The sequence below is a fragment of the Ictidomys tridecemlineatus genome, chromosome 9 (assembly GCF_052094955.1).
Source record: "Ictidomys tridecemlineatus isolate mIctTri1 chromosome 9, mIctTri1.hap1, whole genome shotgun sequence".
Taxonomy (NCBI): Eukaryota; Metazoa; Chordata; class Mammalia; order Rodentia; family Sciuridae; genus Ictidomys; species Ictidomys tridecemlineatus.
In genome coordinates this window covers 2,761,446-2,830,611 of record NC_135485.1, presented here as the reverse complement: position 1 = coordinate 2,830,611, position 69,166 = coordinate 2,761,446, and the positions used below count along the sequence as shown (strand labels likewise).

Below are 69,166 nucleotides of genomic sequence, written 5' to 3'. Positions count from 1 at the left end.
GGAGAAGGGAGTCCACACAGGAAAGAGCGTGGCTGGCTGGGAGAGGTGGAGTGGCGTGGGAGGTGGAGGCTGGCTGGGAGAGGTGGAGTGGCGTGGGAGGTGGAGGCTGGAGTGGGAGGTGGAGGCTGGAGTGGGAGGTGGAGGGTTGGCGTGGGAGGTGGAGGCTGGCGTGGGAGGTGGAGGCTGCAGTGGGAGGTGGAGGCTGCAGTGGGAGGTGGGGGCTGGAGTGGGAGGTGGAGGGCTGGAGTGGGAGGTGGAGGCTGGAGTGGGAGGTGGAGGCTGGAGTGGGAGGTGGAGGCTGCAGTGGGAGGTGGGGGCTGCAGTGGGAGGTGGGGGCTGGAGTGGGAGGTGGAGGCTGGAGTGGGAGGTGGAGGCTGGAGTGGGAGGTGGAGGGCTGGAGTGGGAGGTGGAGGCTGGCGTGGGAGGTGGGGGCTGCAGTGGGAGGTGGAGGCTGGCGTGGGAGGTGGAGGCTGGCGTGGGAGGTGGAGGCTGGCGTGGGAGGTGGAGGCTGCAGTGGGAGGTGGGGGCTGTCGTGGGAGGTGGAGGCTGGAGTGGGAGGTGGAGGCTGGCGTGGGAGGTGGAGGCTGGAGTGGGAGGTGGGGGCTGTCGTGGGAGGTGGAGGCTGGCGTGGGAGGTGGAGGCTGGCGTGGGAGGTGGAGGCTGGCGTGGGAGGTGGGGGCTGTTGTGGGAGGTGGAGGCTGGAGTGGGAGGTGGGGGCTGTTGTGGGAGGTGGAGGCTGGCGTGGGAGGTGGAGGCTGGCGTGGGAGGTGGAGGCTGGCATGGGAGGTGGAGGGCTGGCGTGGGAGGTGGAGGCTGGAGTGGGAGGTGGAGGCTGCAGTGGGAGGTGGAGGCTGGAGTGGGAGGTGGGGGCTGGAGTGGGAGGTGGAGGCTGGCGTGGGAGGTGGAGGCTGGCGTGGGAGGTGGAGGCTGGAGTGGGAGGTGGAGGCTGCAGTGGGAGGTGGGGGCTGGAGTGGGAGGTGGGGGCTGTTGTGGGAGGTGGAGGCTGGCGTGGGAGGTGGAGGCTGGCGTGGGAGGTGGAGGCTGCAGTGGGAGGTGGGGGCTGGAGTGGGAGGTGGGGGCTGTTGTGGGAGGTGGAGGCTGGCGTGGGAGGTGGAGGCTGGCGTGGGAGGTGGAGGCTGGAGTGGGAGGTGGAGGCTGCAGTGGGAGGTGGAGGCTGGCGTGGGAGGTGGAGGCTGGCGTGGAAGGTGGGGGCTGGCGTGGAAGGTGGGGGCTGTCGTGGGAGGTGGGGGCTGTTGTGGGAGGTGGAGGCTGGCGTGGGAGGTGGGGGCTGGCGTGGGAGGTGGGGGCTGGCGTGGAGGCAGAGGGGCTACTCACCTGAGGATTGCAGGAAGGAACAGAGGCCCTGGGCTGGGCAGAGTGAGGCTGAGAAGTCTCTGCAGGCAGGGCCCAGCCCCACGGAAGGACGGACGTCACCTGGGCCACTTGGCCAAAGAGACTAAAGTTTGTGTGGGGGGAATGCTGGCCAGTGACAGGTCGCTGTGACCACCCGTCTGTGCTGAAGCTTCCAGGGGAGCCGAGCCCCCGTGCCAGCCACACAGCGTCACGGTCCTCCTGTCCTTCCACATGGCTCCTCTGGGTTCCTCTTGGCCGTCACCAGGGTGCCCCGCCCAGGCAGCAGTGACATCCCTCCACAGCTCCCTCTCCCCAGGAGGCTGCGGGGGGCGGAGGCTGGCTTCCCACGCTCTCCTTCCCCCCACCCCATCCCGAGCCCCAGTCCTCTCTGCTACGAAGTGGGGCCCTAACCTCTGCCCTGCCTCCCCTCCAGGGCCACTGGACCCCTCGTCAGGGTGTAAAAGTGCCCTGCTGCCCAGAGCTGGCCAGGGCGGCCTCCGGGGTGGGTCTCGGGCACTTTGACCCTCCTCCAGCAGAGACCCTGCCTGCGCGCCCAGCCCTACGGCCAGGAGCAAAGCCCCTGGACCTCAAGGAGTGATTTCGCATGGACCATGTCTGTGCCCACCAGGTGACTGACTTAAAAGTCAGCATAAAGAGGTGGCCAGAGCCAGGCACAGGCAGGTTTGGGAGCAGGAGACCCCTACGCAACAGAGGTGCTGGTCCACCGGGGGGCTCTGGGGACCAGGAGGAGGGCGTCCAGAGCAGCTTCCTGAAAGGTGCTCGCAGGGTGCTCCCAAAAGACGCACGGGTACGAAACGAGGACACGCACACCCACGTCGTTCGCCACGCCGTGAGTGACAACGACACGGGCAACGACCCCTCGGAAGGACACAGACGGGAGCAGATGTGTGTTGAGCAGAAAAACAGAGAAAAAGATGGAATTCCCAGGTGACGCCGTGTGCACGCACACGTACGTTAGTGAACCCTGCTGCCGTGTGTGACGACAACACACCAATCAAAGTCTTTGGGAAAATAAAAATGATCAGCAAAAGCAAAATGTCATCCTCCGAGAAAGTAAAAGAAAAAATTTCCAGTAAGACCAAGCGAGAAAACCACTGTGACACAGCGTTGAGAGTGACGAGGGGACCGACAGGCAGGAGAGACTTGAGAGTCCGCGAAGGGCACTGTGTCCACTTGGCATTAGTACATTCCAGGTAGGAGTGGGACGGAGAAACGATCCCTGAATCCGACTCACCATGAAGTAGGAGATGCAGACAGCCACAGCTGACCACAGACCCATCAGAGGGACACACCTTCCCACCAGGGAGCAGAGCCAGCACACCCAGGGAGCGCTGGGCACGACCCGCCCCCCCCAAGGAACAGGCAAGCCCGGTCACACGCTCGCCTCCGGGACCAGGGAAAACCCAGCTCCTTTCTGAGACGAGTGGAACCCGTGTCTACAACTAAGACGGCTCGTGACAAGAAACTGCCACCGTCACTGCACCCCGGGGCTCCAACTCCGCAGACTGGCAAAGCCACACACCTGGGCAGTGACATAGCTGGGACCCTGAAAGTTCAGTCCCCAGGCTCGGGAGAATCCTCGTCCTACACAACGGCCGGCACGTTGATGGAGGAGAGGAGGAGATGCCTGGCTTGGTCATCCTGATAGATACAGATTTTTCAATAAAATTCAGCTTTTGATTTCTTAAATTCCTCACCAACTAGGAAAAGGAGGAGATCTCCTACTCGGGATCCTTTTAGATGAGGTCCTGGCGACACTGCTGAACAGAACCCAAGGCAGGGTAGCTGGGGCAGAGGGACAAGGTGACCCTGCCCCCTGAGCTCACCAGGGACACAGACACCCGTGTCATGGAGTTCCGCACGCCCTTGGATGTCCTCCTCCTCCATGGGGCCAGCATCCTCCCCAACACGGCCACAGAGAGGGAGAGAGAATGCAGGTGCCTGTTAAGACACCTTAGTAGCGTGGTCACCCTGGGCTGCAGGGAAGGCGGACGCGTAGCTCACAGGGGTGGGAAGTGCGCTTGGAAAACACACAGTGGTTCTGACACTTAAAGGGAAAACTAATGGGGGCGGGGGAGAGTCCATCTGCTGGCTGTGCCGCACCTGATGGGCGTGTCTGTCCAAAACGCAGCCGTGCGTCAGGCTACTCGCAGAACTTACTCACCCACAGTTTCAAAGTATTCCTGCTAAAGTCGGGATGGAGACACAGATGCCCAGCTCACCTCTCGTTCAGCCTCGTCCTGACGGATTCCGACAATGCAGTACGACAAGAAAGAAAATTCAAGAGTCAAACGTTGGAGACTACGATGGCAGTTCACGAAGAAATATCCAAGGTGACCCGTGAACCTGGGGAGAGGAGTATGTACAGTGGGGTTTTATTGCTGTGACCAAAGACCCGACAGGAACAACTTAAGGAGGAAAATTTTATTTTGGCTCACGGCTTCAAACGCTAGGCCATGGTGGGTCAGTCTCCTTGCCTGGGCCCCGGGGAGGCAGACCGTCCTGGTGGAAGGGCCTGCTGGGGGACACTGCTCCCCTCATGGCCACAGGAGGCAGGGAGAGGGAAGCTGCACCCACAGTGACCACCCAGGCAGCCACTGCAGCTCACGTGGGCGGCTGGGTGGCAGCTCTCCCAGCCCAATCCTCTGACCTCTGGACACTCCTGTGTGAACACTGGTGCTCTGGGGGACCCTCGCATCCGGCCCGTGACAGCGCAGACCGGCAAGTTCTGTGGAGACAAGGCAATCCAGGGGTCTGTTGAACCTCCTAACGAAATGGAGACAGAAAGATCCCTGAGCGTAAACACCCAACCTGTAGTTCTTTAGAGCTGTGTCCGGTGCTTACACAGATAGAAAGACTCAGGGTCATAACGATGCAGATTCTTCCTAAGACTGAGGAGTCGCTGGGTTTGATAAAAGACTCTAACACATTTCCCTCGTGGTACTTGAAAGGCTGGCATAAAAGGTTATGAAAACCCAGAAATAATTTCAGAAGAAGCATAAAGGTCTACTTCTAGATTCTAGTAATTAGGACACATTTCAGAGACAGGGAAGTTTTCGGGTATAAAGAGGGACATACGTACTGGTAAAGGGGCCCATTCTTCAAGCACACATCGCAATTTCTAATGTATCTAGCCTCAGAGCACCAAACCAGGAGGCCCGAACCCACGGAACGCCCAGAGCGACCGACGGTTCTCCTATCCCAGACACGACTTTAACACTCCTCTGATGAGTGAGGGAGACCGACAGGACACAGTCACACTCCCCATCACATCATGGCCATCTACGGACGGCTTTATCCAGAGGTTCACAGTGGAGCAGGCCTCTGGTCAAGCTCAAAGGGACATTTGCCAACATAGGTCACATTCTGGGCCATTCAGTACAATCTGGCAAAGTTAAAGGAGTAGAAATCAGGCCACGAGTGTCCTCAGAACACAGTGGAACTAAACCAGAGATCAACAGTATGAGGAAAAATAGACCCAAGTACCTCCAACGTAAATAATGCCTCCTGTCAAAGGCGAAATCTCAAGAGAAATTCAAGGGTACTTTCAAGAAGATGAAAACAAAACAAAGCTTCTCAAAACGTGTTGGCTGCAGCACAGGAGTGCTCAGAGGGAGACCCACGGCCATGGGAGCACCGACAGAGAAGGAATTTAGACTTCCACCTGGGGAAACCGGGGGGAAGGGCAGATTAGTGTAAGCAGAAGAGAAGGAACAGTGAGAGTTAGAGGAGGCACCACTGCAATCGAAAGCAGGGAATCAACAGAGAAAATCGATGAGACCAAAAGCTTGTTCTTTGAAAAGATGACTAAGATTCCTAAGCCTCCATCCAAGCCCAGACGGAGAGGGGACATCGGTGGCCAATATCAGAAATGAAAGAGGGCATCACCTCAGATCTTAAAAGGACAATTAAGAAATGCTGTGGACAACTCTATACTAACTTGATAACCTGAAGTTATGAAATTAACCAATTCCTTGAAAGGCGGAATCTGACCCGATTCAGACAAGAATCGGCAGACAACCTGAGCAGCACCACACTTACCAAAGAAACGGAGTCAATGATTAACAACCTTCAAAACAGAAAGTCCAAATGGGCTTACTGACTGATCCTACCCAACACTAAAGGAAGAAATCATGACAATGCTCTGCAACTTCTTTCAGAACATAGATGCCGAGGGAACATTCTCTTAATTCATTCTCTGAGGCCCAAATCAGACAGAGACATTACAATAAAAGAACATTAAAGGGAAATGTCTCTTGTGAACACAGCTTCAAACATCCTCAACAAAATGTGCTCAAGTAGAACTTAATACCTGTGACAAGGACCTAGAGAACTGTATTCCAGGAGTACAAGGATGGTTCAATATTCAACAACCAATCCACGTCCGCCCCCACACCAGCAGTCTCAAGAGGAAGATCATAACGTCAGATCAACAGATGCAGAAAAAAAAGTTAAACAGAATTCAAAACCCACACATAATTTTTAAAAAATTCTCAGTAAATAGGAACAGAGGGGAACTTGTTCAACTCAGTAAAGAAAGTCTGCAGTAACCTGAAATCAATGTCATACGTAGAGGTGAGAATTCAGAGCTCTTCCTCTAAGATCAAGGATAGGACAAGACCGTCCCCTCGTACCACAGCTGATCAACTCCAAATTGGGAGTCTTGCTAAAGCAATGAGACCAGAAAAGGAAATAAAAGGCATACGGATTAGACAGAGTCTGTCTTTGTCCCAAAAGACATAATTGTGTATGAAAGAAAATTCAAAAGAATTGGAAGAAATCCTGGCATAAAAAGCAATTAAAGAAAAGTTGCTGGACACATCGTCCTCCCGTGTGTCTGCCATCTAAAACCAATGCCATTTCATGAGCACACAGCATCCAGGGGCTGACTTTAACAAAACATGTGTAGAACATGAGGTGGGAAACACCAAAAGTTCAATTTCAAAAATGACACCGAGGAAAAACTGGATCAGTCGAGTATCAACAAACGGATTCTAAGGTTCATACAGAGAGCGAGAGACGCAGAAGGGCCAGCGCAACACAGTTGGGGACCTGCCGGAGGCGGGACACCCCCGACCTCCAGGCTCACCCTGGAGCCACGCCAGTGGTGACGCACAGCCAGAACAGAGCCTGTAGACACCAGCGCATCGGTGGCCACGGAGGAGGCCCACGGCAAGGCAGCAGAGAGAGGCCTCTGATGACCCCGGGACATCATGGGCAAAGCAGAGACCCTGACGCAGACCTCACGCCCCCACAAAAATCATGTCAGGATGGACAACGGCAAAATCATGAAACTCCTAGAGGACAGCAGCGGGAAACCTGGATGCCCTTGGCTTGGGCACCTTGGGGTGGGCACGGTCTTCAGACACAACCCAAGGCTACGTCTGTGAAAGAAAGGCCTGATGAGCTGCAGCTCATTAAAACACGAAGCTTCTGCCCTGTGACCACCGTCCAAAGCATGAAGACAACCTGCGAACCGGGAAGCCGCCGGGCAGACGCGGCTGGTGAAGGCCGTTAGCCGTCCACGCCATACCACGCACCCGGGACTCCGCAGCCAGACAGCCAGCAGCCCAGCGCCAGGCAGAAAGCAGCAGCTCCAGACAGGGAGGGGAGTGGGCTGCCCTGTCCCGGGTCCCCAGACAGGGAGGGGAGTGGGCTGCCCTGTCCCGGGTCCCCAGACAGGGAGGGGAGTGGGCTGCCCTGTCCCGGGTCCCCAGACAGGGAGGGGAGTGGGCTGCCCTGCCCCGGGTCTCCAGGTCTCACAATGAGGGAAGTGCCGGAGGGGCCTCATGGGAGCACAACTGAGGGTGACAGAAAGAAGGGAGGTGGCCGGGACGAGGAAGTGAAAAGGCTCAGGTATTCACAGAGAGCTTGGAGGCCGGGCCAAGGCCACCCTGTCCCCTGAGGAGCCCGAGTCCACACCTGCTCAGGAGGGAGGCCCTCCCGGGAAGTCCCCCTGTGGAGCTTACTTCAGGCCTCTGCCTCAGTCTTTCCAAAGTGATGGGACCCAGAACGGATGCAGCTGGGTGAAGGGGCCACCAAGGTGACCAGGGACACTTCCCAGGACTTTGTGTGTCGCAGGACGGCCATCGCCATGGGAGTCGGCGCCAGGCCGCACCCAGGCCATCCGGAAGAAGACTCTGGGTGCTGGCCCGGAGCCCACGCTGGGCAGCCGGGGCCAGAGCGCCCATGGGGAGCCCCGCCTCCTGTCCCCACGGCTGGTTCTGCAGGGGCCAGCTTCCCGGAGTCAAACCAAGTCGCAGTTTGTCTCCGAGAGCTCTGAGGACTAGTGTCCATTAATCACTCTCTGCAGGGGGCTGCTGGACCGGGCGTCTGGCCCAGATGTGGTTCTGCGCCAGGCAGAGCCCTCCCTGGCTGGGGCAGGGATGCCGAGGCCGGCAGGCGGCACAGGGGACCCTGGGTGCGGGGTCTGAGCTGCAGATGTCTACAGTGCTCTGGGGGCCAGTGTGCCCGGTGGGGGCAGACCCAGAGCAGGTGCTGTTCAGCTAGCTTCCCTGGACCCCACCACCAAGAGCATGGAGATCACTGGTCTCCAGGCACAGCTCCTCCCAGGCCTCCAAGTCCCCCAGACCACCTTTCCCATCTGCCCTGACCACACCTGTGGCCTGCCACCCCTGTCCCCCAGGATCCCTGAGGACTCCTCCCTATCACCTGCCCCAGACTTCAGCCCTTCCCCATCCTCTGAGCCAGGGGAATCAAGGCCTCTCCAGATGACCACACCCCTGCCCACGGGCCTTGGCCAGGCTGGCCTCCAGGGTCCCTGAGCTGGGGCAGCTTGGCCAGCCTGCTCCACGCCTGGCTCTAGCCCCTGTGGATCTGCAAACTTGGATTCGGTCCTCGAGAGGCTGAAGTGGCCCCCTGGAGGCACTGGGCAGTCACTTTCCCGTCCTGGTGCCCCGTGAGTCACAGTGCGACCCTCTGGTTGGCCACCAGCAGTCCCTGTACCGTGGCTCCCAGGCAGGATGCCCCTCCAGCCCAACTCTGCTCCAAGGGGGGCACCCAGGCTCTTCCTGGAGAGCAGCCCAGAGGCAGCTGAAGGTGGAGGTCACCCAGAGCCTGGCTTGTCCCAAAGCCCTCCACGGACGCCAGGCCACCATCACCACCAGCAGCATTGGCTTCACCCAGGGAACAGCCCCTGCTGGGGGGAGAAGGCTGAGGGCAGTGACCGCCCCCTCCAAGGACGCCCCCCCAGGCTGGAGTGGGGGGGGTCCTTGTGGGGAAGCACCCATCGGCTCCACCCACAACCCAGGTCCCTGGGCCACTGGCCTCCTGTGGGCCTCACTCCTGTGGTCAGCTCAGCCAGGTGGACCGTGCTGGCACCAGGCTGCTGGCTTTGCAGGTGAGGCCCAGGGCCCTAGACCAGGACAGAGACCCTTGTCCTGTCTCTGCTGCTCGGCTGTGATGTGGCTCCACGGTCCCCCTGGCAGGGCTGAGGGGTGCTGGGCACCTCTGCCAGGGTCTTGGAGGCCAGGACGGCCTTGTACACAACAAGAGTGACCCTGAGGCCCACTGCCTGTCACCAGCAGAAGGCTTCCAGGGCCCGTGTGAGCCTGTCCACTAAGTCCCAACGGCCAGCCTGAGGCTGCAGTCACAGGTCCCTGGCACCCCGCGTGGGACGTGGCCTGCTCCTTACCCTGGCTCAGCGGCTCCATCAACTGAGCTCACGGTTAAGGAAATAGGAGCGCAGGCGAGCGAGTGTGAAACCAGAGCCCGCCCGAGGACGGTCCCGCCCGATTAGCCTGCTCAGCCCGACACCAGCCTGAGCGGAAGAATGCCCGCGTTAATCCAGATTGACAATGACCACCATCTTCTCTCCCGTCTGGAGGCTGCGGCACAATCTCCCGGGGCTCCCTGCCAGGAAGGTATTGTGTTCCGACGAAAATGCTTTTCATTTTTTTACAATTTCCGCTTAAAAAGTTCCAAATGTTCAGCCGTATCATGTGGAACTTCGCTTCAAGAGGATCCTAGGGGGGCTTTGACGGTGGGGGAAAAGGTGGGGGTCTGGTCCCTGACCCCCAACCAGCGGAGGATTCAATTTCAAGCCCTGCTTCTTCAGGCCCTGGGCGGGCCCACAGAGGCCGAGAGCTGGTCGGCTGTGATGTGGGTGCTGTCCAGCCAGCTTCCCTGGGCCCCACCACCAAGAACATGGAGCCACCAGGACGCTCCCCTTAAAGACCTGTCCTGTGGGCGCCCAGGGCCAGGCAGGGCAGGGCGGAAGCTGGAGACCCGTTCCCAGCTCCGTGCCTGGCCCCTGGTTTCCCAGCCCAGTGGCTGATCTTGCTGGTCACCAGAAGCCCCCTGGGGGAAGCCCCTGTGCCCACTTGACAGACAGCTAAACTGAGGCCCAGGGGCTCAGACTCGCCCAGGTCCCAGAGCAAGCAACTGAGGCCTCTGTGGTCTGAATCAGGGGCCTGCGATGCCACTTGGGTGGGAGAGGCCACCCGACTCCTCTGCAGTCCCCAGCTGGGACATGAGCGCCCTAGATAAATGTGCCGGGCACCTCCATCTGGGGAGGAGAAGGTGAGCCACGGGAGAGGGATGGGGGGCATCCTGCTCCTCCCAGCCCCACCCTCTTGGCCCCTCCAGGGCAGTGCAGTCACCTCTACGTGTCCACTTCCTTGGCCAGCACTGGGCACGAGGCATGCTCCAGGCCCAGGTTTGGTCCCAGGCACCACAGTAAAATGAGCAATAGGCAGGACCAAGTGAGAGCTCCCCGCGGCAGACGGTGCAGGGAACAGAGGCAGCCCAGCAGGGAACAGAGGCGGCCCAGCCACCCTCAAGAATGTCACGCTGTCACTGAGTACACAGAGGTGCCTGCAGGTGGTGGCGAGTTGAGAAGGGACGTTCACCCCGCCAGCGACTCCAAGCCACGGGCTCCACCCACCACGCTGCTGTCTTCCTGCCAGCCCCAGCCCCCGCACCCACGCTCGGGTGAGCACGCAGGGTGGGTGCAAGGGTCTCATCTCTGTGGACATCTCCCCTCTGGCCTCCTTCTGAGTGCAGTGCAGGTGACAGAGTTGGTAATGACAATGGGCAATATGATGAGACCCTCCGCCAGTGTGGCCTAAGCTTTGGAGCCAGAGCAGCAGCAAGATCTCCCGCTGGGGGTTGGCAACCAAGCTCAGAGAGGTCAAGTGTCCTGCCAAAGCCACACAGCCAGTGTGTGGCCCTGATGCTCCCTTGGAGAAGTGGCCTGTTTGAGCATCTGGCATCCAAGGGGTCACCAACCTACCTCCCCAGGTCAAGTGGGTGAGGCTGGGGTGTCACCCTGACAGGGCAGGTGGCTCAGGGAGGTTTGGGATTGAATAAAGGTGGAGGCAGGACGGGCAGGGTGCCCAGCATGGCACCCATGGCCCCCCTGGGCTTGCTGTGCTCCTCCTCCAGGGGCCTCCCCCTGCGGGACTCGTGCCTGGGCCCCACAGCATGGGCATCCACTCGGCTACACTGTCCAGGAGCCCAGGCCCCCAAGAGCCTCCCTTCTCAGGCCAGTCTGCGGCGGCCACGCGGCTCTCCACCAGGGCTCAACCACCGACACCAGGCAGCCTGGAGCCAGTGCCCCCCCACGGCGCTAATTCAGACCAGGCCCGAGCTGCCGGACTCTAGCGGGGAGCCCCGAGGGTCCTCCACGCAAAGCATCAAATGAGGAGCACATTTCCTCCACTTGGGCCTCACAAAGGGAATTCCAGGCGCTCTGGGGCGGGAGAGATCTCAGAAGGCCTCATCTGCCCCGTCCACCAGCCCATGGCCACACGGCGGGAAACCTGTGTGACACCCATCGCTCGCACACTTCCAGGACGGGGAGCTCACTACCTCCACTCTGTCCCTCCTGGAATGCAGGTGACAGCTGCTTCTCCTTGCTGTCCCCATGCTGCTCAGGGCTCACGTGTCCCCTCTTCCTGAGACAGTGCTCCCAGGTTCTGATGACCCCTCTTCCAGCCCAACTCCTGCAGGGGCCCCACTGAGTGCCCCCAACCCAGCCGGGCACCATCTATTCACTCTCAATTTCTGAACAACTTCAAGGAACTCAGGTGTCAGTGAACTGCGGCCCAGTGGGGGGCCCAGTGGGGACAACAGGAGGGTCTGCCTCCACCTTGCAGCTGGTGCTGGACCCCAGGGCCTCATGATGAGCCTAAGACGAGCACTTCTCCCCTCGGGCAGGCGAGGAAACCCAGCCCCCAGACTCAAGTGACCTGGCACCCAGCCAGGTGACAGACCGTGGTGACAGGCCAACTCCCTACACAGAAGAGCAAACAGGATGCGCTGCCACACCCAGCCACAGGACATTCCCAGTCCCCACCGCCACAGCTGCTTTGACACCGCACTGCCAGAGCAGGACGGGTGTCACTCTGCCTCGGGACTTTCTCTGGCCAGGTGCAGGGCGGGCAGCAGAAGGGCCAGGAACTCAGGCCCCTGCCTCCAGGAGCGGCCCTCGACCAGCACACAGCCAGCTCCCACACCCCTGGTTGCCTGGGTCTCCTGCCTGCACAGTCCCCCTGGCTCCAGGGACAAGCCGCGGCTGCCCTGGTGACGTGCTACTCACAGGCCTCATTCCCTCCCGCCTCCTGGTCAGCTCCCTCCGCGTCCCTGGAGCGTCCTCCCAGGTCAGCACCCACCCTGTCTCAGCTGCCTCTTCAGACCCACCAGGGCCCAGCCGGCTGAGATTTGAAGACCCGTGGGGACCCCCTCCAGCCTCTACAAGGACCTGTTTGTCGCTCGACGCTTTAGGAGACACCTCGGGGTCTTACTCCTGGTCTGAGATGAAAAGAACCTTACAAAGCAGAGCTGGGGGCCGGGTGGCAAAGGACAGAGGGTCACACACTGCTCAGGCCCTAAACCACAGTGCAGTGGTCAGACATCCCAGGCTCTGGCGTCCACCACCTGCCTGGCTCCCTCAAAGCCCCGGGCAATGTGCCCAGCGCTGGGTGCTGGTCCCTCTGGAGCGACAGAGAGGCCGGGCCAGGCTCCGCTTCTAGACGCTCAAGTCAAGTTGGAGCGTGGGCCACCAGATCCCCGAGCCCCAGGCCCCCGCCACACACAGGGCTGCAGGGAGGCCAGGTGTGGATCCTGGGCAGGCCGTGTGGCCATCCCGCACCTCGGGTCCTTCTAGGGATACTCGAGGGCTGTGCCGCGGGGCCAAACATCACCTGGCACCTGGTGCGTGCTGAGCAGACAGCAGTGACCACCAGGAGCAGGGAGGGAGGGTGGCTGGGACTGCAGAGGGGCACTTGGAGAAGACCCAAGATGGCCAGGACAGCAGGAGTGGACCTGGCACTGGGTGTGGACCGCCAGCCTTGGGCCCTGGAGTCTATTGGGGTGGCCTCAGCGCCCACCGTGGGGGCAGCTGGGTCTCGCAGAGGAGGCTGGAGGGGATGGGAAAGGGCCCGAGGCCGAGCCGCGGCTCTGTCCCAGGCTCGCCTACTGGCTTCAGTAAGCACCTACTACACCCCTACCACTCCGGCTGGGCACCCTGGGTTTTCTCAGCTGACACCTCCCGGGGGCATCTGCCATGAAGGATTAAGGCGGTGCAGCGGGAAACCCTGGCTGAGCCTAGGAATTCTCCCCAGCTGGGAAGGAGAGGCCGAGGGAGGGGGAATGACCAATTATGCGCTGTCTGTCCGCAGATGAAAGGCCCTTTTTGTGGTCCTGCTCCGTGTCCTGTCGGGCTGTCAACACAATTTGACCAGGACTGCTGCTGGGCCTGACCTGTTTTCTCAGGATGGTCCCCTGCGCCCTGCATCCTCCAGCCCAGCCCGGGACGGCCAGCAGCACCCTGGGCACAGGCCCCGAGCTGAACTTCACCTTTACAACCTGGAAGATCGATTGGAGAACGTTAGGAAAGTGGCCGCTAATGGTATTCTACGTTCAGGAGCGCGGGGATTAGAGTGGCTTTAATCTCATTCTGGACTTGGGTTCAGTGGTGAATGGTCAATTGTTACTAAATTCTAATTGGTTCTGGGTCACTCCCTTTGAAATAGCGGCTGCCTTCTGTTCATTTTTTCAATTAAATCTTAACAATTCACATCTGACAAAACTCAAAAATCTTGTCAAAAATTGTTCAGATTTGTATCGTAAGAATGAGCAAGCAGCCAGGCGGCCCGGCCGGGGAGCGCCTGCACAGAGGGGCAATTTAGGAGCTAATTATGCGAGTGCTGATTGTATTGTTGGGGCTCACCTCCCCCTGCCCTGCAGCCTTTCCCACCCACCCGCCCGCACTGGGAGGGAGGGGCAGGGTGCAGGACGCCTCCGCCCGCCCGCCACGGCTGCTCTCTGGACCTATGGCTCTCCCCGTCCACCCCGAGTTGTGAGAAAGTTTTATTCCCACAGAAAACAGGAGGGGTCTGGTGTGGGAAAGCTCTGTGGCAGGCAGACCGGGGTTCGAGGCTGACCTCTGCCGCACAGTGGTGGCTTCCCAAGACACCTCCAGAGCCCTGCATTTCTCATTTGCAAAATGGGTCAGGGGTAGTTCAGGTCCTAAAGGGCTGCTTCCCGCCATGAGGGAGGCACTCCGTGAGCAGCAGCTGGAGGTGAATCACCGCATCTTTATGGCTTAGTCTCTGGTTTTCATATGAAGGAACTGCAGACCAGAGAGGGGCACTCCTTTTTCAAAGGCACACAGCCAGTTAGTTAGAGAGTCAGAAAGAGAAGCCGTTGTTTTTATGGAAGCTGCTGGTAGCAGGCTCTGGGTACCACTTTAGGATGTGCACATGGTCGCCTGGAGCGCACTGCCTGGCTTTGTCAAAGTGAGGTCCCAGGACCGGGGGCGTGGCAATCTCTCTGCACTCATTACAAATGCAGAATCTCAGGCCGCAACCAGGTGAGCGAATCAGAATCTGCATTTTGGCAGGACCCTGGCTGGTTCCTGTGCACACGAGAGTGGGCGTGTGGGCACTGGGACTCCATCAGCTCCAGTGACCTACGGCAGAGTCCAGGCCAGCCCCAAGATGGCCTTCTGTCCCCTTGACAGCAGTCAGGGCCCAGCCTGGAACAAGGAGAGAGAGTGGCCAGGAGGGACGCCTCGAGAAGGCCTTTCCTGTGTGGCACCGCCTGGTCATCAGGGAGGGCTCCCGTTGCCACCCACCTGGTGGCCCCACAGCTGTCCACGCCCCTCTTACCAGGTACTGCCAGGCGCTGCCCCGGCATGACCTCAGCCCTGCAGTCCTCCAGAGTCCCCGTCTGTGTCTACGGCTCTCACCTGCAGGGAGCCAGGAGGGTGAGCATCCCCCCGGGTGGCCCAGCCAGTGGCGGGCGGCGGGTGTGCTGGTCCCTGGCCTCAGGAGCCATGCTGGGAGGAGCAGGGGCTGTGCCCTGGCCCACCAACTCCCCCTGCCCCCTCCCACTCCCCTGCTGGTGGGCCCCAAAATCCACGTCTTGCACCCATTCCTCTCCGCCTCTGGTTCTGGGGGAGCCCGGCCTGCAGACCCCCTTCCTCTCCCAACAGGGGCTGGGGGCAAGCGAAGTCCTGGTGGTCCCCCAGGAGAGGGACAGGTGACACCACAGGGCCGTGAGGGGCTCTGGCAGGGCGGGCCCACGGGAACACGTGGAGTCGAGGGGCGGACGTGGGGAGGATGTAGGCGGGGAGACGGGGCTGGCAGGACCTGGGAGGTGAGGCAGGGCGGCAGAGGGCGCAGTGCCCTGGCCCACGATGCCCAGCCCTCCAGCCTCCTCCTCTGCCAGCCAGCTGCAGGCCAAGAGTCCACCTCCTCCTCCAGGAGTCTCCCCAACCGCTCCACCACACCCTCGGCCACACTCCTGCTCTGGCCAGTCGACAGAGCCCACCTGGTCCCGCCTGACCTCAGCACAGCCCAAGGTTTCTGCTTTGCTCCCTAAAAGGCAGAACGCTGGCCACCCATGTCCAGAAGGCCTTCCATGGTGCCCCAAGCAACAGCCAGAGGCTCAATCAACCTGGGCACCGGGCACAGCCTCCGGAACACGGGCCCCTGTCCCAGGACTCAGGACCCGGGAGCCAGGGTCCCAGAAGGCACCTGGCCAAGGAGTGGACCTGAGATCTGGGACCACCAGTGGCCAGGGCAGGAGCTCTACAGCAGGGGCTTCAGGGCAGAGGGACACAGGGAGTCTGCTGCCCCAGCCCTGTGCTGGCCCCCGCTGCAGAAAGACGGCTCTGGACACAGACCTGCCCCTTCACCAGCAGTGACTCCTGATAGATCAGAGACAGACGCACAGGACCCGAAGGGGACGAGACGGAGGCCCACCACCCCGCGAGCTCACACGGTCTCTGACTCACAGCGAGGGTGCCATGTGCGCGAGAGCCGGGACGCACTGCTTACTGACGTGGAAGACGTGGAAGACGGCTGCTCTGCAAGATGAATAAGTGAGCAGAACTCACAGTGGGGGTGAGGCCTGCAAAGGGGCCCGTGGGGAGAGGCATGCACCACCCAGTCCAGGGGTCCGCAGGGCCTGGGCTGGACCCGGGAGGGCTGGACAGCCGCACACAGGGACGTTCCCGGCAGTGGCTCTCCTCTGCACACTGATGGTGGACATGTCCAGACCCACAGAGGTCTGAGCCTAGAGGGCTCAGTGCACAACAGGATCAACAGCACAGTGCCACCCGTGGGGCCAGGTGAGAGCGGACCTGGCAGGTAACAGGAAGCCGTGCTTCCTTCCCCGTGATCCTGTGAGGCAGAAACCGCTCTGAAGGGACAGACCATAATCTTTCTTTCAAAAACACCCTGTGTGACCAGAAGACCCCTGGTGGGGAGACGGGGCCTGGATGAGGCGGGACAGCCCCCTGCTCGGGTCACAGCCAGGTCTACGCTGGGAGCCACCCTGTGCCTGGGACCAGTGCAGGAGTCCACCTGCCCTGGGCACCACGGGCGGGCGAGGGGCCCAGGCCTGCAGCCTGGGGAGGAGGGAGGAGCCAGGAGGCGAGCCATGAGCTTCCTGAGGAGGGCCAGTCGAACCTCCAGGAGGGGACTAGGAGGACACCTCAGCAGCTGGGGGCTCCTCCTACTGCCACCAAGGCCCAGCACGCCTGCCTCTCCTCCCCAGGCCGCCAGCCCTCCCCTCCAGCCCCCTCCCCAGCCCCTCAGGGCAGGGGCTGCATCCCCCCCAGCCCTTGCCCCGCAGCTTCCACCTCCAGGGGAGCAGCCGTGGGCCTCACAGGAGCCGTCCACCAGCCTGAGCTGGGGGTCGGACCCCCACACTCAGCCACCTGGAGAAGGGGATGCAGAAGGAAGGGCTCCGCGCCTGGCTGAGGGGCCTCAGGCTAGTTTCCACAGACTGCCCCCTGAGCTGGGGCAAGGGTTCTGGCGAGTGCAGGGCTGTGGGGGTGGCCGTGCCAGGGAGGGACAGCATCCCTGAGCAAGGCCACCTCCCGGGGCCAGCAGCACTTGCTGATCCACTGAGCTCCTCTGCTGGCCACCAGGCAGCCCTGACCCCATGGAACTAAGGGATAGGCCACCACTGCCCCAGCCCTCGTCCCGGGCTGCTGCACTCCCTCTCCGGGGCGTCCCCCACAGGTTCTCTGTGCAGCTCCGGCCTCTGCTGGTCATCTGTTAGGTAGACGGGCAGCTCTTGCTGAGGGCCAGGGTCAAGCAGTCAGGGTGAAAGAGGGAGTGACCAGGCTCAAAGCTTCAGGTGGACCCAGGGGAGGGACTGGGGACCTTCCCACACCACATGAGCAGAACCATGAGAAGGAGGAGGCAGAAGAGGAAGGCTGAGTATCGCGATGACCACGGTGACTAAGAACTATGACAGGGTGATGGTGGCCATGCAAATGGTGCTGGTGCTGACAGTGTTGGTGGTGATGGTGGTGGTGATGATGGTGGTGATGGTGGTGATGGTGGTGGTGGTGGTGATGGTGATGGTGATGGTGATGGTGATGATGGTGGTGATGGTGGTGATGGTGATGGTGGTGATGGTGATGGTGATGGTGATGGTGATGATGGTGGTGATGGTGGTGATGGTGATGGTGTTGGTGGTGATGCTGGTGATGCTGGTGGTGATGGTGGTGATGGTAGTAGTGATGGTGAAGATGATAGTGGTGATGGTGATGGTGATTATGGTGGTGATAGTGGTGATGGTGGTGATCATAGTGATTTTGGTGATGGTGATGGTGGTGATGGCGATGGTGTGATGATGGTGGTAATGATGGTGATTGGTGATGGTGGTGGTGATGATGATAGTGATGGTGGTGATGGTGGTGATGGTGATGATGGTGGTGGTGATGGTGGTGATGGTGATGATGGTGGTGGTGATGGTGGTGATGGTGATGGTGATGCTGATAGTGATAATAGTGGTGATGATGTGGTGACATTGGTGATGGTGCTGAAAGTGATGATGACAGTCAGGGGCAGTAGTGTTTCTGACTTCATGGCTGGCACAGGGCTTAAACCAGTCAATACTTAGCACAACTGTGCATGTAGTAGTTATCAATGATATTGATTATCTAAGATTTAAGACTCTCCTCCAAAATTCCCATCAAAATTGGAAGATTTTTGCTTCAAGGAACACCATCAAGAAAATAGATAACACAAAGAACGGGGGATATATTTGCAACACGTATCTGATGTGAGCCTTGTCTCTGGAATCTCTAAAGAATTCTGATAACTTAATAATAAATGCACAAATAACCCAATGCAAACATACTCGAAGGACTCAAGCTGACGTCTCGCTCAGTGGTTTGTACAAAGGCAGATAAATGGATCCATGGGAAGACACTCAATATCAGCCAGCGACTGTCAGGGAAGTGCAAGTCAAAGCCACAGCTAGCTGTCCCTTCACCTCCACCAGATGGCTCTAAACAGACAGGCAACGACAAACGCTGGTGGAGCTCTGGACTGAGGGACTCACAGGAGCCTAAGGTGCTGCTGCCTGCACAGTCCCGGAAAAAGGAGCTGCTGGGCGGCCAGCTGGGCAGACCCCGTCCCTGGAGACCTGGAGGTGTCCTCTGCAGTGCCACTCACCAGAGCAGACAAATGGAAATGGCCCCGATGCCCACCACCTGGGACGGCAAGGTGACAGCTCTGCACAGCGGTCATTCAGCCACAGAGAGAGCACTGCTGCCCACCACAAGGGCTGCCTCGGACACGCCAGTGGCAGAGGCCAGGCATGAAGGCCCACGTTGCAGGAGGCCCAGAAACATCATCCAGAGGCACAGACGCAGACTCAAGGCTGCCCCTGGGGGCGGGCGGGAGTGGGGGACATGGCTGATGACAGTTTTTCTGGCGGGAGGAGACTGTGGAAGGTAGCAATGGCCACCGACCTTATGAGGAGTCGACAGCTGAGGTCACTTTCACTCCAAGTTGGAACCACTGTCGGTCTGCTCAGGGGCCCAGCACGCAGGAGGCGTGGTTGTGGTCTTCAGCATCACCAAAAACCAAAACCCCGTGCACGTCCCCAGCCACGTACGCCCCCAGACCTTTTATTTTTTATTTTGAGATGGAGTCTCACTGAGTTGGGCCTTGCACCATTGCTGAGGCTGGTCTTGCACTTGCGATCCTCCTGCCTCAGCCTCCCAAGCTGCTAGAATTGCAGGTGAGGTCACCGCGCCTGGCCAAATGGTACACTTTAAAAGGGTGAATTTTGGGCTGGGGTTGTGGCTCAACGGTAGAGCACTTGCCTAGTATGTGCAAGGCCCTGGGTTTGATCCTCAGCACCACATAATAATAAATAAATAAAATAAAGGTGTTGTGTCCAACTATAACTAAAAAATAAAATTAAAAAAAAATAAAAATAAAAAAATAAAAGAGTAAATTTTATTATTCCTTGTAGATCAAACCTCCATAGAACTGTTGTTAAAGAATCCCTGGAGTACATGTTAGTGGATCAGCCGAAGGATTTTTCCCCAGTGGGGAAACGAGGAGGGCCCAGGGGACCCAGCAGCAGTGCCAGCTGGGAGTCCACGTTCACGAGCTCCAGTGGGATTCCAAGGAAGGAGTCCCCAAAGCTCCTGGGGGACCCCACGCATGCCTCCTGGTCTGCGGCCCACACACCCCCGGTTGGCGCCCCACCGGCAGAGCTGCCCTGGCCGGGGCCTCCCTTCCCACTGGGGCTCAGGGCAGGCTCTCCTCCCACCAGCACCCGCCACCCTCTGGCTGGAAACAGGTGCCCTCCCTGCACTCGCCTCCGAGGGCGGAAGTGCTTCCCTGAGCCTGAGTTTTCATCAGCGTCCACTGCCAGGTGCCCACAGAGGGCAGGGCACCTGCCACGGCGGCGTGCCTGCAGAGGTGGCACAGGGACATGGGTGAATGACTTAGTTCCTCTCCAGAGTGCCAGACCAAGGATGTCACCACGCTCGAAAAAGAGAGATTCCCTGGCCCAGGGGTGTGGTCACTTCAAGGCTCTGAGAAGTCCCACAGTTTAAAAACAGAAGGAAGCCACGGAGCTTCCCTGGATCAGCGCTTCCCAAGAGTTTCTGACACTAGATCCCTGACTCCAGAACGTGCTGGGGGGCGGCCAGGTGCCCGTCGGAGGACACCCTCCTGCAGAGGGCAGGACGAGGGTGCCCAGCGAGCGGGGCTATGGCCGACGAGGACCTGGTTTTGAGTGTGAAGTCCACGCCTCCCTCCGTCGGGCAGCTGTTGAGCACGCGAAACAGTTTGAGTTTCATGATCCCACGAACCAGGTCAGGTATTTGCACTCGGCTCAGCGTCCAAACCGTCCAAACCGAGGGGAGACCTTCTGCGAGTGAGATCACAGCCTCCCAGAGGCTGGGGAGGGAGCACACCAGCGGCCTCAGTGTTTGATGAGCACATGTGAGAAAGATGAGGCCCCAGCCCACTGGATTAAATTATTATTTAATTATCTGCACCTTTCCTTTTGAAATCACATGTGTAGCTACACTATGTCTGCTATCAGACCACGTTGTCTTAAAAGCTACATTATAATAAAATGAAACATTTGTACACTTATTTTTTTTTCTACCAGGGATTGAATTCATGGGCACTCAACCACTGAGCGCATCCCTAGCCCTATTTTATATTTTATTTAGGGACGGGTCTCACTGAGTTTCCTGGAATAGCCTTGAACTTGTGACCTTCCTGCCTCAGTCTCCCAAGCCTGGGGATTATAGGTGTGGCCTTGCACAAGGCTTGCTTGTATGGTTTTTTTTGTTTTTTTTTTTTAATGCATGTGGGTGATGTACTTGAAAGAACCTAGTTCAATGCCTTTGATTTACACATACGAAGCCTGGGCCCAGAAAAGGCCTGGCTGAGGTCACACAGCATATAGTAAATGAAGCTGGGCCCATACTGGGACTTGGAGGTGCATGGAGACTCCCCCATTGATTACGGGGCCACTGATGGTAAGGAGGACGGATAGACACTGTAGGGGTTGTCTCTGACATTGGGGCAGAGCAAAGCCTGCTGTCTGAGACGGGGCCCAGAGCCTGGCCCCTCCGCCGTCTGGCACACGGCACAGCCCCATGGTCTGCTGAGCACCTTCCAACGGCAAAGACGAGTGCCCCCAGCTGAGGGGCAGGGCAGGGCAGCTGCCCCAGTGCAGGGAGCCCTCCGACTTGCCCTCAGCAGGGGACATTCCCCTTCCTCATCAAAGAGCAGCAGGGTTTGTGGGTGAGGGCACACAAGAGGGTCCCCTCCTCCTCTGCTGCGGCGACCAGGCTCCCGTTCCCCAGAGCCTCGGCATCCCGCTCCAAGGCACCGCCAGGCAGCCGTCATGAACTGACCGTCCCCAAATGCACAGGCTGAAGTCCCACCTGCACCCTGAATGTGGCCCAATCTGGAAATGGCATCTTCACAGAGGTGCTTAAGGAGAGGGAGGCCCAGGGGCCATGCCATGGGGCCCGAGGCCTCAGAAAAGGGGACATGTGGGCACAGACAGGCACAGCAGGCAGCTGGCGAGGAGATGCAGGAGGCAGCTGGCAGAGCCTGCAGAGGCAGGACACCCTGCCTTGGAGCCCAGGAGGACCTAGGCCTTGGCCGCTGCTGCCCGGGGCATTCACAAGCAGATGCAACCTGTGCCTGTGGAGCCCTGATTCCCAGGGCGTCCCCCAGCCGCTCTGGCCACCCTGGCCTGCCCCCTTCCGCCTGCCCTCAGGGCTGCAGGGGACAGAACCAAGCAGGGCCTTCCAGGGCCACAGCCATAGCCGCCTCTCCTGGAGGTGGTGCAGGGCCTGGGCACGGCCTGGGCACGGCCTGGGCACGGTGGACAGCAGCCCTTCCCCACCCTCACTGGGGTCTCAGGTGAGGTCCTGCCCTTGCCTCCTGCCCCATGGGCCCAATGGGAAGGTGGCAGGCAAGTGACAGAGGGACAGTCCCACCCATGTCCCAGCTCCTGGGCCCACTCTCTGGGCCTCCTTGGTCCTGGCCCCAGAGCCTCCCTACCACCCTTTTCCGAAGTCCCCCTGGGTCAGGCCTGGCACTAAATGGGCACGTGACTGGATGAGTATAGTGGTTGTCGGCTGGGTGAGGAGTGGGAAGGACAGGCCACCTGTTTGCAGAGGGAAGAGGCCACTCACAGCCCCTGTGCAGGCCCAGCTTAGAATGGCCTCCTGTACTATTCGGGCATTGACTGTTTCTTCAGTAGAAGCCAAGTCACGGTGGCTTATGTAAGACAGGTCTGATTTGTCCCTCATGTGATTATTCATGCTGGTGATAGTCCAAGGGGTTGGATGGCTCTGCCCTGGGTCTTCGGGGATGCAGTTCCTCCCGTGGGAGGCTCTGCTTGCTCTCAGCAATGTGTCCTCATCTGGCCATTACACCCCACACCCTTTCCATGGCAACCAGGAAGGGGAGGGAAGGGGGAGGGATACTCCACCTGCTGCTAAAGAAGGTTCTGGAAGTTGCACCCAGAGCTCCTCCTGACACGGCTGCTCAGAATCCCATCCAGTGACCAGCCTGAGCTGCAAGGGCAGTGCCTCTGGCTGAGTCAAAGGGTTCAGCTGGTATGAGGCAGCAGGGGACAGCGGCTCCACTCCCCTGAGGGCAGATAAAACCAGGGCTTGGGAACTTTCTATAAAGCCTCTTGATTCTGCACTTGCATCCCAAGAGCCCCAGAATGTAACTGCATCCTCCTGTCCACTCTGCTGCTGCTGCTTGAATGATGGGAGACCCAGCTCCACCCGGGAGCCCTCTCCCTGGGCTTCCTTCCCTGGGTGTAATGGACACTCCCGCTTCCCCCTCGGAGCTCTCCCTCTGGGCAGCAGACACAGGGGGAACCTCCCTGGCCCCAGGAGTGCAGTTTGCTTCTCCAGCCCTGAGCGTGGGCCCCCAGGGCTGGCCCTGCCCCTGGAGGGGCGGGTGCCCAACAGCACGGGACCTGGGAGTCCCAAGCAGGGCTGAGAGCTCAGGGCCCGCAGAGGAGCCCAGATGGGCCTACATGCTGGGTACCATCTGGAAATGCCAGCTCCGGGGCACCCTGTGTGCTCTAATTTGGAGGGAAGATGTCAGAATTCACAAGGAAGCTTCAAGATCAGCGTCACTGTGGCTGGGACGGGTGTCCAAGCACCTAGAGGTCACTGGGAAGGAAGTTTCTAGCTGTGGTGGACAGTGAAATCAGAGGCTTTGAGCTCGCTCAGCTGCCTCATCTAATTGGTCAGAGGCCTGGTGAGCAAAGGTGGGGCTCTCCCAGCAGTCAGACTCCCTGGAGACTGCAAGCCAGAAACCCTCCTGGCCCCGGCCTGCTCCCAGTGGGACCCACACCCAGCACCCCTGCACCCACTGCTGCCTGAATCTCCAGCCTGCACATCTGCCCACCAGTTTTGGCCTTGCCACACCACACAGCCACAGGAGCCAGTTTCATAAAATCACTCATGTGCTCTATCATCTCTCTGCCCCTCTCTCCCTGCCCCTCCCTCTCTGGGTCTGTTGTATTCTATTGGTTCTCTTTCTCTGGAGAACCCTAACCAATACTGAACGATATGGAGAACATGTTTAAAACAGGAGTACAGGGGCTGGGGATACAACTCAGTCGGGAGGGAGCTTGCCTCACATGCACAAGGCCCTGGGTTCAATCCCCAGCACAGTACCACCAAAAAAAAAAAAAAGGAGGAGTATAAGTTGGGCACAGTGGTCACACCTGTGGTCCCAGAGGCTTGGAGGCTCAGGCAGGAGGATCATGATTCAAGGCCAGCCTCAGCAACTTTGGGAGGCCCTATGCAACTCAGCAAGTCTCTGTCTCTAAATAAAAGAATTTAAAAAGGGGTGGGGAAGTAGCTCAGTGGTAAAACATCTCTGGGTTCAATCCCCAACACCTAAATAAATAAGTAAAATAAAATAAAAAATAAAAGCAGGGAACATAAAGTAAGCATAATAATTCCAACATGGTCCAGCAACAGTCCAACTGTTTTTGTTTCCATAACAGCAGCGAGCTGCACGTGTTGGATTTTACATTCTGAGATGACTATACATCCAGAAATAGGAAAAGGTGCCAATAAACACCACTAATCCCAATGCCTGAGACGCACTGGATTTCGCCCTGTGTCTGCCATGCAGGAGGCAGCTGTGCGGCTTCAGAGGTCCCTGTGCAGCGGACCCCCAGGAGGAACCAGAACAGGCCCCTCTGCCGGGGCCTCACCGGCTTCAACGCAGGGAACTTGCCAGAGTCTGGCTTCAGCAGCACTGCTGGGCTCAGAATTCACAAGGAAGCTTCTAGGCTCTGAATTGGACCCCAGCTGATGGCCGTGGGCGCCACGGGGTGAGGACAGCGTGGGAACTGAGCTCTTCTACAGTTTACTCAACAACTAGCGGCTTGCTGGGGCGACAGCCTGATTCCTGTCCCCAGGGGCTCCCAGTCTCTAAGGGAAAGAGGCAAGAACCTGCAGTGACTGCAGAGAACCCAAGTAAAGCCACAGCAGGGGACCCTCAGCTGTCTGGGTGGTGGGAGTGGCACCCGCCCCAGGGGAGTGAGCCCCACAGAAGGATACCTGGCCACCTGGTGGAGCTAAGAAATGTTGACTTCCCTAGTGTGTGTGGTTGTGCAAAACACACACAGTAGCCTCACAGGGTTACCAGGGAGGCCGGTCCCCGGAGGGTGCTTGGGAATCTTGTTGATGGTCATTTCTCTACTGTTGTAGCAGAGGACATGGTGAATTATGTGCATAAGAAAGTTTGGTAAAACTGAAGAGGGTAGAAGGTGAACTGGGTCTATCTGTGTATTTATTTATCTTTTTGCTTTGGTGCTGGGTCTCGAAACAGGGCCTCGTGGGGCTGCGCCCCACCGCCCTGGTTTCTCCATTTCAATCTTCTAGGCATCCGTGTGGAAATGCCCCCCACCGCCGGCACTGGGGATTGAACCCAGGGCGCCACACAGGCGAGGCACACGGTACACCCCCAGCCCTCGTTCGGGAAAAGGCTCGGAAGGGCGACTGCGCAGGTCCTGCATGGCGCTCCCTGGGTTTGCGCCTTTCTTGGCTGGCAGGGGGACTCCCCTCCCGTTCGTGACGGAGGAGACTTCGTAAGTTTGCCCGGATCTACGTTCGAATTTTGTGCCATCCCAATACACCGCCTTTTAAAAACAAAAGAATAAAGCGGACAACACTTCACGAAAACTCTGGCTCTGTGCGGGTAATGAATACGGGGTGCTTGGGTGCTTCCACCGCCCTGGCTCCTATTTTCTCAATTTTCTCCAACGAACAGCATTTACTTGGGATCCCGAACGCCGCCCACGCCCTGTCCCGCAGTAGCCTTGAGGCCGACGCGGGGTGGAGCGTAGCCCTGGGAGGAACGGCCACCTGGGCCTTGACCCCTCTCGCAGGCCCGGGCGGCGATCTCTTTGCCAACCGCCTCCTCCCCGAGAAAGGGTGGGAGCGGTAGAGAGGGTGGGAAGCTGTCTCTGGCTCTCCCTCCCCCAGGCTCCCGCGCGCTCTTGAGCCCGTCCTGGCCTCGGCCTCCCGAGGACCGCACGGCAGCTGAGCGCCAGGCCCGCTTCCCGCCGCCGACCGGTCCTCGGCGCTGCCCGGGCTGAGTCTTCGGAAGTCCCTACTTGGATCGTGTCTAAACTGTGCCCGTTTTGAGGCAGGGACAGCCCAAGGACGCCGAGGGTCCAGCCCTGCCTGGTCCGGGGAGAGCGCACCTCTACTGCGCCTACGCCCAGTTCCAGGGGCCGCGCCTCCCTAAAGCGCCGGGCTTGGGGCGCCCTAGGGAGGAGGCGGAGGAGGGCGAGGGCCGAGGGGTGGCTTTTAACGAAAAAGAAGATGAGCCAGCCGTCAGCTAAACCGTCAGGGCTAATGCGCTGGGCTGTGCGGCCGGGATCGATGCCGCCCGGGCCGGCGGGGCCGCGCTCCGCCAGGTTCCCGCCCGTTGGGGGGAAATGGATTTTCGCGATTTCAGAAACAAATTCAAACCGAAGCGAGCGAGGCCCGGATGTGCTGACGCTGCGGTTCCGCGCGGAGCTGGAGCCTCGAGAGCCGCTCCGGGGAAGGAAGGGAGGGAAGGAGGAAAGGGGGTCCCCGCCCGAGATTGGGAGGCCACATGAGCCGAGGGAGTGCGGGGACGCGCCCAGCGAAGAAGCAGAGGAGAGCGGCTTTCAGGGAACTTGCCCCAGAAGGCCACCGCCGCGCCGCCCGCCTGCGCTCCTGGCCTGGCAGCGGGGCCCCAGACCCTCACTGGCCTCTGGCCTCGGCTCTGGCCCGGAGGAGCCCGGGAAGGCTGAGGTCTGCGCGGAGAGGCCCGGCCCCTGCCTGGCAGCTCTCTGAGCAGCCGCTGCGGCGGGAGCCCTCCAGGCACAGGCCGGGCTGCGGCGCCCCGCTCCTAACCAAGCCCGAGAAGGCACCCCTGGGACGCACACTCTGCACACCGTTCAGAACACTGAGCCTCAGCAAATCTTGGGGTCCTTAGCTCAGAACATCACTCCACCGGGGTCTGGGAGCGTCCAGAAGCAGAAGGGGACAGGAGGAAGGTGGCAAGGGTTCCTCTTTTGAGTAGCCATCTCTCCCTTCTTGGGGCCATATTGGGCTTTTCTGTAAGAAGGATCCATAAGTAAAGGCTGGGCCTGGCACAGATCTCTTTCAGGGGACTGGGGGTTTACTGGAGAGGCAAGAGGCTCAGAGGCCAGCATCCCCAATGCCCACCTCTAGTCAGGCTATCCCTAGAATGCAAGGAGACTCAGGCAAAAACTTTTGAAGATGTCTGTCTACATAGACAATTTCAGTCACCCCTAACCAGCACGTCAGCATCACTGGGTTGGCACCGACTCCCCAGATTGTGCATCCCCGCAGCTGCTCTCCTGGAACATGGCCACCCAGTCTTAGGGGATTGGGACTTCCAGTTCAAACTGGAAGTAGGGGAACTTTGAAAACTCCCAGGAGGGCACTACGGGGCAGAGAACACCACCCCACCTGCCCTTCTCCAAGCCAAGGGATGCCTCAGGGACTGAGCTCTGCACTCTTTAGAAAGACACCCCAACTCGGCCTGTCCTTCCACAGTGCAGACCAACTAGGATGGAATCCTCACATATAAAAGGGGACACCATTCCCTCCCTGTTACTGTGGGGACTTAGTGAGACAATGCCCAGCCAAAGAAAGCATCTCTGTTAGGTGTGGGGGCTGCTCACTGCCCAGTGAAGCCTCTGTCCGAGGCCAGCTGGGTGGTGGGGAGAGAAGGCAATCTCCAGTGGTAGAAGCAGGGAGCACAGGCCTATGGACTGGGTCCCCAACGGGGGCAGGCAAGAGCAGATTTATGTGCAGGAAGGATGGGGGCTTGGGTCCTGGAAGGAGAGAAGAAGGTGCCAGTGGTGGCTTGCGTAGGCGGACCTGCTGTATTGAAGAACCTTGCCACACTTGAGCTGGCCTGCAGGGACTAGGTGGTGCCTGGGGGCCCCCAGGTGCATCCAGTCCAGCGTGGCTGTCCTGGTGCCCCAGTGACAGCAGGCTGCTCAGGGCCCATGGAGCTCTCTGAGGGGTACCAAGAAAACCAGACCTGCTAGGCAGCAAGGTCTTGGGTATAAGCTGAAGGGACGGAGCCTGTGAGCTGAGTGCCTCGGTGGTGGTGGGCATTGGGTGGAGCCTGAGAGGCTGTCACCCCACAGCAAGCCTGGAGCCCACGCTCTAGTTAGATGGCACCGCTTTCACCACTGTGGCCTACCGTCTCCGCAGATGGGCAAGCCGGGCTTGCAGAGGCGGGGTGACATACAGAGGGCCGGTGCGGGCCAGGCACATTCAGGGATCTGAACGCCGCACCCATCTTTGAGGTGGTGGACCAAGACTGCGCCACCCCTCCCCCTCCCGCCAAAGGTCAAGACTAGAGGCTGCCTCCGCCTCCACCTGCCTGCCACCAGCTGGGCTCCTCCAGCCTCCTCCGGGCCGGGCAGACACCTCCCTCCCGGCCCCAGCTCCTGCCCAGACTCCAGCTCCGCGCCCTGCTCGGGGGGTAGCGCGGATCCGGACGCAGCAGCCTCCCAGAGCCCGAAGGGCGAGGGCCGGGCAGGAGAGGGGGAGCGGGAAGGGGCGAGGTGAGAAGCGAGGGGCGGGGCCCGAAGGCTGAGCCAGACTCGGAGACGCCGGAGGGACACCAGGTGAGCCGGGCGGGGGGCAGGGAGGGGGCCGGGGCGCCGGCTGGGAGGGTGGGGGCAGGGCCGGAAGGACAGTGCGGTGGGGCGGGGCACCCGGAGGGCCGCGAGCCTCGAAGGTCCCGGGAGTCCTGGGCCTGGCGCGCCGACGCCCGCGGCCCGCGCGGTGGGGGTGGGGAGCCGCTCCGCGCCCGCGGGTCGGAGTCGCGGCCGAGCAGGCGCCGCTGGAGCCGGCGCCGAGCGGGAGTTTCTGCTCGGTCTAGCTCCGCAGCCCGGGGAGTCCTCACCTTCATCTACCTGCTGGCAAAGCAGGCCCCGAGAGGATGCGCCCGACTGGAGGACCCCGGCAGGGCAGGTGCCGGGCGGTAGGAGAAGCTGCGGCCGCGGTTCTCGCAGCCCAGGCGGGCGACGTGGGGTCTGGGCCGACCGGGAACAGAGCGGGCCCCGCCTGGAGCCCGCTCTTCCAGCGGCTTAAGCCAAGGAGCGTCTTGGTAAAGAAATATATAGGCTCTGACCTCCTCTGGGACCGTCTGAAGCGGGAAGAATCAGGTCCAAGAGAGGGATTAATGGGACAAAAGGGACCGTGGTCAGCGGGGACAGACGTAACGCGGCCGGAATCCTGCCACCGAGAAGAGGGAAGAGATCGGAGAGAATTCAGAGAAAAAAGTCTGGGAAGTGGAGGCCGACTAAAGCCGAAAGTCAGAGCCAGCCGCGGAGCCGGTCAGACGGAGCCCGGGACACTCGGGCACCGCCAGGATCGTGCGCACCACCAGCCTTTGCCTGGCGCCCTTCTACCTGGCTGGAGAGGCCTGGGGAGACGCAGTTCTGGACTGGAGCGTGTCATTGTAGAGTGCACCTTGTCGCCCGGGCTGACTTCTCCTGGAGTCTCCCACCTGGACCCTGACACCCCAGGACCTGGGGCTTTTCCAGGTGGTCTGTCCTGGATGGAAACCCTTCTCCATTTGCCCTTCAGGCGATTCGCATGCCAGCCTTGGGCGACCCAGCCTCACCCAGCCCCGCTCAGCCCCTCTCCTTCTCCTCTCAGGTGCTGCCAACCCAAGTTCTCACAAGGTGCATCGAGGAAATGCCAAGAAACCAAACCCACAAACCCGGAACCAGAGAGGCCACCGCTTGGCTCAGTATCCCAAAACGCGCCTCCATCAGGATCCCACTCTGGCTGTTCAGGGACTTTAGCCGTGTAGGAGGCAGAGGAGGTGCTGGCCGACCTTTCGTGGTTATAAACCCCTTATCCATCACAGGCGATCTCAGAAGCCTGTCCCTCAAAGGTGATGCATGGCGCCCGCCGGGTGGGGAATCCCTGGGGAGCATCAGGACCAGTGGGGGAAGGGTGGGGACCAGCAAAGCCAAGTGGAAAAAGAGGAATGTTGGAGACTGAGATAGTTTTACAGACACTGAATTAAGGTGTTTTGATGTACATACTCTGGCTAAGAAAAAAAGCCGGGTGCAACAACCCCATGAAACCCTGGTGGGGTGAAAATAAACCTGGAGTAGAACAGCCCCTTTGGTGGGATGAACACGCCAGGTGCACAGGGCCCTTATGATTCCAGGGTTGTTTTTAAAAACATTTTATTATGGAAGTTTTCAAATATAAAACAAAAGTAGAGGGAGTGCTATAATGAACCCCCGTGCCCAGCCCCATTCAGCAGTGATTTGCCTCTGGCCAAATTCTATTCTTTTTATTTTTCCTATTTATTTTCGTTGCCATGTCTTAAAGCAAATGCAGACATCACTTCATTTCACCAGTAAATACATAAATCATAAATGCATTTTAACTCCTAAAAATAGCAATTTGGCTATAAATCACAACTCCCAATACATCCACAGCCTGGTCTAACACTCAGAAGCTGGGACTTTGATGGTGAAATTACAACTCTTTTCTGTTTGACTTTACTGCAATCCAGATAGTAACAAGCACTGTGACTTTTATACTTTACACACACACACACACACACACACACACAAATGAACAAACACAGAGGCCAAGGCCTGCAGAAGCCAGCAGAGGCGGGGCAGCAGCTGCTGCCAGGCTGTGCGTGAGAGGTGCAAGCTGAACCACCCTGCAGGTCTCCCTCTTCCCTCTGCCCCTTGGTCCCATTGCCAGTTGGAGTTGGGAGCTCAGCACTGTGAGCACAGGGTAGCCCGCTCTGCAGTCTCACCACAACACTGACCCAGGCACCCAGCAGTACTCCTGGCTCAGACTGAGCAGGGAGGACCTCAGTTTCCAGCAGGCACACAGCTTGGTGGATGTCTGCTCTGGCCACCAAAGGGATGATGTGGCAGGGGGAATCATCCAGAAGACTGGAACAGGCAGGAAGGGACAGCAGGATTTGGCAGGATAGGAGACGTTTCAGGGAGTGGAGGGGAGCCCAGAGGGGGTCAAGGCTTTGGCCAGGCAGTGGTCTCCATGGCGGCATCCCTGCCCAGAATCCATGCTTCTCAAACATCTTTCTTTCCGGAGTTGTGAGGTGGAAGCCACAGGGCTTGGTAGCAAACACCTGTAATCCCCGTGACGTGGGAGACTGAGGCAGGAAGATCACAGGTTCCAGGCCAATTTAGCTTAGTGAGACCCTGTGTCAAAATAAAAAATATAAAGGCTGGGGATGTAGTTCAGTAGTAAAGTGCCCCTGGGTTCAATCCCCAGCACCAAAAGCAGGGTGGGGGGGTGTTAGAAAGCTGGGTGAAGTTAGAAAGCCAAGAAGGACACTTGGGAGCCACCCACAGCACAAACAGCGAGGGAACCCGGCCACTCTCTTCCCTCTCAGAGCTCACCTGGCCAGTGCCCAGCTCTTTGGCCTCGACCCAGCCGAGGCGCCCTCTGAGTGGGCTCTGAGCCAAGGCCCTGGCAGATATCCCCAGCAGCCCTGCGGGGCACCTCCACCTGAAGGAGAGGGCCTCAAGTTTAAGAGCACCAGACGGCCATCAAGGCCCTCCCAGCAACAGAGCTGGGGGCCTGTGCACACCAAGGCCACTGTGGGGAGGGAGGTGGGGTCACCAGTTAGAAGGCAGGCAGTTCCCTAGTCCCACTCAGGTGCTCTCTGGCTGTGAATGAGGCAGGAAGGAGTGAGCCCTGGGTGCCGTGTGCTCTCAGTACAGGGCCCGGGGAGGCCAGGGGTGAAGTGGGCAGGGGTGATGACCACCTGGGGAACTGGGCAGGCCTAAGTCTGCCGCCCTCCCCCCTCCTGGAGGCTGAACTGGGCTTGGAATTTTTCCAGCTCTAACTCCATAAATGCCCTGCCTGAGAACAAGGTGCCGTGCTCAGACAACCCAGCTTCCAAGTGCACACGGCCTTAGCCGTCCTTCCTGGCTCTCCTGGTAAATAACCCACCTGCAGATGTCTGAGTGCCTGCTCTGGGAGGGGAACATATTTCCCCCCATTCTCTCAGGTCATTGTTGTCAGCTCCTGTGTACCTAAGGACAGAGCCCCCCCAGGGTGGATCCTGCCACCAATCCCATCAGCAGTGGGGGTCCTGGAGCTGGAGGGGGCAGTCTGCATGGTGCTGGTGTGAGGGACCGTTTGTCTCCCTCTCCAATCACCGTGGCCCAGCAGTCCAAGCTACAGACCGCAGTCTTCATTCTGCACCATAAATGTGATGGGGAGACGGGCCTGGAGAGGATCAGGGGTTGCCAGTAGGACCGGTTCTGGCAAAAGCCAGGGCAGGAGTGGGGCAAATCCTGTTTGCCCCAAATGGGTTCAGAGGCTCTGCAGCAGAGCCCTGGGCATCCCGGGGAGCTGCAGTTCGGCCTCACTTACGGAGAGGGTGAGGCTGATGGGTGGAACCCACTGGGGAGGGCGGGGCGTGCGGTGGAGACGGATGGAAGCCATTCATCTTCTGCCAGCCGCGGAGCCATCGCGGCGAGGTGCGCCCGCGATCGATGGCGCTGGAACTCAGGGCTCCGAGGGGCCAGGCGCACCCCAGGCTGGTCCCGCGCCCCCCAGGGCTTCGTGGGCTTCGTGTTGAGCCGTCAGGTCTCTGGTTTGTGCCATCCCTGGTGCGATGCCTCGTGCATGACGACAAGGCACATCTAGTGGCTGGCCCAGCTTCGGATCCGTTCGCTCCATCGCGGCGCTTCGCTCCAGCGCGGCGACACCGGCCCTCTCGCGGCGTCGCAGTCTTTCCTTGGGCCTCCTGGCTCCTCCAGCCCAGGAACTGCTCTACAGACAGACTTACTAACTCTGCGGGGAAACGCCGCTCCTGATTCAGAGTCCATAGTGCGTTGAGCGACAACGCAGGCCCTGCCTGCGCCTCCTCCTTAGTTCCCAGCGGCTACCGCCTGCCTGCAGAGCCCTCACCTTCCTGCGCCTGTGGCCCCTGCCTCAAGTGGCTGCCCCTACGTCCTTAAGCCTGCCTGTGTGGGGTGTCACAGAAAAGATCTGCCCCAGGACCTGCCATCAACGACCCCCCCCCATACTCAGGAGCTCCCTGAGGTCACCGTGGGACCTCAGGACCTCACACCCGAGAGACAGTGAATGAAATGGCTGCAAGGCAGCGATATCCCTTCATCTGGCTTTAGATGTCTCATTCTAAAAGGCACAGGAGCCGTCTCAGTGGTCTGAGATTCCCAGAGACCTTGGCTGGAGAACAGCACGGATCCGCAACGGGCTGCTGGCCCCGGTGCTTGGAGGGTAAGGGGCAGAGACATGCATTGGCCATGGCCTGCTGCTGGGGAACTGCTGGACTCAGGGCATGGCTGCCAGAAGCTGTGCAGGTCCATGGAGGACTGGCAGAGATGTGGCCATGACTGGATGAGACCAGAAAAGAACAAGAGAGTCCAAAGCCAGGGACACCAAGCCTAAAGAGGGCACAGCGGGGAAGGGGGAGGGAGGAGAGGTGGGTCTGACATTTGCCTGTGGATATCCCTCTACCCTCTATGGCCATGGACCAGGATTAAGGCCTTTGAAAGTAAAATCGTTTCACTGAAGTGTACCACAAATCTTCCGCCCCACCAAAGCCCAGTGAAAACAGTTTTTTGTTTCGTTTTCTTTTTCCCATTTTGTGGCACTGAAGATTGAACCCAGGGCCCCAGCGTTTAATGCTAGGCAAGCAGGCGCTCCCCACTGTTCAGGGCAGTTCCCACACTGCGAGGGTTCCCAGATTCCAGGCTTGGAGGGGCTGAAGGTGTGGGTGCAAGGCCGGGTCCCGCAGCACCAGCTCCCAAGGCTCCTGGGCCTCTGAGCTCTGTGGACTAGGCTGGGGCAGGGACACATGCACATAGATGGACGGTGCCCTTCCTGTGGCTCCTTCTCTTAGGCCTTCTGGTGCCACCTCCAGCACCCCAGACCCAGAGTATGGCCCCCAGTTGCTGCACACCTCAGCTATGGAGGGGCTGCTCCAAAGTGAGGCAGAGAGGGACACCAGTTTTCTAGGGGGCCCTGTTCAGCAAAGAAGTGACCTTCTCAAGCCCTGAGAGACTTGCTGCTTTGGGCTCAATCACACAGAATGAAGGGTCCCTTGTCCATACATGGCAGAGCCCCCACCTTCGCCCCAAAGCAAGCTGCCTTGGGTTGATGGAGATGGGCAACCCCAGCAACACAGACCATCAGAACAGCTTTAGTTAAGAGCCCGTAACTGGGCCCTGAGCCCCTGTGCTGGAGGCTGCAGAGAAGGGACCCTGGCAGGAGTGGGCGCGCTCACCTCACCCTCAGGGAGTGCGAATGTTTTGTTTGGGCCCAAAGAAAAATTCAACAGGACTCAGAACCCCAAGTGCCTGGAGGAGGAAAGCGGAGGCTGCAAGCCTCCTTCCTGCCTCCCCTGCCTCCTGGGAACCACACTGCTTTCCCTGCTCCCCCTTCCTGGGCCACCAAGGCTATCACCCCCGAGGCAGAGCTGGGAATTAGGGAACAAACCCCACTGCCACCATCTCCTGCCCACTTCACCAGGCCCAGGCTCCCAGTTCCCTGGTCAGTGTGGGAAAGTAGGGAGAGAGGGCCTCCACAGAGCCTGCTACCCGAGGAGGGCCCTGCCCGGGGTCACAAAGCAGTGAAACCATCCAGAAAACGTCCCTTTTTATTCCATACGCAATAAGTAAATTGATTTTAAAAAAAATCTTCACCAGGAAAACAGAGGCTGCAGTCCAGGAGGGAAGACCCAGCCGGCCTGTCTTCTAGGAAAGGAGGGTCAGTTCCTGCAAGGGGAGTCCTTGCTGCCCGGGGACTGCCCTCTGGGTCCTGCTTTGTCCCAGGAAAGCACATTTTGCGTTGGGGCAGTGTGCCTGGGGACAGTCACCTCGAAGCCCCTGGGACAGCCTGCTGGAAGTTTTCTGTTGCTGCTGCGGGCCCTAAAGGCAGGAGCCCCGCTTGGCAGAGACAGGCCTGGCCCCAGCCTGTGGCTTACTGTCTTCCTATGGCCCCTCTCCGCGGGGTCCAGCCTTGTAGCTGTTTGGGGAGCGGCCCTGGTACATTCTGGAGGGGCTCCGAACAGCGGCTGGGGCACTGAGGTACAGAGGCGGCCCTAGGAGGCCACCCGCCCCGATCGAACCGCTCGAACCACGCCCTGCACCCACCGCCACCTTCACTGCCGGTCCACAGGGGTCTGCAGCAACCTGGGGAGGATGCTGGCCAGCTGCGGGCTCACAGAGGCTCACACCAGGCCCGGCATCTGCGCCCGCAGAAAGGGCACGGAGGCAGCGGTGGGGAAGGCGGCCAGCGGGTAGGCTAGGGCCCCGGAGAAGCCGAGCAGCGGCGGGGGCGGCGCGGGCGCCGGGGGAGCCAGCGGGAAGGGCAGCGCAGCCGGGGGCCCGGCGCCGGCCGAGGCCGAGGGGCTTTCGTGGTAGAGCACCGGCACGCGGACCAGGCGCTGCGCGCCGGGCGGGGACAGGCTGGCGGCCTCCAGCTCGGCGGCCAGCTGCCGCTTCCACTTGTTGCGACGGTTCTGGAACCAGATCTTAACCTGGGTCTCGGTGAGCTGCAGCGAGGCGGCGAGGCCGGCGCGCTCCGCGCTGCTCAGGTAGCGCTTCAGGTCGAAGGTGGACTCCAGCTGGAAGACCTGGCTGCGCGAGAAGACCGTGCGCGTCTTCTTCTTGCGACCCCCGACGCCGCCGCGCGCCTCCGCGGCCGCCGAGGGGGCCGGAGCCTCGGCCAGCTCCGCGGCCTCCTCCCCGCCAGCCACTGGGCCCTGTGCCGCCAGCTCCACTGCCTCCCGAGGCACCGCTCCCGGCCCGGGGCCCCGCGGCCAGGCGCCCTCCGCGCGCCCCATCTCCTCGCCCGTCTCCGGTGAGTCCCGGTCACTGGCTGCAGGGGAGAGAGGTGCATAATGTTGTGTTCCGGGCGGCCTCCACCTTGAGGTCATCCACCCCTCAAGCTGGAAAACATGGCACATTAGGGCCCTGGCATCCAGAACTGGAGGTTCGGGGTAGGAATAAGGAGGGAGGCAGAAGAGGAGGAGGTGGACCTGAAAAGCCAAGATCTGTGGCAAGCCAACACCGGCGGTGACATTCTCACTCAGAAATGCACACCCACGCCCAGAGGACAGAGAAAGAAGGGAAGGGAGAGAAAAGAAAATGCAAAGGCACAAAAGACAGGCGAGCCCTCTGGCTACTCCCCCTGGCTGCACTGCCTGCCCTGGGGAAAGGCACAAAAGACCCACAGGAACCCCTGGGACCAGAGGAAGTACATCCTTCCCAGAAAGAGGAAAACAAGCACAGAGCCACCCTTGCACACCCGCCCGGCCCGCAGAGCCTCCCAGCACAGGAATAAAGGCCTGCACTCAGGAGCAGATGCACAAGGCTGTCTGCTGTCTGCGTGCATGGAAACATCCGCCAGAAGAAGGCAGCCAATCCTCAAAAGTAAAATGCAGCTAAGTGACATGGGCATCCCCCACAATACTTTGGACCCGTGACCCAGATGCCCACAGAAGCATGCCTTGTCCAGCCACAATCCCACTCAAAGGGAGCACCAGGAAACCAGCAGTCCCACCCAGAACCAAACACCTTCTGTGCTGGAGGTTCAGCCTGCAGGTTTGGGGTACGGTACAAAGCCCACAGGGACTGCTGAGTCCATGCTCTGAAGAGGGCAGCGCCGCACACTGCAGGGACTAGCCTGCCCCTCACTGAAGCCTCCACACCAAAGGGCAGGTCCTGGTTGACAGATCGGAGGTTGAGAAGGAGTTTGGCTGGCCCTTGAAACCAAGGACTCAGATAGACAAGGGGTGTGCCCCAGTGTGAGCTCTCCGCATGCCTGTGTGAACAGTGCAGACCTCAGTGGGCTGGTGTGATGGCTTGGCATGGTGTTCTTCCAGCCCTGCGGATCTCGCTTCTGCCCCTACCCAACCCCCACAATATGTTTCATCTTGGTTCCCATGGAGAAATCAGGTTGCAGTTGTTCCGATCACTAGATCTGGGCAATCCCTACCTCCCCACAACACCCAGCCCTCCAGATGAACAGAGGTACACACATTTCCCCAGGCATTAAGCAGGCTTGCCTGTTCTGGGGTGAAACTGGGACCCTAACCCGCATTGTACGAAATAAGGAGCTATCAGAAGAAGCCGCCTCTGTGGGGACTCCTGCTTAGGCTGCAGGTGAGGATGGGCCCAGGGCAGGGGGAGGACAAATATTACCCTGCAAGATCCTTTTCAGAATCGCCCCCGAGGAGCACTAAATTGAATCACCAGATTTCAAGCAAACCACCAGAAGCACTGCTCAAATTTACATTAAGAGGGTGGGGGTGTCTGGGTATTTTGGGCTCTGAAATGTGGGTCTTTTTGCCAGGGGGTCACTCCCAAACCAAGAAGGGGATTATTCAAACAGGGAGAGGGGCTGCTTACTCCCCGAGAACACACAGGCATGCACACAGATACCAAATGGATTCCAGAGCCCTGAGCCTGGAAAAGAGTTTGGAAGAGGGGCTGGCAAAGTGGGGCTGGGAGTTAAAACAGCTTTCTCGATCCTTCTTCCAGGGCTCTCCCTCCAAAGGGTAGGCTCATAGGGGTGGCAGCAACCCTGGCAGAGGGGGCAGAATGCCCAGGCAGTTAGTTCTGGTGCTGAGAACCCCCTGCCTCGTCTCTGAGGTCTCACCAGGAAACAAAGGCTGGGCTGGTGAGGGAGGCAGAGAGGATGCAAGGGGGTTGGACTAGGGGCTTCAGAGCAGCTCCCCCCACCCCGTTTGCCTGGCACAGCTCTGGGACCCAGGAGGGCCCTGGGAGAGGACTAGGCTCTACCCCCGTCTCCATTTAAAGCTGGCACTAAGGAAACGGGACTCTGGGAGACACTGCTACTGTGGAAGAAGCTCCCTCCATTCAGCCCATCCCACAGAGTGGAGGAAAAGAGGAATGTGGGGCGAAAGAGGGGGAGAGGCCCTGGCAACACAGCACCTTCTGCTCAGCGCCCCTGTTATTTTTTCAGGGGATCCAACTTTGCTGGCCCTCCCTCTTTCCTCCCTGCATCAGCTCACTTTCCTCTCACGGGTGGACACATATACAATATACACACACATGTGTCCATGCTATAGATTTTTTGGCGGTCTCCCATTTTCCTCTTACCACATTTCTCCTTCTTCCTCCTTCCATTTTCTTTTCTCCCACCCCTCTCTCCCTTCTCCTATCTTTCCCTGTGTGATTTCATTCTCTCTCTCCTCCAGCAGTCTGTAGTTCCGGATAGGGGACCCCTCTGGTCAGTTCCCTGCCTCCTTAGACCAGGCCATGGCTGCAGCTCCATCTCTGACCCCTGCTCAGGAAGAGAGCTTCCAAACTCGCCCAGCAAGGGGCTCCGTGGGACCCCACACCACCCAGACTTTATTACAAATAAGGGAGGGGGGAGCACAAAGGGCGGCAACCAGCCCGAAGTCTCCAAATGCGGAGGGGAAGCCAAGCCCCACCGCCTGGTCCACCCCTCTGGGCGCCTTCACTCACTGTCGGGACTGAGGCCGCCTCCGTAGCCGTGCGCCCGTGGGTACCAGCGCGTCGCACCTCCGCAACCGAGAGTGAAGGGCGGCCCGGGCCCCGGGGGCGGCCGGGGACCGAGGCCCAGCGCACCCGGCCCGAGCAGCGCCCGGGCGCGCGCCTCCCCGCCAGGCCCGGTGCCCGCTCGCAGCTGTCGCCGCCTCTGCAGCCGTCGCCGCCGCGCCTGCTCGGCGTCCTCATCCTCCGCGTCGTCGTCGTCCTCTTCCTCCTCCTCGCGGCTGCCGTCGCCCTGGGCAGCGCGTCCCGCGCCCTTGGCCTCGGCAGCCAGTAGGTTTTCAATGAGAAAGGAGGAGGTGCGGGCTGGCGTGGCGCGCCCGGGCTCCGTCAGCTCGTCCGGCATCACGGCCACGGGCCCGTCGGGTTCTGCTGGACTCCTTGGGGTCCCCGGTGCCCGGGGCGCGGCCAGTCCCCGCTGGGGATGGTGGCACGCGGCTCCCAGGCGCACGCGCGGGCCGGGCCTGGAGCCGCTGCCCGGAGCGCTGGCGTCGGGCCCCGCGGGGCAGGCGGCGGCCTCGGCGCTGGGCTGGGCTGGGCTGGGCTGGGCGGGAGCGGGTGCGCGCCGACAGCCGCCGGGGAGGCCGCCTCGCTCGCCTTTCACGTCGCCGCTCTGGTCGCCGCCGGGGCCGGCCTAACCGGGGGCGGGGAGGGGGAGGGGCCGGGGGCGGGGCGGCGCGCGCCGGGCGGGCGGCCAACTCAGCCCCAAGGACGCCGCGGCGGCCCCGAGCGTGGCCACTGGCGTAGACGCCGCTCCGACCCTGAGCGCAGGCGGCGGCTTGGCTAAGGCGAGCGGCCCGGGGCACGGGTGGGGGTCGCTCCTGTCCGGCCCAGTGTGACGCATTCCAGCGGTCCGCGCCACCCCCCCCCGAGGGCGGGGCCTCGGATGGACCGCTGCCCATTGGATGCAAGGCCCCGATGAAGACAGATTGACCAATCACTGTCCGGCAAGATCCGTAATTACCCCGCCGCGGGAGAGCAGTGGACCCAGCGTATCCATGTGTGTGCGCGGGTGTGTGCGCGCGCGCGTGTATGTCATGTGTGCATGTGTGCGTCTGTATGTATGTGAGCGTGTGCGGGGCAGTGTGAAGACACCAAGTCTTCTAAGAAACCACAAGAAGATGGGCTGCAATCTTTATTTTTTAAGACCCTACAAATCATTTAAACAAGGGAGCTTTGCCAAAGCAGGGCTGCAAAAATGCATCAATTTTAATATTTACATTTTATGAAATACGCTTTCTTTGCGAATTGTAGTACGCTAGAACTCTCCATTCCGGACTCCGTCTCAGTGTGTAAGGAAATGCAACCGTACAGGGCACTTCCCGCGATCCTCCGCGGGGGAGCGGGTCCCCACTGCACTGGCACAGGCGCCGCCAACTCCCCAGGCCTTGGCCTTGGAAGGGGTGGGATCTTCCGGCCCAGTCACGTCCCCACCCCTCGCCAGAGGTCTTGGCTGCAAGTCCCTTTTTGAACCTCCGTTTCTCGGCCTGTAAGAGTTGGGAAGCCCCCTTCCATTTCAAGAGCTAGGCGACAGAAGAGCTGGTAACCTTCTGATACACTTCATCTGCTAGCAGGTGACTGCCAAGTCACCGATCACAACATGGGCGCGCTCAGTTGCAGCCAAGAGATGCATCCAGCCGCCCGCTGGTGACTGCCCGCAACCTGTATCCAAAACAGGAACGTGCCCCCTCGCTTAATTTTCCAAACCATCGTGAAGTGAGCATCACCACATTTTCCGGAGGGAAATACTGACGCGAGAAGAGACTCCCCCAGTTGACGCTCCAGGCATAGAGCTCACCCTGCATGGATGTCCGAGTCCAGCTTGGCAGCAGAGCAGCAGGATAGGATGCTGGGCGGGTCCAGAGGCCCAGACAGTGGGATCCTGAGGGCTGGGCCTGCAATGGTGGCAGACAAAGCACAGTTCTCCTGGGTGCACCTCTTGGGCGCGCCTTCTGGAGGCAGTGGTAAAGGACTTCTGGTGCCCAGTGGCTGCACAACCTAGGGCAGGAAGTGGACTTCTCTGCAGCAGATGTTCAACCTATCTTCTTCCCCAAGTGGGGCAAAAAGAATCAAATCAGGGACTGGGTGGGTTGAGACAACCACGTTGATGGGTTTCTACCCCATTTCATAGTTGAGAACCCGAGTCAAAGTTGGGTGTTTAGCAAAGAGCTGAGGTCTCCTAAGTCCTGATCCCTGGGGTGTCCAGGGTCAGAGACACAAGGACTGCAGGTGCCCCAGCCAGAGGGGCTGAGCCCAGGGAATAAAGGGTCACCCAAATTCGTTTGGAGGAGGAGGAGAACACAAGCTCTGGGAGTTTGGACAAACGGGGCGACTGAAGCCAGAGAGTGTCCCCGAGTAACAGGGCCACCGCTGCAGGAAGGGCGCCATTTCGATAATCACCGATACATGCAGGTTGCCAGGTCCACCTCAGCGGCGCCTCCTCACGTTTCCTCTCCGTCCAACCTCAAACCTGCAAGGACTGAGCCCTGGTTTCCCCTTCTTGGAGCACCTTCAGGATGCGGGCGAGTCCTCCTCAAGCCCCCTCTGAGGGGGCTTCCTCAGAGCCTGGATTCAAAGTCCCTCTTCTCTGGGACTTGTGGCCCTAGATCAGGAACCTGAAAACCTGCATCCAGCGCCGCCGGCATTGCGAGGCGTGGGAGTGGAGGCTGCCAGGCGCCAGGCGGCCACCACTGTCCTCCTACCGCTTCTGCGGGGCGCGCATGAGAGCAGAGACTGCAGGGCGGACGTGCGGGGCTGCGGTGCCAGGCTATACGCGCGGTGAGCCTGGAGAGTGCTGCTGGCCACTGGCGTCGGCCCTTGGTGACTGGTGGCGAAAGTGCAACCCGACCCCTACGGGGGACACCTGGCGGCAGCTGACACACCACAGCTCTAGACTATCCACTCTGGCAGCCCGCGTTAAGACGGCTAAGACGAAGCCTAGGACACAGCGCTGGAACTGGAGAGTGGGCGGGAGGCAGTTAGGGACGCGAAAGCTGGCCCAACCGGTGCTGGTGCCAGTTGCTGGTCCTGGGCTCCTGGGGCCGAGTGGGCACTCCAACGTCCGGGTGAGCGGAGGGTTCGGGGTTGTACTGTGGGCAGAGGCGGTGAACCAGCATTGCTGCCTTCCGGGCTTCGGGCGTTTGGATGTGGCAGGTTGGGGTGTCCAGTGGTTCTCAGCTCAGCGACAGTCGGGACCAGGTTCCAGAGACACTCTGTGAAGCTGCCTCTCTCAGCTGGGACCTCTGGCTTTCCCAGAGCCAGGACCCAAGGTTCCCTTGCCCAGTAGGTACTAGACAGAATTTGTGAATTGGGGAACTGCCCCAGCTCCAAAACCCCCCCAGGCCACAACCATCCTTCCTCACGGACAGTGGCCGCCATGTCTGTGGCTTCTCAGTCCTCTTCTGCCCTTCCTGGCATCTCTGCTGCGCTGTCCGTTGGGAGCCTTAGGCTCTCCAGCAGACCCTGCAGGGAGCCCAGAGTCCTCTCTGTTGGAGAGCTCTGCCTTCAGCAGTGTCCTCCTCACCACTGTGACCCAGTGCCCAGCGCAGGGGCTCCTAGCCAAGATGCCCCATAAATCTGAGCAATGGGTCGTGGGAATGATCCCAAGCACACAGATCCGAATCCCAAACTACAGGCGGCCAAACTTGTTTTTTTTTTCTTTTTTTTTTTTAAAGAGAGAGTGAGAGAGAGAGGGGGACAGAGAGAGAGAATTTTTAACATTTATTTATTTTTTCTTTGTTCTCGGCGGACACAACATGGTACTGCTGAGGATCGAACCCGGGCCGCACGCATGCTAGGCGAGCGCGCTACCACTTGAGCCACATCCCCAGCCCCTTTTTTTTCTTTTTAATAAACTTTTTTTTTCAGAACAATTTTACAATTTAGATTTTATTTTTGTTTCTTTCATCCCTCATCCCAATCTTGTTTCTCTTTACCTCATTCCCTGCTGTCCCAAATGCCTGCTTTTATATATTAATTTATAAAAACAATACAACATTATATGCTTCTACTTCTCATTAAAAGATCTAGTTGACCCCCTAGTGGGGATTCCAGGACCCCGCTTCCCGTATCATACCAAACTGTGAGGATTCTCAAGTCCCTGATATACAGTGGAGCTGTATTTGTATCAGACCTATGCAAACCTCTGTGTAGTTTAAGTCATAGCTAAAGCCTTGTGATACCAGATACAATGTAAAAAGCTGTTGTACTTTATTTGGGAATCATGACAAGAAGACAGTCTACCTGTTCAGTGCAAGTTTTCATATATGTGTGTGTGTGTGTGTGTATATATATATATATATATATATATATATATATATATATATATATATATATATATATATATATATGAATATATTTTGCAGTGTTGGGAATCAAGCCCATCTTTTGAATATTTTCTGATCTGTGATTGGTGGAATCTGAGGGTGCCGAACCTGCTGTGTATGTGTGCGATGTACCTATGTTGATAGATCTATGTTGATCCTTGCAGGAACACACTGCCCCCAGGTGCTAGGGATGGAACCCAGGGACTCAGGAATGCTGGGCAAGTGCTTTGCTACTGAACTGCATCCCCAACCCTTTCTAGTTATTATTTATTTATTTATTTAAAGACAGCTTCACTAAGTTGCCCAGGCTAGCCTTGAACTTGTGATCCTTGCTCCAGCCTCAGAGCAGTGGGTTACGGCATTGTCTCCTCTGTTCCTTTTTGTAAGTGCTGTGTACTAATCCAGAATTCACATGCTGTTTAGTACAGCTGCGTACACAATCCCCCAAACAGCAAAACAGCCGTTTGTGAGAGTGCTCGGAGCCCCTCTGGATCACGATGGCTCATCTCCAGTTCATGAAGTCTGGGCCCCAGTTGGGAATCTTGAAGTGTGTGGTAGCACATGGGGCTCATCTACAGCACATCTGCTTGTTTATCTGGGGCTGGTGCTGCTGTGAGAGACCCCTACAGGGGCCTCTCCATGGGACTGGGTTCCCGGGAAAAGAGGGGACAGAGACAGGGGAGCGGGCGGAATCTAGCCTGGGAATGCGATCGTTACTCCACCACACTCTATTGATTAGAGCCGTCACAGCTTCCATCCACGTGCAAGGGGAGGGGACAGAGGCCCCTGCTCCAGTAGGAAGAAGGCTGAAGTCACCTTTGTCCGACCATATGAGAAGTACTTTGTGGTCCCTCAGGAAAACATACCTGCTGAGTCCATGCTGCTTCCCTCTGGGGGAGCCCAGGCTGTTTCTGCACCACTCTTGCCGACACACTGGAATGAGCAGACCGTTCCATCTTCTTGATGGGCTGAGAGACTTTCTGGAGGTGATGTGAAGGGTGGAGATCCTAGGTGCCGGTCTAGGCAGAGGCAACCTCCCTGAGCACTCCAGAATTGTTCTTCAGAATTTTTCTTCACAATAGCTGTGCCTGTTTCCATTTCCTCCCATGTTCCCCAGCTCTTCTGACTGTCACACGTGTGACACGGTGATGCAGAAAAAGGGAATCCTGGGTGTTTGAAGTGATTCTCTGCTCGATGACCGGGTGAAGGAGCTGCAGGGCCGAGGGCAATTGAGGAGTTGGTAGGCTGAGGATCAGGTTCCTGTGGGACCAGGAGTCACGGTAAAGAGTAGATTCTGAATCTGCAGAGCAGGGGGAGCCACTGAAGCTTGTGGAGCTAGGGAAGTGACAAGATCAAAGCTAGGTTTTGGCAGAGTCATCGAAAGTCACAGAATCTGCAGGGTGGATAGGAAGCCAGGACATCCAAAATGAGGTGCTTAGGTCTGGTCCAGAGTTAGCCGTCCAGCCAGCACAGAGCCACAGCCGGATCTGGAAACAGCAAGCTGGCGCGCTGGCTGCACAGGGAGAAGGCACCACCATGGCCCTGCAGCCATCCCAGGCAGCCTCCCCGACTACCCCGGCCCAGGCCCTGGCAGCAGCCAGTGGGTGGTTCTTGTGGACTGCCACAGCCTCTCCCTTAGGTCACAACCAGCACAAACTGCCCTTGGCAGAGCCTGGCCACCAGGGCTCCTGTCCTCCCTGGGGCCCAGGAAACCTCAGTGTCCTCAGCTGTGCAGTGGGAAAGAGACTGAGGGGACACCATGCTGGGGACAGGTCTTTGGTATATATTAAAAGCATCTGCCTTGAAAAAGACCAAACATTTGAAAATTACTTTGGCTGCCTTTTGAGGGTCTAACCACTTCCCTCCTTGTGAAAGTCTCCCTTAAAACTGGAAAAAGGAGATCATTTTCATAATGTGTTAAGTGGGCTTCCCGGAGTTCACTGGGCCGCCCGGAGGCTGTCGGGAGGAGAGGAGGGAGGAGGAGGGAGGGCGAGGGAGAAGAGGAGCGAGGGGGAGGGAGGAAGAGGGAGCGGGAGGGAGGAGAGGAGCGAGGGGGAGGGAGGAGAAGAGGGTTGGGCTAGAAGAGGGGAAGAGGAGGGACGCGAGGGGGGAGAAGGGAGGGAAAGGCCAGGAGGAGATGGGGGAGGGACCCGGGAGCCGGTGACTGGGGGAGGAGGGGCAGGACCGGGGCGTGGGGAAGGGACCGAGAGCCACGCGCCCTGGTCCTCGCGTGCCCGGCCCTGCAGCTCTCTGGACCAGGCGGCCCGGCCCTGCAGCTCTCTGGACCAGGCGGCCCGGCCCTCCCGCCCCAGCTCCTCGGTGTCCGAGCCGAGCGACGGGGCTGCAGGGGCTGTGGCGCGTCCTCGAGGCCCTTGGGCGCAGCTGCGTGTGCGCATCCCGCGACCCGGTCCCGCAGGCCCGGACTCTTCCCTGCCAGCGCGGGGGAAGGAAGGGCCTCCCCACCTACCCAAACGAGGACGCGCGAGGCGGACGCAGGGACCTCGGGCTGCGCCACCGCCCCCCGCCCTCCCCAAAGCCCTGCGCTCCGCTGAGAGGCGACAGACTGGGCTCTTGCTGTGCTCGCTCTGCCCCAGGCTCGGTGGCTGTTTCCAGGTCCCTGCTTGGGACAGGCGCTCACCTGATCGGTGAACGTTGCTCAGCAAATGTGGACCTTACCAGGGATGGTCTGCAGGTCGGTCTCTCCCAACAGTTTATTTTGAAAACTTTAAAACTTAAAAAGTACCCTCGGGGTACTGGAGGGATCTTAAAAAAGAGTGGGGATGCGGCTAGGGTGGAGCGCTCCTGGATTCAACCCCTCACACCACAGAAAGTAAGTAAGTAACAAAAAGTTGAAAGAATGGCCCGGGAACAGCCATACTCCCTACCTGGATCCTCCCTCCATCAGCAAGTTGCTGCCCTGGCTTAGGGCACCTGCCTGCCCACTGTCCAGTGTTTGGGTTTCCTCTCCTCCACACAGTTGACAGTCCCGGGCAGGATCAGGAGAGGCTGCTAGATGTGACTTTGAGGACACCCTTCTCAGGGGGCAATTCTGTTGGAAACCTCGCCGTCCCGCTGGTTTGGCAGTTTTTCTTGGAGACATTGTCATAAAAAGGTAGAAATGAGTAAATTTGGGTCCCAGCCCTGTCAACAGCCAGAGTTAGACTCCAAACATGACTTCCTTCTCTGGAAATGGACATAGGAAGGCTTGTTGGGCTGGAGGCTGTGGAGCTGGAGAGACTCCTCCTGTTCTAAGGAAAGCATTCCTTGAACCAGCAGATGCTCTTTTGACAATTTTAAAGTGTGCTACAAAGCCTGGCTCTTGGCTTCCTCCTGGAACCTCTGGCTCTGCCTTCCAAGCCCAGGGGCCCTGCCGGTGTTCCACCCACCTCCCCCCCCCCCATGAAGATTCTCACAGTTTCGGTCACTTTAAGACTGGGTGCGGGACATATGGTTTTAATGTGAAGAGCACCTCGAGGTGGGAGCAGGTTCGGATTCCACAATGGAGCACAGATTTGTTTTCCGAACCACTGGGGACCTTCAGACCAGCTCAGGCTGCCTGTGACCCTGATTGGAAGTGACGTGGGGTTGGAGAAAAGAGACTGGAACAAAGGGCTGGTGACCATGTTGCAGGGAGCCTTTCCTGAGGTCCAGAGGAAGATTCTAGAAACTGAAGCTAGCCAGCCCAGGAGCCCCGCTAGCCTGGATAGCTCTCCCAGCCCCCTCGGTCTTGCAGTGCATGAAGGGCATGTTGGTGGGGCTCCTGCTCAGGTCCCCGAAGCCTGCTGGGCATAGGTGTCTGTCGTTAGGTCTGGGGAATTCTCTAGGCTTAGTTGCCCTTTGGGTGGGTTGGGAGGGGCTGGCCAGGGCCAGGTGGGGGTGGGAACAAGAGACGCCAGAGTAGGTCTCTCCCCTTCCATGGAATTAGCAGCCACTTCCAGCCCTGGCTGCAGGCAGCCTTTTACCGGGGGCTTCTGGTGAATGCCCACACAACCCCCAAGAATCCAGAGCACCTGGTGATACCACTGGGCACCCGCTGTGGCAGGGTCTGTAATTCTGAAAACTGAAACACCCTGCAAGCAAACAAGGAGGAAGGGGGCTGGACACATATGGAGTGATCCATCTCCATGTGGTCACAACCTGGACCCAGGATGCAGCATGCAGAGCCCTTGATACGGGGCTGAGGATCTGTGGGAAGACAGGCACCAAGGGCCAGGACTGAGTTAAGGGGTCATTTGTAAACAGGCATATCCATGCATGTAGGTGCACATCTAGATGAACTCTTAACGGTTGCTGTGTATGTCTCTTGTGGGTGTAATCCCCTGCTCAGATGCACATTTCCAAGTCCTAACCCCAGTGCCTCTGAATGCGGCCTTATTTGGAGGTGGGTTTCTTGCTGATGTAACTAGTAAAGGTGAGACCACACTGAGCAGGGTGTCCCATAGAAAAACTAGACACAGGGGCTGGGGATGTGGCTCAAGCGGTAGCGAGCTCACCTGGCATGCGTGTGGCCCGGGTTCGATCCTCAGCACCACATACAAACAAAGATGTTGTGTCCGCCAAGAACTAAAAAATAAAATATTAAAAATTAAAAAAAAAAAGAAAAAGAAAAACTAGACACAGACGCATAGAGAGGGAGAAGTCCTGGGGAGGTTGTCCCCAGAGAGCTTGTGTGGTAGGCAACATAGCAGTGTACAAAGGTGAGAAGGTTGGCTCATGAATGCTGGAACCTCATCAGTGGATTAATCCATTGGATGGATTAGTAATTTGAATGCATTACTGGTGGCAACTGTAGACAGGTGGGGTGTGGCTAGAGGAAGTAGGTCACTGGGGACGTGCCCTGGGGATTGCAGCTGGTCCTTGGTTCCCTTTCTCCCTCTTCCTGGCTGCCATGAGCCCAGCTGCTCTCCCCCGCCAGACCTTTAAGCCATGATGTTCTGCCTCATCTTGGGCCCAGAGCAGTGGACTCTGCTAAACGTGGACCGAATCTCTACTTCTGAAACCATGAATCTAAAATAAGCATTTCCTTCTCCAAGTTATTTTGGTCAGGCATTTGGGTCCCAGCAACAAAAAACTGCTATACGGCACAGGCCAAGGAAGCCCCAGGCTGGAGAGCACCCTGGAGCAGGCCTTTTCTGAGACCTGCTGGCGCCCAGCCAGGCCACTCTTTGATCTGGGGCTCTTGACCTCCAGAAGAGTGGGAGAAAGCTGGCTTCTGTCCTGAAGCCTCCTCAGGAGTAGCACGGTGTCACAGCAGCCCCAGACACTAGCACAGTGTGGTGGATGTGGGTGACCCTCCAGGAGCTGACTGGGTGCCAGGGCCCAGGGTGGGAGGATCTGCCACCGTCTACTGGGCCTGGGCTTGTGGACTTCAAGTTTTGTACCAGGTGCAAGAAAAAATGAAATGGAAAATTTCAAAGTCACCAAAGCAATTCCTGGGAGATCACTGAAAGAGTCTGGTCCTTAAGAGAACCAGAGGGCACACTGAGGCCATCTCTCTGTGCTCATAGAGTGTGGGGTAGGGGGCCAAGGGTTCTCCTGGGCTCAAGTGTGCACAGGAGGGAGGGTTGGGCAGGTGGCCAGTGCTGAAGGGTGGGCAGGCCAGGAGCCACCCAAGAAGTCAGAACCCCAGCAGATGGCCAGATGTAGGACCCACCAAGTGACTATATTGGCTTGTGTACCCCGACCCCAGGCCACCATGAGCTGACCTCTCACCTCCTGGAGGTGGCAATCAGGCCTTTCCTGGGCAGCAGCCCGCTCACCCTTGGCAGTTGCCATTTGACCATACCAAGCCTCAGTTCCCACATTCAACAGAAGAATTCATGGGTGCCCAGATCAGCCAGGACCATGGTGCCATCAGAGGGTGCCTGCCAACCAAGCCCTGGCCGTGCTGGCCACTTGGAAATGCATCTGAATACATATTACACACATATATAAGATATAAATTGCACCCACTCAACATGAGAGGAGACCGGTGCATGTGGATCCAGAGCCAGGTGAGTGCTGGCCATCTGGAACCTGCCACCTGAGCCCCCACCTGAGACCCGCTGACATTCTGGGATGCTCCCTCCCTGGCCTCTCAGCAGACACTGCCTGGGCACCCATGTGCCCCCACGTCCCCATGTCCCCGCACTCCTACACACAGAGACCCTGCCACAGCCTTACACCATGTGCCCACCCACACTGGCACCACAGCCCCATGGGTGCACAGATACCTACGCACCTTCCCACCCACCCCACACCAGACACTGTCCACACCTGCTCAGGCCCATGACACCCGCCTAGCCTCACTCCCCTCACATGACGTACCACCCCACATCCACATGGCCTCCCCACAGAGAGACTCTGCCCACCCTACCCACAAGTCCCCAGGGGGGTCATGTGCCTCTTGTCATCTGCCCATCAGAACCCTGCTATCGTGTGCCCTCAGAGCCCCATGCTGCCAACCCAGGCATCTCCACACGCTGCCCTTTCCCACGCTCATCTGATCCTGTGCAGACCTGCCCAGACCCAAGCACGGCACGCTGTGCCCACGGCCTCACCCACAGGCCACAGGAGCTCTGCTCTCCGGCTCAGCCCCAGACCCTTCAGTGGATGCGTCGATTTGTGGGGAAAGGATGCGCCACATGTTTCCATTTTTGTGCATGAACAAGGAGGCTCATCACTGTTTGCTGAAGAGCTGGTACTTGTGTTCTATGGAGAGAGCCTGTGCTGTGTGGGGCTGCTGGGGGGGGGGGCAGAGGGCTACGGGAGCCTGCCAGGGTCAAGCCTACTGCTGCTGCTTCTCCCCCCCTTTCTCCTTCCCGCCCCTGCCTTGACCTCCTCTTCCTCTTCTCTTTTGCTTCATTGTGCTTCTCTCAACAGCCCACTGTCTGCCTCAGCCACTGCAGGCCCACAAGGCTGTCACCATGGAGCACAGCTGTGCCTTGGCCCCCAGTCTGGCTCCAGGGATGCTCCCTCCTGCCCCCCAGCTTGACTCCACCTCCACCTCCACCTCCGTGTGGCCGTCCTTCCCCGTTCCAGCAGATCTCCCTGCTCCACTTAGGAGTACACCATGGTTGCACTAAGGGCCACCAGGATATCTCAAACTCCTTGACAACCACACTGCACCTTTTTCAGTATAAAGTGACCAGGACCTGATATCTCTGGGGCCACTGCCATGGTTACAATGTTTGTCTCTCTAAAACCCCCACTGAAACAGTCATCCCCAATGCAACAGTAAGAAGAGGTGGGGCCTCTAGATGACCCAGGGCTCAGCGGGCAGGGATGGGATTAGTGCCCTATAACAGGGCTCTGGGGGGCATTTCTGGCCCCTCTGGCCCTTCTTCCAGGTGAGGGTGCAGCAACAGGGCACCTTCTTGGAAGCAGACCAGCCCTTACCAGACACAGAACCTGCCAGCACCGGACTCCCAGCCTCCAGACTATGAGAAGTAAATTTCTACCACTTAGAACCACCCAGTCTAAGGTGTATCCTGGACAAACAGACATGCTCAGCTCCAGGTGCTGGCCGGCTTTCCGCAGTGTCGGGGCCCAGGGCCTGCACTCTGGTGGAACCACCAGCCGTTTTCTCTGTGGGCCGGGGCAGACCACCCCAGTGACTGTAGGAAGCAGGATTCTGAGCCACAACTAGAATGCTAGCCTTCCTGGCAAATTAGTTCAAAAGGAGGGTCCAGAATAATGGCCCCGTGCAGAGCCCTCCTGCACGTCGCCCTTCGGGGAAGCACTGCCTCACAGTCACTGCCAGGGAGCCCTGGCACAGCTGGACTTCTCCCACAAGCCCCACAGGAGGCTCAGGGGAGGGGAGGACTGAACTTCAGTCCAGGATTCCTGTAGCCTGGGGACCTGCTCTCAGCCCTATTGGGGGATCCAGGGCATGGGAAGGGGGACACATTGTCCTTTCTTCTGCCCACTTCTCAGGCTGCCCAGAGATTCCCTGGAGCTCAGCTGCAGGCCCTGGCAGGGAGAGGAGAGGAGGGACCCTTAGCAGCTGGATAGCTGAGCACACTGGTACCATCAACCCACCACCCGCACACCTGACTCCACAGAAAACCCAAAACCTGCAACACTAGAGAGGGCAGGCACTCCTTTCTGAATGCTGTGTCTGAGCAGCGGGGCGGGCTTGCTCTCAAGGCCCTGTTCTGCCTGCACAGCTCAGGCAGAGGCCTCTCTGCATATAGAGCCCTGTACACAGGCATAACTCTAAGGCCACCAGCCCAGAGACCGGCGCTGACCAACAGCTGGTCTCTGACTGCACTCAGCGCCAGCGCCTGTGGGGATCATGTATTAGGATGCGTGTGGAATGAGCAGGTTTCATTTCACAACTTGGCCTACTCTGAGCACCCCAAAGTGGGTGACGAGGCCAGGGTTGGCGAGGAGCGGCAACCTGCTGTCTCTTCTGGAAATGAAGGTGAGCACACAGGATGCAGTTTGCAAGGGGGTCTGATTCTCAGTGCAGTGCTGGAGGGACACCCAGCATGGAGACCGAGACGGAGACAGATGCAGCTTTGAAATAACTCTTGAGCCAGGTGCAGTGGCACACACTTATAATCCCAGCAGCTCGGGAGGCTGAGGCAGGAGGATTGAGAGTTCACAGCCAACCTCAGCAACTCGAGGCACTAAGGAACTCAGTGAGACCTTGTCCCTAAATAAAATACAAAATAGGGCTGGGGAAGTAGCTCAGTGGTTGAGTGTCCCTGAGTTCAATCCCTGGTACCATAGAATAAAATAACTCTTGAGCCTGGCATGGTGGCACACACCTATAATCCCAGTTACTTAAGAGGCTGAGGCAGGATGATCGCAAGTTCAAGGCCAGCTTGGGAAACTTATTTAAGACCTTGTTTTGAAATAAAAATTTAAGAAGGGCTGGGGCTATAGCTCAGTAGCAGAGTCCTTGCCTAGCATGCATGAGGCCCCAGGTTCAACTCCCAGCACAAAATAACAAAACAAAAGCCTTTGAATAAATGGGTCCACAAACAGGATCCAAATCACCCTGCCTTACCTTGTTGGAGCCAAGAGAGGACCTGCTAACACAAAACAGCTTCTTGAACATTGACGGGCTGGGCCTGAACTGTCCTGGCCAACTGTCTGCTGATGCTCCAGCTTTCTGGAACCCTCTGGCTGCCTTGGCACAGTGGAAGCATGCAGCTCAGACAAATGTACTCAGAGGTCTTTAAAAACCAAAGCCAGAGGGGGGCTGAAGCAGCGGCCTGACCCAAGGGCGCCACCTTCAGGAAGTTAGTGGAACGGACTTGATAACGGGATCCCGCCTGGGTCCGCATAGACGTGGAAATGCCCTCTTCAGACTGCTCGGCACCGCCAGCCCTACCCCTTCCAGGACACACAGGAATGGAAAAACAGAGTCTCTGGGGCCTTCCATGGGGCAGAACTGAAGTGAGGCTCAGAAATGTCTCCTCCTCCTTCCCAGGTGCTCATGAGACTGTCTCCTGGGAATTCCATACAGGTACAGGAGCCCTGGATCCCGGGACAGGGAACCTGAGCCTTCTGGTGGGCAGCCAGGCAGGCCAGTGTCTGCCAGCACCGTCCCTGGCCGTCTGCACCCTGCCCCACCTGGGCTTCCATCCCCACGGACGCGGGGCCTGGTGTACCCCCATCCTCAGCTCAGGCCTGGAGAGGCACATTCGCTTCATTCAGTCACTCAATCAGGGGAGGCCTTGTCCTGGACCCAGGAGAGCCCAGGAGTCCAGAAGACAGGATGGGAGGTGTTCAGTCTTCATAATCAACTGCAAAGAAATGGTGGCTCCAGGGAGAAGCAGGAGGGGAGGGGACCTGACCCGGTGTCTCCTGGGGGCTCATGCTTCCTGATGCTGCACCGTGCGGAAGAGGCCTCCCGATCTCCATGAGCCAAGGTAGACCCATCAGAGGATGCTACCATGGCCGCCTGGGGCCGGCACTCAAGTCCAGGGGCCACAAGAATCCCTCAGCCAGGAGGCTTGACTTGCCCCATTTCTTGGCCAGCAGGAGGCAAACCTGATCACCTTGTGGTGACATGTCAGCCAGAAATTAGCTCAGTTTTCCATTTAATCCTTTTCTTGAAACAAGAAACCAGCAGAGGTTAGCTGACTAACCCAATTCACCAGGAACACCAGCCTCCGGAACCCAGAGTCTGCGTCTGGGTAGGGGTGCTACCTGGTTGCAAGGGCAGTTGGCCAGGCTGAGCTAGAGGAGTGCAGGGGTGGCTCAAACTTCAGCCCCACAGCGTCCCTCTACTGCCAGAGGGAGACACTGTGGTCAGGGAGGGGGAAGGGAAGGTGGCCAGCGCCCGACGGGCAGCCAGGGATGAAGAACTCCTGCTTGGGACAACCCCTCCAGGGTCCACAGAGAGTGTGATTTCAAGACGGGGAAGGCGCTCAGATTGGGGACCTGCAGCACTGCCCCCAGCCTGATGCCCTGTGGAAGGGGACGGAGACTCTTTCTCTGCTCCATCCCAGTGGGGCAGGAATCCCCAGGGTCAGTCCTTCAGGAGTGTGCCAGGAGAGCCCTTCCTGCTTCACAGTCATCCCATGCAGGGCCACTGCCACGCCCGCCCCAAGCCATCATGTCCCCAACTGAGGGTCTCTGAAAGCAACATGGCCCTGCCTCCTGCCTGCACGTGGGTCTGTCCTTAAAAACAGACAGGTGCTTCAGGTCTACCAACAGCCACCTGCTGCAGGTGGATCCTGCTCCAGGGTCCCTGGTCTTCCAATGCCACACCCAAGCTCTGGAAGCCTGTGGCTTATTAACCCCTTAGTTTTCTCAATGAAAAAAAGAGAGAACATAATAACAGGGACCAGGGTGATGCCCAGGGCATGCCAGTCCTTGGCAGAGGTGGGGTGTCAGCCAGGGTTTGGATCCACCACACCCCCAGCACAGCATGCTGGGGTCTGACCCCCTGCCGGGCACCTCCACTCCTGCTGCTCATCCCAACTGGAGGCTCCAGGTGTGGGAGGCCAGCTGCTTCTTCAGAATCCCAGGGGGAGGGAGGGATGACAGCTGGGGACTCTGAATGGTCCCCACACAGGAGAGGCACCTGGCCTCCACCAGTCCCAGGAACCCAAAGCGCCAGGCCAGGTACACTGCAGGACAGCCAGCACCCCTGCCCCCTGCCATCATGCCAGGATCCCTTCCTACGCCATGTCCTGGCCAGGCTGACACTGAATACTCAAAGCCAGCAAACAGATGGGACTGAGTCAGGGGTGGGGACAGTCAGCTCCCATATTCCCAGCACAGGTCCTTTTGCCCCACCAGCGGAGCCTCAGGTACTGACAGCCCATGCATGGCACAGCCCAGAGAGCAGGTGGGGCCTCCCAGGCTGCAAACTGGCCTCTCCTGCTGTGCGGTGGGATCTGCGCCTTGAGGAGGGGTCCTGGCAGGTTCCAGAATGGAGCTCGGGTACTGCCCTTTCTTGCGGGGGGGTTTTCATTCCCCAGTGCAGGAGAGGCGTGCAGCAGACGGGTGGGGAAAGGAAGGAAGGAACCAATACTCCAAGCCAGCAGGGACTGCGTCCCACTCCCTGAGGCTAGCAGCACCTCTCCCCAGCGCCCACACTCCATCCCACCCTGGTGGGACTACCTGCATTCCTCAGGCTTCTACGAATCTTTCTGCTTCTGCCTTCCCAGTATCTCGGGACCCCTCGCTTCTCAGGCGGACACTTCCCATTGCTCCAGGATGCCCAGGACTCTATTCAGAGCACAGGGGATCAGGAAGGTAGGTGGCAGCCCCCACCCAGCAGGACCCAGAGCCTCTAGCATCCTTGGGCTCCGCTGTCCTTGAATCCTGTTGGGTTGGGTCTGGTAGGTGGGGCCCCCACACCCACTGCTGCTTCCCTCAGTCTGGTTGACTGAGGGCTTTCGCTGCACACCAGGCAGAAGAGTGTGCAGATGTTACACAGAAAAGCAAAACCGCACTGAGTCCAGGTCTCACTCAAAGACTGGTGCTAGTCCCCCACCCCCACTCCCACCCCCATCCTACCCTAACCCCATGCTGTGTCAGGAAGAGGTGGCGCCCCAGCTGCAACTACTGCCCACTGAGTACCCTAAGACGAGTTCTAGCCAACTCTAACCAAGGCTGCACCTTCCTGCTAGGTCTCTACAAGTGCACAGATGGGAGAGGCAGGACCACCAAGACCCCTCCCCAGGTGCTATGCTGGCCTCATTTTATTAGAGAAGGCCAGAGGGACAACCACAGGGAACAGCCCACAGGGTGGGGAACTGGGAGTGGGAGGACTGTCTCTACTTAGGAGACTCAAACTGTCTTCATTTAAAGAGGCTGTAGTGCTGGGTCACAGTGCTGACCTGCACCTAATTACCTGCAGCAGTGACCCCCAACAGGGAGCAAATCTGACAGCTGTCCCAGCAGGGGCAGAACCCTGCAGGTGCTCTCTGCAGGCTCCACTCTCCTGGATGTGGCTGCCCTACTGTGCTCCCTGGAGAGTGGAGAAGGCTGCACCCTGCAGAGCTGGGAGGTCCTGTGCCCCTCATGCCCCTCGCTGTGTCCAGGCAGCAGGGGCTTGCTCAGCCTGACTTGGGCAACTCTGGGTAAATCCTTCCCCCAGGTGGGGCTCAGTCTCCCCATGTCGAGTTGAGTTGTCCGCTGGATTAGGCAGCTTAAATGGTCGCTGGCTCTTGCTGCTCATCCCCCAGTGCAATGCACCTCCTTCCACTGTGTTCAGCCTGTTTTGCTGATCTATGCCTTAAGAGCCAGCAACCATTTAAGTTAGACCTGGACTCAGCTTGGTTTTGCTTTTCTGTGTAACATCTCCTCGTCTGAAGAATGGGCACGATAATGATCCCTCCCACTCAGGACCAACTTACCCTGCCCACACCAACCTCAGTGAGCCTGTGGTCAACTCAGGGCATGAACATGCCCAGGTGCAGGCTCAGACTTGCTGGCATCTCAGAAACCTTCCAAGCATGTGGGGAGTGTGGGGGGAGCAGCCTCAGGAGGACCCCCACTCTGCTGGAGGGCTTGCACTCCCTGAGCCAGGCCAGGTCTGGGTTCATCTCCTGACCCCGGCACCCACAGGGACCTGCTCTTTCCCATTGCTGGGGTGGCAGTACCCACTGTCTGCTCGTCCCAGCAGTGCTGTCTTTCCAACCCCATGTCCTCTGGGCACTGTCTACGCTCACATCAGAACTGACTGATGCCCATTCTCTTCAAATCACAGTGTCACTCGGATCCAATTCAAGCATGGCCTTTTCTGAGACCCCTCTGCAAACACAGATGGCTGATGTGTTTATTGCCTGCCTCACCCCACATCTGAACATCCCAGGTGACTCACTGGGACCTGAAACGCCCACAGCACTTAGCAGATGCTCACTAAAGGTTGGCTGACTGAAGGGAGGTATCCAGGCTGGCAAATGCACTTTGTAAGGCAGAGCCGACCTTGACGGGTGTGTGCCCAAAACTGGAAGCCTCTGGAAAGGCTCAAAGGCCGGACTGGGGGAGCCAAGAAATCCCTGCCCTGCTTTGCAAGAAAAAAGACGGTGAGGTGGGTGGAGGAAGGGTGGTGGGAGGGGACCCTCAACACCATTGGGAGCTCTGTCCTGCCCTCTTCTCTCCGCTCAGGGTCCTTCTTCCAGCTCCCCATTTGGGCGCAGTGGGCGGCTTCCTCCCATTGTAGCTGTTCCCGCAGCGCTGGCCTGGGGGGGCGGGGTTAGCGAACAAAAGACCTGTCGCAAAGCTGCCAGTTGGGGTGTTTGTTTTGGTCTGGGACTTCGACAGGCTCCAAGGGCACCTACACTGTGGGCCACTTGCGCTCAGGTGGCCCTCTTAGACCCTTTTACCCGGGCGGAGACTGAGGCTCTGAGGATGTGCCAGAGGCTCGGGTACACCGCAAGGGTCGCCTACGGAAGGCGGGCCCGGTGCTGAAGGGCCAGGGAGGACAACGGTGCAGCTCTTTCAGGGGACTCGTCGCATCCTCACCAGCGGGACTGCGCACCCAGCCCTCCCCAGCCCGCGGAGGGCGGGGGCGGGGAGAGCTCCAGGCGCCGAGTGCGCGCAGCGCCCAGAGGTAGACGGAGCAGGCCCGCCCGCTCCCGCCGCGGAATCTCCACGACCGCGGAGGAGGAACGCGCCGACCTCTGCACGCGCAGAGCTTTCCCGGCGGAAAACCCTCGCCTCTTCCTCTGCTCGTCCGTGGGTCCCGCCCGGCTCACCGCGCTGCCTTCCCGGGTTTTATTTTGTTTTGTTGGTTTCTTGGAGCTTGGGTTTGTTCTCCCCAGCAGAGGACACTTAGGGCCGCGCCTACCCACCGCGGCCCGCGCCCTCCCTCCCCTTCCTGGAATAGGTGAGCCGCTGGGCTCCAGGAAACGCCTCCCTCCGATCCCTGTAGCAGAGCGCTAGCTGGTGGCGCCGGGCGACTGCTGACCCGGCGCACCTGCGAGGACACAGGCACCGACAGCGGGAGAGGTGCGGGCACGAGCCGCGACGGGAAGCGTCTGAGCGTCCAGCGCTTGGGTCGGGGCCACCCGCTCAGGAATTAGGGCCTGTCGGCAGGAAACCCGCTCCCCATCCCACCCCGCGGCTGGTCCCAGACCAGAAAGAGCAGGCGCCAGCGGGAGCCAGCAGACAGGGCACAGAGTCCCGGGCTCTAATGGGGATCAGGAGTTTAGAAGGGCACCGCATGGGGAGTCTCGCAAACCCAGCGGCTCTCCGCCTGTCCCCTGGCCCCAGCGCACGTGCTCCCTTCTTGTTGCAGTTTTGTCCAGAGGCTACCGGCCTCGAGGTCCCCGCAGCTGCCGTGGGCCCCGCTTCCCTCCAGTTCCTGACCCCGGTTCTTAAGAACCAGTCACTGGAGTGACTCGTCTGGCAACCACGGGGCTGGGTACGCCCTTTGAGGCCCTTCCTGAGCAAGAACCTGAAACTTCCTGTCCCTAGAATGAGTGTCCCCTTTCCTGGGCTCCCCTCCGGTCCTCCGCCCCCCACCCCCCACCCCCTGCCCAGGACCTCCCTGAGTTCCCTGCATCAGAGCCTCAGCCGCTCAGTGAGGAAACAGGGCTTCGGGTGCAGGCCTGTGCTCCCGCCTGTCCCTCGGGACTCAGGCAGAATACCGTCCTTAAAATGGCCCTCGACACCTTTCTGCCCATAACAACCTAGAACCCCTGAGTGACAAAGGCGACCGACCGAGGGGAGTCTGGGAAGGCTGCCTCCGCATTGGGGTCGGGAACCCAGCCTTGGGCGCAGATGTACCCAGCCACATGGCCTGCACGCCACCTCGCTGAGCCTGCGCTCCCCTGGGACATGGCGGGGAGGGCACCGTGCCAGTTGTTTAGCCAAAGGGTGTGGGCGCGGCCTTGACCCTGGGCGCCAGCTCAGCCCGTGGGCCAGGGCTGCTGCTCCTCCCCACCCGTTTGAGTTCCCTAAGCCAAGCTGCCAGCTGCCCCGCGGCTGCGCGGATGCCGGGGCTGGGGTCCGCATGGGACTGTGGGCCTTCGCCCCGCGCCTCCCGGGCTCTGCTCTGCGTCCGCCGCCAACGCCCGTCTTACCGCGGCCTGCCCAGGCCCTGCGCTCCTGCTATCCCGCGCTGCGCTTCTCGCTTCTCGGGTCCTCCTCATCGCTGGGCCTCGCGGCCGGGAAGCCCATCCGAGCCTCCCGACCGCGCTTCTGCTCGGGAGGATTATCTCCCCTCCCCCGCCAGGCCCGGCAGGGGCACCGACTCACCCCAAAGCCCGAGGCCCCGCCCCTCCAGCGCCGACTGCTTGCTTAACCTTCTCGCCGGGCGGTGACCCCGAGCCCTGCAGGCGCTGTCAAGGGGTCGGATGCGGCAGAGGGGCGACTCAGGGGTCAGGTGACTGCAGGAGACCCTCCTCCCTGTTCCCCATCCTGTGCAGCTTGGGAGACTCAGAAGTTTAACCAGACTTGGGCCTGGTTAAACCTGGGGGGATGAGCGACCTTCAGCAGTGTCCTTGACTCTGTGGGCTTTGACATCTGGAGACTGAGCCCCCCACCCCTGTCCTCCCACCCCGCCCCTCTTCCCTGGGCTGCCTAGCTCCTGGCCCTTACTAGACATGATCTGTGTGGCCCACTGCAGAATGAAAATGGGGTCCTTTGCTCAAAAGAACAGTTAAGAAGTACTGTGACTTCAGGGCAAATGGGCGGGGCCCCCTCACCCGCCAGAGTCCCACCTGGGCCCCTGCTCAGGCCACTCTTCTCTGGGATTCCCAGTCCTGGGGCTCTGTACAAGGCAGCCCTTTGGTAAAGGCCGGGCCTTCCCCAGGGCCCCTGGAGGAGCTGAATGGCTCCACCCAGCAGGGCTCCCCATTCTCAGGGGCTGCAGGTGGGGAGACTGGGGTCAGCGGGAGGGGCCTGGCCCCATGGCTGTGCTCTGGGGTCGGAGCCCAGCCTGGCAGTGCTGTCTCTGGGTGGTTTTCAGGAGCTGGAGTGCTGTCCTCAAGGCCTCCTGGTGTGCAGTGGGGTGAGGGCTGGGAACCAGACAGCAGTCCCCTGGGCAGAGCTGCTCCTGCCCTGCAGGGTCTCCCCACCTTCCCTCCATGGCTGGAGGCAGGCATGACGCCAGCCCTGGGAAGATGAGGGGTGGAGGGGTGGTGGCCAGAGCACCAGCGCCCAGCTCCCTGCCTGTGAGGGGGGATCCCCGAGGCCCTTCTCAACCCCGGTCAGGGCAGGCAGTGGAGCCACGAGCTGAGGCCGGCCCAGAGGGATCTGAGCCCCTCCCAGGAAGGGTGCCAGGTGGCCTCCCTGAGAACCCACATCAACGCCTGTGCCCTCCCACTGACCGGGCACTGCAAGTGTGTGGGTACTGAAAGGCTCCAGCAGACGCCCTGGCACCTCTGATGGCTCTTGCCAGAGCTGACGGGTGGCCAGGTCCTCCACCTGTCCTGGCCACCAACAGCCTCCCTGCTGGCCATCATCCAGGCCCAAGTTCACCCCAAGTCTGGCTTCAGGGGTCAGTGGGCAGGAGATGCTGGTTGTGGGCAGGAGCCTGGGCCCTGGACAAGACGGTGCACATGGCCCCCACCCCAGGGACATGTGCCTGGTGAATTCAAGGGATGGAGTGTCCTGAGGGACCTCCAGGCAGTGTCTTGGACATACGTCCTGCCCCAACTCGGCACTCAGAGGTGGAGCAGGGTGGGCTGCCCAGAAGAGATGTTGTTGGGATTAAGCTTGTGCTTTCCAGTGACTGAATTCTCCTAAGTCCTGGTGCAGCAGCAGGCCAACCTCTGTTCAGGGAAGAGGCCACTGATCCAGAGAGGTTGGGGAACTCACTGTGGCCACACAGCAGCAGGAAGAGGTGGAATTTGAATTCAAGACACCAAGTATCCTCTGCCACCCAGCTTCTGCACCCACAAGAGTGCGCATACACACACACACACACACACACACACACACACACACACACACTCGCACAGTGATTAAACACAGAGCCTTTTAAAGAAACGCCTATCTCAGAAAATGTGAATGCAAATCCATTTTCGTCAAGCTTTGATTGATTTCTCTTCAAGAACTCTTGCATTATGCAGGGGTGGGCTCCGAAGGTCAGCAGGTTTAAATAGAAAGAAGTCCGGGAAAAACACATCAACACCAACCAGCTTCAATCTCAGGAAAAGCACATCAAAAGCTGTGAGTCACTTGGAGGGACCAAGGATGGGAACAGTGTGGGAGCAGCATCTCAGAGCTGGGAGCCCAGCCCAGGCCGGAAACACTCCGTCCCACGTGGAAAGGGACGTGCCCTGGGACCTCCAGGGGTGGCCCCCTCAGGAGTCCAGCGTTCACGGGGAATGTTTGGGGATAATTCACCTAAAAGTGTGGCCCGGGCTTTGGAGGCTCAGGCGGTGACTTCCCAGAGGATTATGTTTTCTGCAAAAAGCAGAGCACCCTCCGCCCTTCTCCGCCCTCCTTCCTCCCGCCCTGCCTCCTCCTCTCCTCCCCTCTGTGACCCTTGATGGGGAGGCTGTGGTTGGCCAGCTCTCAGGCTGTTTTCTGAGAATCTGGCAGTGGGCAAGGGGCTAGGACCCTTCCTGAGTGGCACTGTGTCACTCGCTCACGGGGCAGCCAACTTGGCTGAGCCCCAGAGAAGTGCAGTGCTTTGCTGCAGCCGCCCCACAAACATGCAGGTTCCTTAATCTGGCACCAACCCCTCCCTCTCCCTGTCCCTACTCCTGCCCGCTGTGTCCCTGCAGGTCTGTAGCTGGGCCACCTGACCCGCACCTCCAAGCCTTTGCCCCAGTGTTCCCATCTCTTGCAGGGGGTGTCAACCCCTCTCTACCCTCTCCAGCACCCCAGAGAGCTCACACATCTGTGAGGAGAGTCTCTGGCCTCCTTGGGCCCAATCAGCTGACCCTGCTCTGTCCCACCATGGCCGTTGGCAGGAGTGCCCTGCTCCCCTGCCACCAGCCAGAGGCCAGAGCAGGCTCAGGTGGCCATGCTGACTGACCCTGTGCCCTGAAGACCTCTGAGCAGGGAGGCGGGTGGGGATGATGAGGGCCCATCCTGTGGAGGGCTGGGCAAGGCTGGAGAAGGTCACTTGGGAAGTTGGCTGGGGACTCTGAGGCCAGCAGGTTGACGTCTGGGGAAGGAGGCCAAGACCTCAGGGGGCCAAAGACAGTTTAAAAGACGGAACCCCCACCCCATCCCTCCAGCCCTGGAGCTTGCAGCACCCTTAGGAGCTCTCTGGTTTGCATCTGCTGATCTGACGTGGGAGGAGACCCAGAAAAATAACATCCAGATTGTTGTCAGAGCAGGTTTGGCTCCACATTCAGGGCCAGCATATTTTCTCCAGCAAACACCCATAAATTCCTGCCGTCTGGAAACGTGATAATGGTGCTAAGAGAAAGTACCTCTGGGTGGAGGGACCGGCTCCCTGCGGAAAGGCACCGTCGGCCAACACATTCGCTGCCTGGATTCTGCTGGGGAGCGGAAGGAGACCTCTGAGTTCTGCGCACCATCATTTAAAAATACTTTAAAATGTGTTCTTCACACCCCGGGCTGTGAATCGTGGGACCCCGGAGAGAAGGCACCTCCAGACTGTAGGCTTTCTGCCCCCCACCCCCGAGCCCTGTGCTCAGGGTGGGGTCCTGTGCCCTGTCGGCACAGTGAGGAGCCGCTCAGCCCACTGCACGGTCTCCGAGGCAGAGTGACTGTGGACCCAGGGTCGGGTCTGCTCCCCTCGGACCCCCGCGGGGCCCTGCTCCCCGTTGACTTTCCTTTCTCAAAGGACCTGAGCATTTTCCACCTTCGCTGGAACGGGGCCCAGCTCTTCTGGGCTGCTGTCCACGCCCGAGTGGACCAAGCCACAGTGGCTCCAGAGCAGGTGTTCCGTCTCAGTGAGACCAGCCGGGGGGTCCGGGGCTGGGCTGGCGTGGCCACACTGCACATCCCGGTGGGTGGAGAAGCTGTTAGCTTTTGCTGAAAGCATTTTCTCTGGAAAATCTCACCTGTCTCTTTCCTCCAGAGAAGAGGGCACAGGAAGGCCAGTCTGACGTAAGAGCTGGTCCTCCCCCCCCCCCCGACTTCAGAGGAGTCCCTTCCCGTGGCCGCATCTCTCCTGGACACAGCTCCCGCCGGTGCTGAGCCTCAGCCCCACAGTGGTCAGGCCGAGCTTCATGGTGACCAAGGGCCTAACAAAATTCTGTGCCGAAGCTGAGCCCACACCTGTCCAGTGACAGGCCCTGCAGGGTCCCCCCGTGCCAGGGACAGGGGTTCCTCCCTGCTGGGTGCCGTGACAGCACTCTGAACTGCTTCTCCAGGCCGCAGCTTCCAGGGGCCTTACCGCTGGAGCAGGAAGTGCCCAAAGGACTCAGGGGTGGCCCTCGGCACTGACCTAAACCCTCACTTCAAGGCCCCTCCACAGCCTGGGTCCCCAGGTGTTTCACGGCATGTCGGTCAGGGTCAGTCCTGCTGCTCACCGCAGGCAGCGGGAGGCCCCACGTGGGGACCACCCCATACCTGGGGAGCGGTGCCGCCTGCAGTGAGGCCCACTGGCCCTTCCTGACCTCAGGCCCCCAGAGGCCCTGTCCTCACTGCTGTGTCCAGGCAGGTCCACTCAGGGGAGCCGCCCCCCGCCCAGCGTGTTAGCAGAGAGCTCCACCTGAAGAACGGCATGGCTGAACGATGGGGAAGGCAAAGGGGCCCCGAGACACCACAGAAGGCGCCTCTTCTAGGGCTGGAGAGCCAAGGGAGGAGAGGGGAACTGTCCAAACTCCAGGGAGGGGCCTGGGTCAGGCCTGGGCCTCGGGGGCCCTGGGGTTCACTATTGCCAGGCACAGGCGTGGCAGACCCACCTGCACCTTCTCATTTAGCTGCTCTGTGGCTCCATGACTGCCAGGGCAGGTCCTTGGGCCCACTGGGCAGCTCGGCCAGGGCCAGCCTGGGCTGGTGTGACTTCAACCCTGGCCCTCAGAGCGGAGGCTGCCCCAGAGATGGCAAATTAAAGCGACTGAGGACTCAGAGAGACCCAGGTCCCTGGTCTGCCGGCTGGGAGCTCAAGCACTGAAGAGGCGTTGGTGGCCGAGCCGAGCGCAGCGCCCACCCCAGCAGCAGTGGCACGTGGGGTTGTTCTGAGAAGCACCGCCGCAGCGGGCCCGATGTTACAGTAGATACGCTTTTAAATGCACGGCCAAATTCCTGTCCAAGTTGCACGGCCTCACGCTGTCGCTCGGCCCAGCCGTGCCGGAATCCACCCAGACGCTCCAGTTCCTGAGCAGAGGGCTCACCACGGGCTCGGAGCTGGCGTCAGCTTTGGGAGAGCTTCCCCTCTGGCAGGAAAACCAGGATGGACCCCGTGTTGACTCTCCCTGCACCTGGCTGTGTGGCTCACGGCTGTGATGTGTCCCTTCACTGGTGACACGGGCTCTGGTCATGGGATCAGGTGACATCTGCACTATAAAGTCCCCCTTCTTCCTCTCTGTGAGTACAAGCGTGTCGTGGGGCAGCACACCACAGCTGGGCCACCTGGCACGCGCCTAGACTGCCCCAGGCACTGGGGTGTACCGCAGGGGCCCCGCCCGGGGTGTCAATGGGTTGTAATCCCCCCCTCTGGGCAGGGGCGCCCCTGAGTCCATGTGACCCTCCCTGGTGACTATTTCCCATGGTCTGCCCTGTCCCAGAGCTGAGGCCAGTGGTTCTCCAGGGAAGAGTCCTGGTTCCTCTTATGGAGAGCAGTGATCAGGAGCCAAGGTCAAGGCTGAAGGTGCCAGGGCTCCCAAATGGGCGCAGCCAGGGACACTCACATGCACTGACTTGCACATGCACACACGCACATGGCACACGCATGAACATGCACACGCGCACACATGCACATACACACACGCACACACATATACACGCATATGCACACCCGCACACACAGGCACACACAGGCATACACGCACAAACTCCTGTAACCCCCCGGGACCTCCCCCTTTATAGCAGACAAGGACAAGCAGCCAAGCTCAAAGGGACAACAGCCCACCCAAGACCTCTCGAGCCTGAGCTTCGAGTTTGGCATCTGACCACAGGGCCCATGTGCCCACAGGGCAGCCGCCAAGGGCTGCACTGAGGGGACAGGTGGAGTTTCGTTAGCAGCCCCCGGGTCGGGACCCCACCTTGAAGCCATGGGTCCTGGTCCTCCTTGTGGAGAGGCCTCAGAGTTAGAAAAGACGCTGGCTTCCCTCGTCCCCCAGAACCCACCTTGTGGGACCTGTGGGGCTGGCACACCCTTCTGAGACAGCTGTGCAGGGTTGGCCACAGGGTGGGTCACTGCCCCAAACCTGGGGCCACAGTGGTCAAGGAAGCCAGGCTGGGCACAGTCTGGGGCCAGGTCCTCCCTGTAGGGCTGAGGCCCCGCCAGGCACCTCTTCCTCTGGGTCTCCTGCCGGCCCCTCCCGAGGCCCCCGAGGGCCAGCTGCTCCTGTGGGGAGGGGCTCTGGCACCGCAGCCCCTCACAGGGGCCATCTTGCGCCCACATGTGCTGGCCGCCTGCAGACGCCTGCGTTTGAAGACCTCCATCTTGGGGTGGGGTCGAGGCCCAGGCTGGTGCTCTCTGAAGCCCGGGAGGGTCTGCAGTGTGTCTCCGTGGGCTGCGTTTCTTCTCTGTCTGACGCTGAAAGGCGTCTGGGGTGAGCCGCCCGGGCAGCCGGTCTCGTGCTGGCCACCTGAGGGGCCGAGGGCTAATGGTTCCCACATCCCTGGGATCCAAGTGGGAGAGAGCGGCCCACAGTGGCTTGGGAAGAACCTGCCGGAGTAGGAGGTCTACACTCGGGAGCAGCGCCTGCTGTGTGACCACGGCCCTGAGCCTGGTCCCCAGTCACAGTCACCTCCCCAACGTGCCATCCACCTGCTTTCCCCTGCCTCCCTCCCTCCTGTCTCCCTTCCCCTGCCTCCCCCAGCCCTTTTGCTTTGAACAGCCTGCGTCCCCAGGAGGAGCCTTGTGCTCAGTCCACGTTGGCGTTAAAGCTCAAGGAGGAGCAGGACACTGGCCCTGATGCCCCTGGCCCCCTGGCTGGGGTGGGTGGCTTGAATGTTGCCCCCTTGACCCCCCTGGTCCCCCTGCATGTCCCCTGCTCCTGATGCAGCTTCAAGAGGAACCACATTTGGTTAGTGTCCACTGCCCTCCTAGACGTGAACCCTTAAGGGGACAGGACTGGTCCCACTTGTGATCGGCACTGCCTGACCCGAGGGGGCCCGGTAAATGTGTCCAAGGATGCAGGCCAAGCACGGCCTCACCACTGTCCCTACTGCTGGCACCGTCTGCCCCACAGGTGACTTGCCTCCGCCTCCAGGCACATGGCTGAGGCTCTTTCTTAGGTATCACCACACCGTGGCTTTGGTCCAATGCAAAGCCCCTTGCTCCCTGGGCACGGGCTCTCGGGGACGCACCGGGGGCTCTTGGAGCTGTGGAACACAAGCAGGTACACCCTGGTTGTAGGCCCTTGGGCATGCGAGATGACCAGGGCCAGGTCCCAAACAGAAGGGCGGACTCAGGGCAGTGGGTCAGATCTGACTTGGTCACAGATGGACGTAATTAAAAACGGTGAAGGATTGTGCTTCATAGAGAGGGAAGAGGGACAGGAAGAGGCTCAGGGGCAGGATCCTGTGCAACCGGCTTCACTCGACGCTTTGACTGTGTCCCCTGATCTTCTTTTCCCTAAACTTCTCCCCTGATCACCTTCTCCCTCTGGATCACCTGTAGGAAGCGCCCTGTCCTGCGGACGGCAGATCTCGCCTAGGGACAGGCGTCCCCTCTCTTTTGTTAACAAAGCGATATGCCTTCTTTTTCCTTTTCCTCAAGACCGTGTCCTCGTTACTGGATCGGCATCGGGGACAAGGACCGAGGTTTCGGCAACACCTGGAGAGCAGGGACAGCGTAAGCTGGGGTAGGGAGGGGCAGGGTCCTGGGCAGGGCCTCCCCTGGCACAGGTCTCCACCTGCAGCAGCTGACTCAGGTGACCGTACCAGACCTCCAGCTGCTGGGTCTCCCTGGGTGGGTGGCCGCTCCAGCCCTTGGGCCATGATGGTGGGGATGCGACCAGCCCTGCCCTGCCCACCTCTGTGTCCAGGGGTGACCAGTGTCGGGTGAGTGAGGCCACAGGGCGGGCCAACCCCTGCGCCTTGGCCAGGTACCAGGGCAGAGCTGCGGCAGCATCTTGAGCCATCACGGGTGAGGAAGGGCACGCAGCGGGTGCCGCCAGCCGAGGACACAGCAGCTGCACACGGCACTCAGCTCGGGCTGGACGGGAGGCTGCACCTCCTACCAGAACGCAAGGGACCGAGGGACCCACGGGTTTCCATGATCTGAGCAGGGACTTTAGGACTCAAGCAGTGGCCTCCAGCTGTGGCCAACCCCACACTGCGACGCCTGCCCTGGAGCCACATGCTCGTAACGTCACGTCAGACCAGAGGACAGAGAGGTTGAGTAACCGGCCAGGGGTGGCCCAGCTGCCATTTCTTCCAGGACCTGGGGGCCTTGCCCACACCCCTCCAGCAGCTCAGATGCAACTTGCTGGGCCCCCGTGTCCAGGAGGCAGGATGCCCAGGCAGCCCTGGCTCTCCTGCTGCTCTCCAGGTGAGGAGATGCGAGGGGAGGCTCTGGCCCTTTCCTGGCCTGGGAAGACCCCATACCCTAGGTGGGACATGTGGGGTGACAGTGGTGACTTCCTGCTGCTGCCAGGCAGGAGGTCTGCGTCCTGTTAGTAGGACTGTCTGATGTGCCCGGGGAGCACCGTGGGAGCAGGAGGGGCACAGCCGCCCTCTGGGCAGCACCTGTGGTCAGGATCAGGCCAGGCTGTTGGGGAAGGAGGGGACCAGGGTGTCCCAGGTGGGACGAGGCGCTGGCGCAGGTACCTGCATCCACGGGGGCTCCCCTTCCTACCACCAGTGCTGCCCGGGCCCCAGTGCATGGTGGGCCAGGGGCTGCTGGGGAGCAGAGGCCAGGCCACAGTGGGAGACGGGAGGTCTGCTGGTTGCAGTGCCCCTGAGACCTGGGCACTCACCCATGACAGGCCGAGGGCTCCGTGGTGAATGCTCAAGTGCCCGGGGGACGCAAGGAACCCCGGGGTGCGGACGGCTCAGACTGTGGCCTCCAAGCAGAGTGGGGGTGACAGGAGGCTCCTGACTAGCGGATGACACAGGGGCCTTGTGGTCACTTCAAGTTCATCTCCCAACGCTGCGGAGGGACCTGGATGACGTGGCCAGCACGTGGTGGACAGGGGAGGGATGGGGACCTGGCCACCGTGGGAGGGGCTGCCGTGCAGGGCAGCCAGGGACGGGGCAAGGGGAGTGGGAGGGCTGTCTTGCAGCCGGGGGGGCCCTGTTAGTGTGCAGGGAGCCGCAGGCCAAGCCGCGGACTTCCTTCTGCGGGGCTGTGGTGGGCGTGAGGCTGGGGAAGAGCAAAATCACAACAAAATCACACAAAAAAGCAGCCAAACCCACAACAACCAGGAGCACGTTTGAACCAGACGATCGAGGGAAGCGCAGGTGTCCTTCTGGCCTGTGTGGAAACCCGCGAGCCCCCGAAGAGCAGCCACGGGCAGACGGGCAGGAGCGGGCAGCAGGGCACGGGCCGCGGCCTGCCAGGCGCTGGTGGGAACCACATGCTCTCTCCCGGGCACCTCGGGTGTCAGGCCCGAAGGCCATGAGCCTGGGTCCCTCCCACTCGTAAGTAGACACTCACCTTGGTCCTCAAGTTGGCCCAGTCCTGTGGTCTCCTTACAGGGCCTCCACCTCTGCCTGGTGGGTTGTGGGCTGAGCGGAGGCCCCTCTGGGAGGCCTGAGGCCGGGGCTTGGGGTGGACATCTTTTGCCATCAACCAGTGCTGTTCTCTTCTCCCTGGTGGACAGGCCGTCCCAGGGTGACAGGATCTGTGCCTGCCTGTCCCTGGGCTGTGACCCCATGGCCTGACCCCCAGGGTCCCACTGCCTCCTGTCCTGCCTGTCCTTGTCTGCACCCTGCCCCCTCTTGGGCATGAGAAATGAAGCTCAGAGAAAGGAGAGGACCCTCGGGAGCCACATGGTCGGTGTCATGGACACAGTGGCTAGATGACGAGTGTCGGAACTTGCCCCTGCAGGTGGGCAGTGCACACCAGGCTCAGCTCACACCCCACCCTCCCAGGGTTGCTAAGGACCTACTGCAGACACCAGGGACCCTCCCTGGGGGACAGCCGCCCTTGTCACCTGGAAAGTGGCCCCTCACAGTGGCCCACACCCTAACCCTGGGGCAGACCAGTGTCACCGGGTTTGGAAGAGGTCTTGTGGACGAGATGTGGTCCTGGATGACCCAGCGGGGCCCCAAGCCAGGCCAGGAGGGAGGCCGCATGCACACCAGACTGGAGCCACATGGCCTTCGACAGGGGACCCCTGGAGTCCCCAGGAGCTGGCGGAGGTGGGAGGCATCCTTTGACTTCTGCCCAGCATGCTGCCCTCGACTCTGGCCTGGGGTCAGGCTGTGGGGAACACCCCTGTTGTGCTTTTGCAGCACCCACTTGTGAGGGCCCAGAGGAGGGAGCAAACTGCTGAGCCGGCCCCCAGGTGCATCAGGAATCTCCTGCCACGGGACCTTTGCACGGGCTCTTTCCTGCGCCCAAGACTCCTGGCTCAGATCCCCGTCCCCTTAGGTCCTGGTCTAGACGTTCCTTTACCTTGATTGCCCGATTAAAGTGTCAGCTTCCCCCTCCCCACACCCCCATGACTCCCCATTTTTCTCTTTTCCTCAGTCTCTGTGCCACGCAGCTGTGTGCTTGCCAGGTGCTCAGCAGTTGGTGGTGCCATGGGCCTCGTCAGGGAGAGCCCTGGAGGTCATTGCTGCAGAATGGGGGTGTCATCGCAGGGAAGTGCTGGGGGCAGCTGCTCCTGGCCTACACACCGGCGGGGGTGGGGCTTTCCCTCCTGGGGGGGAGGCCTGGGCCACGGGGGTCGGGGGCGCACCTGGGCCACTAGAGGGCCTGGCGAGTGGCAGTCCTGTCTCGCTGAGGGACGCAGTTCACCTGCTGGTTCCCGGGAGCCTGTCCAGCGTCCAGCGCTTGCGAGCAGCTGCAGCTGGCGGCCGCGTTCTTTGCCCCCCCACTCGGGTCCTGCAGTGCATCTGTTCCCCATTACTTTTGGGGAGCTGACAGGACATAAGGAGGCAGCCCATGATCTCACCGCGGTGGGGAGGGAGCCCAGACCCCATGTCCACACCAAGGGGAGGAGCTGGAAGGGGCCAGCAGGAGGCAACGCTGGGGCTGGGCTGAAGCCGTCCTCATTCCTGGCATTCCTCTGCCCGCCTGCAGCCAGCACAGCGCCTCCCTGAGCCCCTGCCCACCGCAGGCCACTGGGGCCAGTGCTGGATTCCCACTAGGACCCTCTGCCTGGGAAGGGAAGGTGGAGCGGATGGGGTGCCAGGCTCCCCGAGTCTCAGAATCCCAGGTCTCTTCAGAACACGGAGACCTTCTGGTGGAGAGCGAGGTGGAGGAGGCGGCTGTGCCCTCAGGCCTCCTGCCCGGGGCCTGCTTCCCAAGGCCCTCCTCCAACTCGGTGCCCACCAGGCTTGGCAGGGGGCTCCCAGGTGACGGCTGAGGGGGCCACCACCCACTCTCAGGGCAGCGCACTCCCTCCTGGGTCTTCCTGCACAGCCACAGCCCTCACCTGGACGTCCACGCACCGGTCCCAGGAGGATCCTGAGGTTGGACCCCTCCGAGGCGTGTGAGTGCCAAC

General features: G+C 59.8%; 1 protein-coding gene and 1 long non-coding RNA gene across 3 annotated transcripts; one reads left to right on the top strand and one right to left on the bottom strand.

Moving 5' to 3' along the window:
• Window positions 1–27,371: 27,371 nt before the first annotated feature.
• Window positions 27,372–55,724, top strand: LOC144366581 (uncharacterized). Its single transcript, XR_013425647.1, has 3 exons — window positions 27,372–27,822; window positions 53,663–53,750; window positions 55,210–55,724. It is a non-coding gene; the product is annotated as an uncharacterized LOC144366581 (long non-coding RNA).
• Hmx1 (H6 family homeobox 1) lies at window positions 29,499–38,573 on the bottom strand. 2 transcript variants are annotated; one of them, XM_078020934.1, is made up of 3 exons: window positions 37,681–38,573; window positions 34,725–35,065; window positions 29,499–30,405 (listed from the first exon to the last, which is right to left on the bottom strand). In XM_078020934.1, the coding sequence occupies exons 1-3, from the start codon at window positions 38,069–38,071 to the stop codon at window positions 30,274–30,276; spliced, it is 864 nt and encodes a 287-aa protein (XP_077877060.1). In that variant the 5' UTR covers window positions 38,072–38,573; the 3' UTR covers window positions 29,499–30,273. The 2 variants fall into 2 exon arrangements, with proteins under 2 accessions (XP_077877060.1, XP_005319052.2); XM_005318995.3 differs by lacking the exon at window positions 29,499–30,405 and having other exon boundaries at window positions 33,825–35,065; window positions 37,681–38,379.
• Window positions 55,725–69,166: the final 13,442 nt, after the last annotated feature.

Coding starts and splice junctions, on each gene's coding strand:
- Hmx1 (XM_005318995.3), bottom strand. CDS start 38,071: ATGCCGGACGAGCTGACGGAGCCCGGGCGCGCCACGCCAGCCCGCACC. Junction 35,066..37,680: donor AGGCGGCCTCAGTCCCGACA/GTGAGTGAAGGC, acceptor TCTCCCCTGCAG/CCAGTGACCGGGACTCACCG.